At 50.0% G+C, this 65417-nt stretch overlaps 1 protein-coding gene and 1 pseudogene across 1 annotated transcript; one reads left to right on the forward strand and one right to left on the reverse strand.

The window, feature by feature from the left end:
- Positions 1-9580: 9580 nt before the first annotated feature.
- Positions 9581-9962, reverse strand: LOC142072873 (large ribosomal subunit protein eL42-like; annotated as a pseudogene).
- An 11367-nt stretch (positions 9963-21329) lies between these two features.
- On the forward strand, positions 21330-57925 carry AHNAK (AHNAK nucleoprotein). Its single transcript, XM_075130529.1, has 5 exons — positions 21330-21527; positions 36524-36605; positions 37318-37468; positions 38827-39014; positions 39505-57925. The coding sequence occupies exons 3-5, from the start codon at positions 37318-37320 to the stop codon at positions 57058-57060; spliced, it is 17895 nt and encodes a 5964-aa protein (XP_074986630.1). The 5' UTR covers positions 21330-21527; positions 36524-36605; the 3' UTR covers positions 57061-57925.
- The last annotated feature ends 7492 nt before the right edge of the window (positions 57926-65417 follow it).

A 65417-nucleotide genomic window follows, 5' to 3' on the forward strand; every position in this document is an offset into this window, starting at 1 on the left:
GTGTTAAACAGAGCCCCAGGGGCCTGGAGACAGAGGGAGCGAGCTGGACCAGCAGGCCTGTCTTAGCTCCAGACAGGCACAGCCTCCTTCAGGTCTGTTTACAAATGCTTCGGTTTAGTAATCCGCTCCCTGCTCCTTGTGCAGCTAATAGAGAGTGGAACCTGCCTTCCTTCCTGCCTCCCTTCTCTCTCAGATGCGACAGATTCTCTTTCCTGTGTTAAGAGCTCAAAAACGTTTGCACCAGGGCCCTGCACACATCTCGTTCTGCCTGTCCAAAACTTGGCTCCTTTGAGCGTGGGCTCAAAGGCGTCGGAAAGCACCAGGGACAGGCCAGCTTGCCTCTCATGGGGTTATTGGATATTGTGTGTATGAGAGGAGAAGGGGCAGAGGAACATCCCAGTATCCCCTGCTGGAGTCCCGGGCATTGGGTCTGGTCCTAGCATGCCCCTTTCCCATGCTGGTAACATCTCCAGTGGATTCTCCTGCAGGTGCTGTGGAAGCCAAATGGGAGCCCACCTTAGAATGGCCTTCCTGCCCCTTTTTATGCCAGGCATCCCTGCACCCGGGCACCTACCTTGCAGCCCCATACCATGCCCTTTACATGCTCACTTCCTGAGAGCTGCTGGTGGTGACCTCATTTTGCTGCCGGTGTTCTCAAGTCCATGAAGCCTGAGTTGCTCCTCAGGGTCAGTTCTTCAAGGCAGGGGCAAATTTCCCCTTCCCTGGCTGACAGCATTGTTGCTACAAGCAGGCTGCAACGGCACATCACTCATGGTGCCCCAGAGGTGCTTGTCCAAGTCAGCCTGCTTTCCCATGCCCCACACAGCTCTTCACTGCTCCCCACCCTGCCCTCTCCATCAATCACAAACATGCCTCACGCTGTTCTCTGGCATCTCCTCGCCAAACCAGTTCTCTGATTCTCGGGGGTGCGAGGGGGGGAATCCAAGTGCTGTCAGTGTCAGAGAGGCAGGCACCCTTTCCTAACCCAGCTCTGAAATGCCCCAACCCCCATGCCAGCAGGACTGACACAAGAGGGGGAGGAGGCCCGGGGAAGACCATGAACTTGTGGCCAGGTTACTTCTCACGTCCACAGGCCAAGTGAGCTCCGTCAGGCCAGGCGGATGTGTAGCCCAAAGCAGTTGTGCCCTGGCACCTGCATCCAGTGGCCGTGGGGAAGCCTGGCACCTGTGTCTGATGACTGCTGCACCCAATTACAATTCTTGACTTGGTGCAGCGTGGAGGGGTGGTGGACAGGGGACTGTGTAAGATCCGGCAGCTCCAACTTCCTGTGAGGGCCAGGGCTTCCTGTGAGCCATGCAGGAGTCCAACATACCTGGAACACCGTGGGCAGGACCCTCTGCTGCCCTTCACACATGTGCTAAGGGACTGAAACGTTTCCAATCAGAGCAGCAGCATTTTACATGCAGAGCAGACTGGGAATCAGCCTCAGTGTGCAATGGCCATGCCCCCCCCCCCCGCTCCCTCTTCTCCCTGGCCATGCCCCTACATGGGGGGAGGGGGAAAATATAGGGTGCTAGCCAGAGAAGAGTCCCTCACAGAGCTGGTGGAGATGGGCCCCGGGGGAGGCCAGAGTGGGAGCTGGGAGTGTAACGCCTGGCCCTGGCGCACTGGGGAGAGGTTCCTCCAGTGCTCAGGGTAGCAGTTTGCAGGTGATGCACATGGTGCCCTGGGGCATGGCATGAAGGTGAATCATGCCGCTCTGATGAGTGATTCCCCTTAGCCAGAAAGGGGAACTGACATGCTCAGGGTCCCTAGCCCAATGCAGGGCCATCCACCCCATGCCCAATCCCCCATCTGCTAGTCTCAGCCCCTCCTGGTGATGCACCAGAGCATCACAGTGCAGCCAGGGCTCCTTCTGCCAGTGGCTGGGGGAGGGGAGGCTTGGAGTGTCTCCTTTCAATGAGCCATGCCTCAGGTATGTGCTGGCTGGCTGTGCTCATTCAGAGGGAGATTCAGTGGGGGTGCTGCAATGGCTGGAAGTGCTGTTCACCGGGGGCTGGGATTGAACAGACAGGGCTTGGCACCTCTCAGGGTCAGACCCTGCACCCCATGGCCTGCCCCTTTCTTCACAGGGGCTGCTGGTTATCAGTGGCCCATCTAACCTGGCATCTGGGCTCTGCCAGAGGAAGCAGATCCCCCACCCACGTAATGCATTGGGTCAGTGTTCAATGCTGAAGGAGGTGGGGTCTTCCTAGCACAGGCCAAGGACCCCACTGGCGCTAGATTGTCCTTGTAGCTGTTCCGATTGCAGCTGCACGGGCTAATCAGAGTCCTGCACAGCTCTATCCATTCATCCGTGCTTGTTTGATTCTGATGGGTCTCTGGGCTTCACTGGTATCTGGCATCACAGAGTCCCACAGGGGAGTACATGTTGTGTAATAAAGCTATTTTATAGGAGAGGGAGCTGGGGTTAGGACTCCTGGGTTCTATCTCTGGCTGTAGGGGGCTATCCAGTGGGTTAGAGTCAGGATGTTGGGAGCCAGGACTCCTGGGTTCCATCCCCTGTTCGGGGAGGGGAGTGGGGTTTAGTGACAAGAACTGGGGTGGGGAACGACTCGGATTTTTGCATTCCAGTCCCTATTCTGCTCTGATGTGTTGTGGGACCTTGGGTGAGTCTCTTCACCTTTGTTTCCCGCTTGGTAAAACAGGATTAATAGCCCTGATGTGCTTGCCAGGGGGGCTATGAGCTTGCACCAATCGGTGCAAACGAAGCACTTAGAAATCGTGGTTTGGAGGTCCCGAACTGACGTTAAATTCACTGACTTGTATCTTCATGGTGAGACAGCTCCTTCTTGTAACCAGCTGGGGCAGAAGGGACCATTCATGGCCTGTTCATCCGGCCCATACATACCCCTCGGATAAGATTTTAGAAACACCACAGACAGAGGTGCCCCACTTGAAACCAGTCCTTCCTCCTTACACCTCTAAAGCACCACCTTCCCCTCTTCTCTTTCCCACCCCGCAGACTTGTCAGCGCCTTGGGGTTTGCATGGCTGCACAGTGGCTGGAGGTGGCCTTTGCCATTCTCACGAGAGCATTATTAAATAGTAAACCCTGGTCTCCTGCCCCTCCCCCTCTCTGCTTGGTCATGCTGACTCTTCTATGGAGCATTTTCAGGAGAACAGCCTGAGACACAGCAAACTCGGTGCTGTGGCCTTTGGCTGCCATTCCCTCCCCAGGGTCTCATGCACCAGCCCATCACTCTGTCAGAGGCTGGGTCTGTCTCAGTCAGTCACCGCCAGCTCCATGTGCCCGCTCTTTCTGCAGGTACCTGAGCTTTCTGCAGCTGCTGCTGCCGAGGAGGCCTGTCTCACTGAGGAGGATTCAGGGGCTTGCTCAAGCACCATCCCTGACCCAGGTGCCTTTGGTAATGTGCTCATGAGGGCCAGTCAGATGATCCTGGAAATAAGGGTTTAAGAGCAAATGTCTGATTCCATTTAGTGGCATCACATGTAGCCAGAGCAGGGAGGCATTTTCCCCAGAGATGTTTCTGAGCTGAGGCTGGCCAGCACCTTGGTGGGCTGGGGAGCTGTACCGGGGAAAATCAGAGCAGTGTTGTGTGTGAGGAGATATTTATATGATGTATGAGGATGTGGGCACGTGTAGGCTGAGGGAGTGGTGTACCTATAATGACCGTGCGCTCTGTGTGTGTGTGGGAGGGAAGTGTAGTGTGTGGTATATGTATATTTTGCGTATGTGGTGTATCTATAGTGAGTGTGTATGTTTCTATGTGTATTTGTGTGTGTTGCCAGGCTTAGCTGGCTGAGGGGGCTGGTAGTAGCAATGGAAAAAGCCCTGATAACAAACCAGGCCTCATGAATTCATCACTGAATGATCAAAAAACCCACAAATGAGTCATGTGCCCAGACCGCAGGGCTTGGTTTCTCTCTTGATTTTATCTTGGCCAGGATCATATGTGCACTTGGCCTGTATTCGCTTGCTCACCAGCAGGATGCTGTACCAGGGCCTCGTGGCAAGAGGTGCCAGAGAGAAGTGTCACCATCCTCTCCTCTCTCTGCACTGAGCCCCAGTCGCCCCTGAGCCCTAACCTCCACATGGGGAAGAATGGGGAAAGGCATACACAGAGCCAGCACTCTGGTCTGTGTGTGGTACATGTCCCCAGTGCACCAAGGATGTGAGTCTCTTATATCCCCCCACCTACAGAGGTTGGCTCTTTAGCTCATGAGATCAGGGCTCCATGGGGCCGGGCACTGAAGCTTTAGTGATCCCTGGCTCAATCCCTGAAGTTGGCCAACACATAGTGATTGTCACGTGAGTATAACTTCTGAGCTATGCGTGGCTGCAGAAGGTATTGCTGCTCTAGCTGTAGGGACCTGCTCTTGTAGACTCAGAGGAGGGAGTGTGTGGCTGGGGGGTGATCTGGCAGCTTTTCAGATCCCTTTGAAACCCTACTCAGCAGCAAGCCTTCCCCCACCACGGGGTGGCGGACATGGAGACCTCACCAACGCTAGCCCTGGCATAGGCGCGGTGCTGATTCTAGGGACTGAAGGAAGTGTCTCTTAATGTGCATTTGTGCAGTGCCCAGCACAATGGGGGCCCTGATCTCCCTCAGGAGCTGTGCAGCACCTGGTACAATGGGTCCCACTCATCTCTGTTGGGCTCTGTACAGGACCTGGCGTGATGGGGGGCTTCTGATCTTGATGGAGGTCTGTGCCGCACCTGACACAATGGGGGCTCTGATGTCAGCTGGGGTCTGTGGAGCTCCAGACACAGTGGGGCCCCGATCCCTGGTGATGGCCTCTAGATGCTACTGTGATAATGCTACTAAATGGCGGGGCCTCACCTGTCTGTCTCTCATATCCAGTCTCTCTCTGGCAGGAAGGATTTGCAGTTGTGAGGTGGAGGGCGGGCCAGGCCCAGCCTCACCTCACTCTTTATGATCTCTTTGATCAGAGAAACCTGTTCTGCAGTCTCCCTCTCCGCAGCATTGCAGGCTCTTACTTGTCATCTGTCTCCTCTTGCACTGGCCCGCCTGGGGATGGGAGAGACAGGGAGCTCTCTCTGAACAGCAAGGACTGGCCAGACATGTCTCCCATCCCAACATATTGTGGAGGGAGGAGAATGGGGGAGGGAGGGCAGGCTAGGGTCAATTTAACTTTAGGGCTTGCTTCCATGGAGATGGGGACAACAGACCCCTGTTCTCTTTGCCCCCACACCTGGGCTGAGCATGTCCACACAAGTGGCTGATGTACAGGAGACATGTCTGCTGGGGGTGTGGGGGGCGCTGCTGGTTTGGGGCAGGGATTCCCCCATTAATACCACAGCGCCGTGGCACTGGATGGAGACCCAGTGTGGCTGGGGCCATGTGAGACAAGCCTGAGTGAAACCGGAGGGGGGGCAGGGACATGGAGGCAAGGCTGGGCCTCCCCAAACTCCTGCTCCCTCCTCAAGTGAGTCAGGCTGTTTCTGTCCATCTGCTGCCAGGCAGGCAGTGGAGGGAGGCAGCCGGGTGCACCCACAGCTTTGTTTGAGAAGGTGGAGCCCTGTTTGCACTTGAATTCTCTGCAAAGGCGAAAGACAATCAGAAAGACCCAGCCTGTCCTGAGCAGCTGCCAATCCCAGCCTGCTGGATGGGACCCATGCGGCTGGCTGGGCTTCCCCAGGAGAAACTTCCCTGCACTTGGAGTGGGGAAGCCACACTTCCTCCTCCTACCCCACTGGCTGTGGAGAAGCAGTGTAGTGCTGGTTGCCATGGATACCAAACCATAATAAAGGCACATAGGCCCTGGGCTGGTATTGCCAGGCAACTGCAATGACAGCTCAAGACCCAAACAGGGAAACCCCTAGTCTGAATGACTCACCCGCTCACTCAGCTGCTGACTGAGGGGTGGTGCAAAGGGCCGAGCCCCCAGGAGAGTAGCACAAGCTGCAATGTGCACTGCCTGTGTCACTAACAGCATGCTGAGGGGATGCAGAGAGCCTGAACCGACTTGGGAATCCTTTCCACAGGGTGAAGGGAGCCTCGTGGCTGAGGCCCAGCACCTGGTAGTCAGGACTCCTGGTTCCATTCTCAACTTCCTTTGTGACCTTGGACAAGTCGTGTCCTGTCCCTGCACCTCCGCTGCTGAGTGTCATGGAGGTGCAGGCCTTGTGCTGCGTCCCAGCCTTTTAGCAGTCTCCTGGGAGCGATGCTGGTTGGGTGCCAGACCCTAGGGGTCCATACATTTTACCAGGGTGAGCTCTGCAGCTCTCCAGCTCCAAGACTGAGCCCTGGAGGCTCTAGTACCTCCACTTCTCATCGTGAGCCCCTGCAATGAGTCCACCTTTGTTCAAAGGCCTGTAGAGACTCTGTACCTTTGAGGCGCAATGCAAACAGTGAATATCTTTAGTGATACAGGGAAGCCTTTTCAAAACGAGGTGGCGGTTATGAGTCCTCTGGGAATGCAGCATTAGGAAGCCCTTAGGTTAGCATGGGAAAGTCAGGCTCAAGTCAGAGTCCATCGTGGTAGAAGCAATGGCCCCCAACACAGCAGGCCCCTCTGAGGTCCATCTTGGCTCCTCGTCTCCGTGTCTGTTAGAAGTGGTGTGTCTGTGAGCCCAGTTCTTAGCACGGGCCTGCTCTTCAATACAAAGTTAGGCCAGCATCAGGCACCTTGTGCCGACCTATCTGTGAATGTGTCTACACTCAGATTTGTCTCTAGCCAATGTAAGTGCCCCATTATGGCGACGCAGTAAAACCATGTCCCCGATTGGCAGGGAGTCATGGTTGACCTACTTAGGGCAATGCAGTGTGAGTGTAGACACTGCATGACCTGTCTCGATCCTAACAGTCCTCCAGCAGCTGTTCCACAATGCCCCATTCTCAGTGACAGTGACCGCTCTGGTCACAATTTTAAATTCCATTGCCCAGGGGTCACAGAGACTGGATGCCACCTTCCATCACCTCCCCTTTAAACCCCTATGTGTGTGTTTTTTAAATGCCTTTTCCTGATTGCCCACCTTGGGAAGCACACCTGGCAGGTTTCCCTAGTTGCCCAACCGACCATGCCAGCTCTATGCACACGGAGAGGTACTACATGCAGTCCTGCCTGGAGCAGACAGGACGTATTGGATCCCCTGGGCCTGTGGGGAGAAGAGGCTGTGCAAACACAGCTATGGATCAGCAGTAGAAATGTGGACATCTACAGGCAGATTGCATAGGAGGTACAGGTGAAGGGGTCTGACAGGGAACAGCAGCAGTGCTGTGTGAAAATGAATGAATTTTACCAGGGATACCACAAGGCCAGGGAGTACACAATAGATCTGGTGTTGTGCCACAGACCTGTCAGGGCTACAATGAACTTGCATGGCATATGTGGTGGAGACTCCACCAGCACCCTGCAGACCATTTGATACCTTGGAGGAGCCCGAGATAGGGAGGCCAAAGCCAGACAGTTCTCGTTTTGACTGGTTTGTCTCCTGTCTGGTACAAGGACAAAACCACTTGTGGTTTTGTCTGTATCACATGGGATGCCATTTTGAAAGCATGCCACTTCACCCCCACCAGCCTGATCTTGCAGGCACACTGCATGCAAGCTCAGACTGGTGGGGGAAGAGTGGCGCGCTCTTCAAAATGGCCTCCCCCATGTGGCGTGACCATCATGCAGACAGGGGAGGGCCCATGCTGTTCTCGGAAGTGCTGGAATGTCTGGTATTCCAGGAATGCGTAAGGGGCTACCTTACTCTGAGACAGAGAACCCTGCCATGAACAGCAAGGAGGAGGAGGAGGAGGAAGAAGAGGAAGAGGAGGGGGCAGATGCTGTGAGGGACTCCAGCCATGCTGTGAGCCAGCACCTGTTTGAGACTCCATCCTGCCAGGTGAGCACACATGAGCCTAATGAAGGGGAAGGGAAGTCAGGTAAGCATGTCCATGCATTTTTCCTTACAATGTTTACGTTTAAAGGTGGTACCCAGTTCATCTCCAAGTTAACAAGACAAAAGTATTGACTTTTCATTGTTTTCCTCGCATGAGAGGAGAGAGAGGTACCTCGCATGAGAGGAGAGAGAGGTACAACAAACAGAGGCAGAGTTGCAATCTGCTTTTCATTCACTTCTTGAGTTAGGTGTGTGAGGCGGTATGCGGAGCACTTTGTGGATGTACATACAGGTGTCCCATTTATCCTCCTGAGAGATCTTGAAACTTTCATGGAGATACTCTGCAGTCCTCTCCCAAGGGTTTCTAGGGATGGCTGCCTTATGTCTTCCTCCACGGTAGGACACTTCCCCATGCCATTCTGCAAAGACCTCGGCTGGAACCATTGCAGTAAACAGGTTAGCAGCATATGGGTCAGGGTGGCTTTGGGGTGCCAGTAGCAGCTGTATTCTCTGTGCCTTTGTGACCCTCAAGAGTGAGATCTCAGCTAAAATCACCATGGCCTGTGGAAATAGTGCCAATATTCACTGCCATTGCCCTACATTCATAGGGACCAACATTGATAGCTTCATGCAGCAGATGAGCCTTTTCCCTTTCACTGCTCGCTGGCTGTACTCATTATGGCTGTGGCTGGAGAACGGTGCTGTGCCAAGGTGCAGTGTCAATAAGCATGCCTTATTCAAAGTGTTTATGGGTCTAAAAGAAGGGAGCTTTGAAAAGTGTATTTCCCTTTTGCTGTGACTGTAAATCCAGTGGTGCAGCTGACTGTTTTCATCAGCACATTTGGGCATTGTGGCCTTGGAGAGTGCCCCCTCCACACTCACAGAGCACGTGACCCTGATGAGGAGAAAGAAGACGAGGGAGGACATGTTCAGAGAGATCCTGCAAGCCAGTGCTGGATCAGACTGTAAACAAAGGAGCCTGGAGGGCCAATATGACTGAAGGCGTGAAGAAAGGCAGAGAGGATAGGAAAAAGGCCCAGGAGTCATCAGGACAAGAAGCGGGAAATGCACCAGGACATAGTGGGTCTTCTCAGGCAGCAAACCCAAATGCTGCAGACCCTGGTTGGCCTACAGGTCCAAAATCCTGGACTTTCCACTCTTTGCATTCTTGGAGAACTCCCTGGTCACCACTCCCTACATCCCCCCACATACCACTTGGCATCACAGCATGTATGATTACCCTGGCACTCCTCATGAAAGAAAACCACAGCTTCACACACCAACCGTGGTTCTCACACGTGTATATGTGTAGCAACAACAGACTACATGTGCACTCAAATGAACAGAAATGTTTACTCCCTTTCTAATTTTAAATTTTCACTCCCATTAAGTTATGTGAAAAACTGTATAACATTGCATGTGGTTTGTTTTGGGGTTTGCACACTGATTTTCTGCACTGTTTTTTCCTAAATACAAACACTCTATTATCTTTATTACTTCACAATAAATATTGCAGAATGCACAGTGGTACTCAAAGCAAACAGTACTTGTAAGTGCACACCAAGCACCACAGAATTCATAGCTTCAGGAGTATACCCAGCCACATTTATAAATGTACAGCAAGCACGATACAATTCTTAGTGACACCCAAAGCTCCAGGCCCAGGGAACGTTCCAGCAGAGAATGCTACTGTGGCTTACTGGTAAAGTGCTCTTTCAAAGCCTCCATTAACTGCATAGCTTCATTTTTTTTCTTTCTTTCCACGTACTTTAATGGATTCCATAACAATGGACAAGATGGAGTTTAGAACTGGATCACCTGGCCCTTTCTCTTCTTGTCTCCTCCCAGCTCAAAGCGCTTGCACCTCTTAGTGGCCCAGCATTCGCTTGGACCCTGCAGTTGGGCTCCACACACTCAAGCCTCAGCACAATTTTATTCGTGGTCTTGGCCTTCTTACAGAAGATAGGCTTTGTCTGACCACCATAACCACTCTGCTTCCGATCCTGTCTCCTCTTTCCCTGAGCGTAGAGAGAGTCCTTGCCCTTCTTGTACTGGGTCACTTTGTGCAGCTGGTGCTTGCCACATTTCTTGCAGTAAGTCCTGCAGGTTTTGGGGACTTTCACCATCCTGCCAGCAGCAGCAGCATCGGGGCTCTTGTAATAGCACTTGTGTCTGGGTGTTGAAGGGTGGTAGACAGCTACTTGGCCTTCACCCCGGCAGCAGCTTTTCCCCCTTTGCCTCAAAGATATTGTGCAGGACACAACAGGCAGCTATAACCAGGGGGATATTTTTCTCACTGTGTCTCAATCTAGTGAGTAAACACTGCCAGAGTCCCTTCAATTTATCAAAAGCACATTCAGCAGGCGTTCTGCACCTGCTGAGCCTGTAGTTGAATTTTTCCTTGGTGCTGCCGAGGAGGCCAGTGTATGGCTTCATGAGCCCAAGGAGCAAGGGGTAGGCTGGGTCCCCCAGAATCAGAACTGGCATTTGAGTATGCCAGTGGTAATGCTCTAGGCTGGAAAGAATGTCCCTGCTTGCAGCTTTCTGAACAGCCCGGTGTTCTTAAAGATGCGAGTGTCATGTACTGTTCCTGACCAGCCCACACTGATATCGGTGAAGCGTCCCCAGTGAACCACCATTGCTTGCATAGCCATAGAAAAGTAGCCAATTCAGCTGATCTATGGTGTGGCAAGGTGAGCTGTCTATCACCCCACCTCAGTGCGGGAACCCTCTGGCTGCAAGCCATTGATATTTCCTGCACATTGCCCAAGAATCAGTCCTGTGTAACAGGAGACGATTAATGGTCTTACATACTTACATGACAATGGCCCACACTGGGGGGGGGGGGGGGGGAGCATGAGCTGTTATAGCAGAAGTAAGGGTGAGACAAGACAGAACTGAGGTGGGGGGAATCAAATCAGTATCTTAGATGTCTGTATACTAATGCGAGACGTATGGGGAATAAGCAGGAAGAACTCGAAATGCTCGTAAATAAACACAACTATGACATAGCTGGCATCACAGAGACTTGGTGGGATAATACCAAGTCTGGAAGATTGGTATAGAAGGATATGGCTTGCTCAGGAAGGACAGGCAGGGAATAAAGGGAGGAGGTGTTGCCTTATATATTAAAAATGTATACACTTGGACTGAGGTTGAGATAGAAAAAAGAGACAGATATGTTGAAAGTCTCTGGCTAAGGATAAATGGGGTAAAAAACAAGGGTGATGTCATGATAGGGGTCTACTACAGATCACCAAACCAGGAAGAAGAGGTGGATGAGGCTTTTTTTAAACAATGAACAAAATCATCCAAAGCACAGGACTTGGTGGTGATGGGGGACTTCAACTACCCAGACATCTGTTGGGAAAATACCACAGCAGAGCACAGATTATCCAACAAGTTCTTGGAATGTATTGGAGACCATTTTTTATTTCAGAAGGTGGAGAAAGCTACTGGGGGGAGGCTGTTCTAGATTTGATTTTGACAAGTAGGGAGGAACTGGTTGAGAATTTGAAAGTGGAGGGCAACGTGGGTGAATGTGATCATGAAACGGTAGAGTTCACGATTCTAAGGAATGGTAGGAGGGAGAACAGCACTATAAAGACAGTGGATTTCAAGAGGGCAGACTTTAGCAAACTTAAGGAGTTGGTAGGTAAAATCCCCTGGGAAGCAAGTCTAAGGGGAAAAACAATTGAAGACATTGGCAGTTTTTCAAAGAGGCATTATTAAGGGCACAAGAGCAAACTATCCCATTGCGTAGGAAAGATAGGAAGTATGGCAAGATACCACCCTGGCTTAACCAGGAAATCTTCAATGATCTCAAACTCAAAAAAGTGTCCTACAAAAAGTGAAAACTAGATCAAATTACAAAGGATGAATATAAACAAATAACACAAGTATGTAGGGACAAAATTAGAAAAGCCAAGGCACAAACGAGATCAAACTAGCTAGGGACATAAAAGGAAACAAGAAAACATTCTACAGATACATTAGAAGCAAGAGGAAGACCAAGGACAGAGTAGGCCGTTACTCAATGAGGGGGGAAAGACAACAAAAGAAAATGTGGAAATGGCAGAGGTGCTTAATGACTTCTTTGTTTCGGTTTTCACCAAGAAGGTTGGTGGCGATTGGATGTCTAACATAGTGAATGCCAGTGAAAATGAGGTAGGATCAGAGTCTAAAATAGGGAAAGAACAAGTCAAAAATTTCTTAGACAAGTTAGATGTCTTCAAATCACCAGGGCCTGATGAAATGCATCTTAGAATACTCAAGGAGCTGATTGAGGAGATATCTGAGCCATTAGCAATTATCTTTGAAATCATGGAAGATGAGAGACATCCCAGAAGACTAGAAAAGGGCAAATATAGTGCCCATCTATAAAAAGGGAAATAAGGACAACCCAGGGAATTACAGACCAGTCAGCTTAATTTCTGTACCTGGAAAGATAATGGAGCAAATAATTAAGCAATCAATTTGCAAACACCTAGAAGATAATAAGGTGATACATAACAGTCAGTATGGATTTGTCAAGAACAACTCGTGTCAAACCAACTGGATAGCTTTCTTTGACTGGGTAACAAGCCTTGTGGATGGGGCGAAGCAGTAGATGTGATATATCTTGACTTTAATAAGGTTTTTGATACTGTCTAACATGACATTCTCATAAACAAACTAGGGAAATACAACCTAGATAGAGCCACTATAAGGTGGGTGCATAACTGGTTGGAAAATCTTTCCCAGAGAGTAGTTATCAGTGGTTCACAGTCACGCTGGAAGGGCATAACAAGTGGGGTCCCGCAGGGATCGGTTCTGGGTCCGGTTCTGTTCAATATCTTCATCAATGATTTAGATAATGGCATAGAGAGTACACTTATAAAGTTTGTGCACGATACCAAGCTGGGAGGGGTTGCAAGTGCTTTGGAGGATAAGATTGAAATTCAAAATGATCTGGACAAACTGGAGAAATGGTCTGAAGTAAATAGGATGAAATTCAATAAGGACAAATGCAAAGTACTCCACTTAGGAAGGAACAATCAGTTGCACACATACAAAATGGGAAATGATTGCCTAGGAAGGAGTACTGTGGAAAGGGATCTGGGGGATCATAGTGGATCACAAGTCAACAATGTAATGCTGTTGCAAAAAAACCAAACATCATTCTGGGATGTATTAGTAGGAGTATTGTAAGCAAGACATTGTAATTCTTCCGCTCTACTCCACGCTGATTAGGCCTCAACTGGAGTATTGTGTCCAGTTCTGGGTGCCACATTTCAGGAAAGATGTGGACAAATTGGAGAAAGTCCAGAGAAGAGCAAATAAAAATGATGAAAGGTCTAGAAAACATGACCTATGAGGGAAGATTGAAAAAATTGGGTTTGTTTACTCTGGAGAAGAGAAGACTGAGAGGGGACATGATAACAGTATTTTCAAGTACATAAAAGGTTGTTACAAGGAGGAGGGAGAAAAATTGTTCTTCTTAACCTGTGAGGATAGGACAAGAAGCAATGGGCTTAAATAGCAGCAAGGGCGGTTTAGGTTGGACATTAGGAAAAACTTCCTAACTGTCAGAGTGGTTAAGCACTGGAATAAATTGCCGAGAGAGGTTGTGGAATATCCATCATTGGGGATTTTTAAGAGCAGGTTGGACAAACACCTGTCAGGGATGGTCTAGATAATACTTAGTCCTGCCTTGAATGCAGGGGACTGGACTAGATTACCTCTCAAGGTCCCTTCCAGTTCTATGATTCTATGATTTACCACTAACCGGTAGCAATCCAGTGTTTCAAACTTGGAGAGCACGATCGCCCCTTGCTTCTCCACTGTCAATGCAGCTCTCATTCTGGTGCCCTTGCACAGGAAATGAACTGGGTCAAGCTCTACACACAGATCCAGGAATGTGGCCTTTCGCATCCAAAAGTTCTGCAGCTATTGCTTGTCATTCCAAACCTGCACTACAATGCAGACCACCAGTCAATGCTTGTTTCTTGGGCCCAGAAGCAGCGCTCCACCTTGTGCATCCGCTCTGAGAACAGCACCGCCAACCTGGAATTGCTTTTTGCTATGAGCCACAGCACACTGTCCTCAGAGAAACAGTCATGTCCCCTGTTGTTGCTGTACTTCCTGCAGGTGTGCAAATAGAAGAGGATCTTGCATCCTGTGTTCACAGCATTCATGAGAACAGTGTAGAACTCTGCAGGCTCCATGCTTCTGTCAGACAGTGGACATGGAAAAGTGCCATGCGGGATTTTAAAAAATGACATGAAAATGATGAGACATGGATGGCGTTATGGGATGGACAAAGCATGCCGGGAACTTGACCTCTAGCTCCCAGAGATCCCGGGGTGAGTCATTTCTATCTCACAAAATGTTGCAAAAATATCCTACAAGGCATTCTGCTGGATGGGCGCACATGGGACACTGGAATGCCTATTTATAGTGCACCACACTTTACGTTGACACAAGCACACCTGGTGAGCATGAATTGCAGCTAATTATGCATGTGCCCGAGAGACATACAAACTGTGGCAGCTGTACACTGAGGTAACTTGTGTTGACCAAAGTTTGTAGTGTAGACATGGCCAAAGCCACCTCATGCCTTGTCCCTTTGGTCTCCTGCCTCCAGTGATGTGGTGTTCACATGTCCAGCCTAGTTTGGCTTCCATTCCTTAAGTGTCAATGTTCTGGTCATTGTCTCTTCCACTGTCTCTTCCAGGCCTTTCATTCATGTGTTGAATCCAACCAGTTCTTGTTAAAGTATCTGGTCCCAACCCAGACAGCATATGTGACATTTGGCCATACCTCATTTCCCTTTCCTTTACCAGAAGTCAATCCATTTAAACCCAGAAGATAGCAATATAAAGTGGGTGGGTAAACTGAAGCAAACATATGGCTCATAAAACTATTACCCAAAATTCCCACATTCCTCACACTAAGATTGACCAGTTTCCCATGGAGGCTCCATTCATGTTTGCAGTGGGGTGTCTGGAAGCTGTGGGGGTGGGATGGGGAAGAGTACTAGTTGGATGAGGAGCTGGAAGAGGGGAAACTGGGAATGGCTGGACAAGGAACCAGGGGTTGGGAGAGAGCTAGCACTCGCTGTCCAAATGCTTACTCCCTGGGCTCAGTGCTGACCCCCCAGTAGCTTAAACACCCCCTCTCCCAGAACTCCACCCAAAGGTGTGAGCCTCTTCTCCCAGGAGGCCTGGATATGTAGCATGTAACACATGCAGATATTTTTCAGTCTCATGCCATTACCCTTTTACTTAACAGATAAAGCATGAGAGAGTTCAGATCATATAGAAAACAACAAATGTCCTAACTGTGATGCCCCTCACTAGCTCACCGTTTCCATGGAAGACCAGCTATATTCAGGTAGGTAAACAGGGTTCCCTGCCTCATTGGGCTTCTAGATGCTGGGTTGCCTCTCCTTCATCCTGAGCTGGAGAAAAAGTGCCCTAAAGAAGAACAGCAGCTCCTGCCCTTCTATAACTTTTAGCTCCCTCTGTCAGGTGATGTCCTGCTCAGCCTCCTCCGGGGATCACAGACCCCTACCAGGTGACTTTATGTTCAAGGTGATCTCTCCCCTGACAAATCAATTCTCCTGGCTGGGAGCCAGACTATTGATTAGAGCTATTCCATTTCAATGGAAGAGCACTTTAAGTCAAGGACCCTCTTTTGTCCTTTTGCTACCAGCTTTTGGAATTTCAGCCACAGAAGGGAGCAAACAGCCAATAAAGGAGTCAAAGGGGCAGCACAATCAAAGTGGAGTTTCCATCTTGGTAAAGATCCTTGCGGAGAGAATTCCATCATCTCACACCGAATTCATAGCCTGTACAGGCAGAGTCCCAAGTCATCATACTGTACAAATCACTTTTCGCAGGTGGTCACTGATTGTGTGTTCCTCATTTCCTGGGTTCCCAATGTCAATCTTGGGGATCTCGCTTGTAGAAGTGCTCAACCCGCACGGCTGTTACTGAAGTTAATGGGACTGAGCAGGGCTTTGCAAATATAACATGGTATATGACGCTAAGTTCTCTGAAAAATCAGGCCCTAGGTGTCTCAAAGTTGGCACCCAAAATTAGTGGCTACTTTTGACCTTAATCTCTCCTTGCCTTAGTTCCCAGTCTGTAAAATGGGCATAAACCTCTCTCACCTCCCAAAGATGTTGTGAAGTTACTTTAATTAATATTCAGGAAGCACTCCAATAATTATAGTGATAGCCACAGAAAAGCCCATGAGGAAATAGATAATTTTGTATTAAGAGCAGCGTTTGAACAGTGTGCTGTAAACAAGGCCTGGAGCCACACATTGATCAATGAGGTGAAAACAAAATACTGAATACTGCTCATTAAATGAGCACTGTCCATCCTGTCGATGAGGCAGGAATCTTGTGGAAAAAATAGCCTGTGAATATATAATTACAGGCAGTATAGTAATCTGTGTGCTCAAAGGGGCTGAATTAAGAATAACTTAATGCAGTTTTTCCCAGACTTGTTCCGCTGCTTGTGCAGGGAAAGCCCCTGGCGGGCCGCGCCGGTTTGTTTATCTGCTACGTCCACAGGTTCAGCCGATCGCGGCTCCCAGTGGCCGCGGTTTGATGCTCCAGGCCAATGGGAGCTGCTGGAAGCGGCGGACAGTACATCCCTCGGCCCGCGCTGCTTCCCGCAGCCCCCGTTGGCCTGGAGCAGCGAACTGCAGCCAGTGGGAGTCGCGATAGGCCGAACCTGCGGATGCGGCAGGTAAACAAACTGGCACGGCCCGCCAGGGGCTTTCCCTGCGCAAGCGGCGGAACAAGTCTGGGAAACACTGACTTAATGGATAACACTGGATAATTATGGATAACACTGTCATTTCCTCACTTTGGACTGCTTGGCTTTGCCACCTTAACAATGTTCTTTAAATGCAGTTTGTGCATGTGATATATGTCACTGGAAAGGTGACAGCAGCATCACCTCCTTTCACAGATGGAGAAACTGAGGCACTGAGGAAGGGACTTGCCCGAGGTCACCCAGCAGGTCAGTGGGAGAGAGAACCAGAGTGCAGGTTTGCTGACTCCCATGCCAGTAGCCCACTACCTGGACCAGATGGCCTCCCCTTTAAATTAACCTGCCCCCTCCCTAGAGCACCTTTTACTGTGTGCCCCATTGCCTGGCTCTCTGGGTGCACCAGTAAGTACAACTAGCTGATGTTTCCACCTGGGGCTGGATGACAAATACCCACAAAGTGTCATTTAACTCCTCTGTGAAGGGAGTGGCTTCCCCACACTGTGCTTTCAGACCCCCAGGTTGCCTCACCCATCCATAAGGAAGTGACGCCGGCTTGATCACTGGAGTGATCTTTACCCCTTGAGCCTCCTGAACCCAAGGGCCTGCCATAAAGTGAAGCGTTTCCACCCTGCCACCACAAAGTGCCTAGATGCTGCAGGGAGCTGTGCGGCTGCCCCTCTGGGGTCCCTGTGCTTGGGGAGAGGGGGGTGCAGAGCCCTGTGTCCCTTCGTGACCCACCTGCCTTCTTCAGCTTCTCTCCTGGGTGTGAATTCCAGTGGCTTTCCCAGCTGGGATTCCTGGGATTGCCCTGCAGCAGGTGGGGGCTGACCTCTGGTCTTTTAAAGGCAGCAGGTCAGTCACTTAAGCCCCCTCTCTAGTTCAATGAGATGGATTACAACAAACAACAACCCCCCTCTATGGTGCAACAGCCTGCATGGGGTGCATTTCAAACTAGAGTTGCTGGATGGCTTGTAACTGATAAACAAAGCTGAGGGCTGGGGTGTTTATAACGGAGGCTGAGCAGGGCTCATGTGATATTTATAGCATCTAAACAAACCAAACTCACTGGGTCATTATAGCTTGTAAACAAACTTGGCGGTTGCGGGGTAAGGACTGGTGGCTGAAACCACAGGCTACTCCATGCCTGACTGCCACAGGCTCTTATTAGGGGCTCAGTACAGGATCTCACTTGTGTGAGCAGAAATTCTTATTCCCAGCTTTCCCCTCCAGCCACTCTTTGCTGTCCTTTGGCTGAGGCATGAAGCACCAGTAGCCAGCGAATGAAGCTTGGGCTGGGAGCCAGGGGCTCTGGAGTCCTCATTCTGGATTCACTTCTGACCTGCGGCTAGTTCAGTGCCTCACAAGTGGATCGTGAGGGTTACTGAGCTCGTAAGGGCTGGGGAAATGCAGAGCTCTGTCTAGGTGCGAGATATTATTGTGGTGTGCTAAAGGAAGGCCTGGTAGAGTCACCAATGCAGCAGTTCCAGGGAGGCAGGGATGGAGACCCTTGCAGGCACTTTCAAAATACCAGGCTTCGGCTGGAGATGGGACAGAACAGGAGAACCCAGATCTACCGTGTGTTATGGAGAAGGAAGGATCTTGTAGTTAAAGCAATGAACTTGGGTTCAGTAGCTGGAGCTGCTAAGGTACCTGTGTGATTTGGAGCAAATCATTTCTCTGTCAGTACCACGGAGGAAGCTGGGAGGGGCTCAGGAGCTATGGAGAAGGGGACTGTGTATGTACCTAGGCTGAAATATAAGGTTGCTAGTTTCATGCAGTGGCTATAACATAGGAATATCTTCCTGATCTTCAGGCATGTGTACTGCACTCTCCATCAGACACAGCCCAATTGTTCATTTTGGAAATGCTCATTAGTAAGTGTTAGCAAACCATTGACAGCAGAGAGAGAGGAGTGGGGAAGGCAGGTGGAAGAAGATGGGAAACAGGAAAGTGGGGGGAAAAAATGAATTTCTGAGAAAAGTCAATAAGGAAGCTGCAGCACAGAAAGGCTGTCTTTGGTACATGTCTTACTCCAGGACACTCACTGGGACATGTAAGGCCATAATTAGGTATTTAACACAAAACGTGATGAGTAAGTTGAGTAATGGGAAAGGGCTATTAAAAGCCAGGTCTGGGCCTGAATGACAGCAGACGCTTCCAAAGTCATGTTTCAAATAAAAAAAACAAAAAAAGCAGTATGGAAGAGACTTAAACACTGGGTGCCTTGTGATTTTGAAGGAATATTCTTTGCTTGGAAACCATGTTAGAATGCTGAGATGCAGCCACATCTTGGTGCGACAAAGGTCTCTAGAGCAGAGGGGACGCAGTTGTGTGGGGGGGCTGGAGGTGCCGGGTGCTGTGCTGGAGCAGAGGGGACGCAGTTGTGTGTGTGGGGGGGCTGGAGGTGCCGGGTGCTGTGCTGGAGCAGAGGGGACACAGTTGTGTGTGTGTGTGTGGGGGGGGCTGGAGGTGCCGGGTGCTGTGCTGGAGCAGAGGGGACGCAGGTGTGTGGGGGGGCTGGAGGTGCCGGGTGCTGTGCTGGAGCAGAGGGGACGCAGTTGTGTGTGGGGGGCTGGAGGTGCCGGGTGCTGTGCTGGAGCAGAGGGGACGCAGTTGGGGGGAGGGGGAGCTGGAGGTGCCAGGTGCTGTGCGGGAGCAGAGGGGACGCAGTTGTGTGTGTGGGGGGGCTGGAGGTGCCGGGTGCTGTGCTGGAGCAGAGGGGACGCAGTTGTGTCGGGGGGGTGCTGGAGGTGCCGGGTGCTGTGCTGGAGCAGAGGGGACGCAGGTGTGTGTGTGTGGGGGGGGGTTGGAGGTGCCGGGTGCTGTGCTGGAGCAGAGGGGACGCAGGTGTGTGTGTGGGGGGCTTGAGGTGCCGGGTGCTGTGCTGGAGCAGAGGGGACCCAGTTGTGTGGGGGGGGGCTTGAGGTGCTGGGTGCTGTGCTGGAGCAGAGGGGACGCAGGTGTGTGGGGGGCCTGGAGGTGCCGGGTGCTGTGCTGGAGCAGAGGGGACGCAGTTGTGTGGGGGGGGCTTGAGGTGCTGGGTGCTGTGCTGGAGCAGAGGGGACGCAGGTGTGTGGGGGGCTGGAGGTGCCGGGTGCTGTGCTGGAGCAGAGGGGACGCAGTTTTGGGGGGGGGGGGGCTGGAGGTGCCGGGTGCTGTGCTGGAGCGGAGGGGACGCAGTTGTGTGTGTGTGTGTGGGGGGGGGCTGGAGGTGCCGGGTGCTGTGCTGGAGCAGAGGGGACGCAGTTGTGTGTGTGGGGGGGCTGGAGGTGCCGGGTGCTGTGCTGGAGCAGAGGGGACGCAGGTGTGTGGGGGGCTGGAGGTGCCAGGTGCTGTGCTGGAGCAGAGGGGATGCAGTTGTGTGTGTGGGGGGGGCTGGAGGTGCCGGGTGCTGTGCTGGAGCAGAGGGGACGCAGTTGTGGGGGGGGGCTGGAGGTGCCGGGTGCTGTGCTGGAGCAGAGGGGACGCAGGTGTGTGTGTGGGGGGGCTGGAGGTGCCGGGTGCTGTGCTGGAGCAGAGGGGATGCAGTTGGGGGGGGGCTGGAGGTGCCGGGTGCTGTGCTGGAGCAGAGGGGACGCAGGTGTGTGTGTGGGTCTTGAGGTGCCAGGTGCTGTGCTGGAGCAGAGGGGACGCAGGTGTGGGGGGGGCTGGAGGTGCCGGGTGCTGTGCTGGAGCAGAGGGGATGCAGTTGTGTGTGTGTGGGGGGGGGGCTGGAGGTGCCGGGTGCTGTGCTGGAGCAGAGGGGACGCAGGTGTGTGTGGGGGGCTTGAGGTGCCGGGTGCTGTGCTGGAGCAGAGGGGACGCAGGTGTGGGGGGGGGGCTGGAGGTGCCGGGTGCTGTGCTGGAGCAGAGGGGATGCAGTTGTGTGTGTGTGTGTGGGGGGCTGGAGGTGCCGGGTGCTGTGCTGGAGCAGAGGGGACGCAAGTGTGGGGGGGGGGGGGGCTGGAGGTGCCGGGTGCTGTGCTGGAGCAGAGGGGATGCAGTTGTGTGTGTGTGTGGGGGGGGGCTGGAGGTGCCGGGTGCTGTGCTGGAGCAGAGGGGATGCAGTCGTGTCTGGGGGCTGATTGTTCCTGGGGCCATCTTGTAGCAGGTTTGCAGCCCCTTTTCTCGGTGCAGCTGTGTCCTCTTTTCACGTGGCTGTGTGGAGTTTGGTGCAGGCAGGGTGTGTAGGATGGGGTGGAAGGTGCTAACCTTGGGCAGGTCTCTCCCTGCATCTTTTGAGTTTTTTGTCTGTGAGCAGCTCTCAAACCCAGAGCAGGGGAGTGGAGCTCAGTCTGAAGGATGCCAGGGCAGGGAGGGTCACAGCCAGCTTCTTGTTCAGCCCTCTGATCCGGGGAGGTGGAGCCCACAGGGTAGGAGGGGGCGGCACAAGTCTAACCCTCTGGGCCAGCTTGCTCTAGTTTTTCAGGGGTGCAGGCTTGGGCCCCCAGCGGGGGGACGGGGGCTTTTCTGGAGAGGTGGATGCATGTCTCTCCGTGGGAGGGGCTCTCAGCCCGGGGAACCGAGCAGGGTGCTGCTGTCCTGGGGTATGCCAATGCCAGGGCGCACCTGGGCATGGGAGGGGGAGGGCTGGCCGGGATGTGCGCCCCCGGGCACTGCCGGGCTGCCCAGCGCAGCGCGGCCCGGCTCGGCAGGGTGACTCGCTTGCCCTGCTCGAGGCTGGCTGGGCTCTTGGTCCCTCCCTCCCAGCAGCGCGGCTCTGGAAAGAGGAGAGACACACCCAGCCCGGGCTGAGTTACAAGAGCCCAGCCCTGCGCCGAGCGGCGTCCACTTCGTGCGCTCCGCCGCCGGGACAGGACCGGACCCTGCGTGCCAGGGAGCAGCCACCGCCGCCAGGAATCCGGGAGCGGGCTCGGGGCTGGGCAGTACCGGGACTCTGCCGGGCATGGCTGTGCCGGGGAGCTGAGAGCCACTGACCCGCAGGTAGGGGACCAGCCGTCCCGGGCGCGCTCGGGCAGAGGGGACCCGCCCCTGGCACCGAACCTGGGGCAGGGAGCTGGGGCCGGGCAGGCGGAACTTTCTGCCCCCTCCCGGGCTGGACGTTTGCGCTCCTCGGGTGTCCCGGGAGTGGAGCCTTCACTGCGCGTAGGGCAGGGAGCGGGTCGGGTTAGGTCTGGGGCTGGGAGCCCTGGGGGCGCTGCGCCTGCGGGGAGGGGCGCAACAGGGGGGTAAAAGTCCCCGCAGCTGCAGGGGGCGTGTGTGCGTGAGGGAGGGGCTGGGTGTGAGGGCTGGGACTGTGGGTGTGTGTGTGTGTGGGCTGGGTGTGTGTGTGGGAGTTGTATATGGGGGAATGTATATGGGCTGTATATAGCTGGCATTTGCAGATAGTGTGTTTATGAGGCGTATATAGGTGGGGTTCCACATGAGGTGTGTGTTGTGTGTTTCTATAGGCAGGGGTTGTATTTGGGACGTGCATGCAGGGGGATGTGTATCGGCGGGGTTTGTACACAGGGTGTGTGTGTGTAGGTGGCGGTTGTATAGAGGGCGTGTTGAAAGTTTCCCTTGCTCCGGGCTCGGGCTGGGGGCGGTTTGGCGGGGCGCTGGAGCCTGGGATCTGCTCTGGGGAGCTTTGCTGAGTGGCCATGCAGCCGCGGTGGTGGAGCTGTCCCGAGCCCCCCTCTCCCGATGGGTGGGGACCCCCGCACTGGACCCACTCCAGCCGCCTGTGGAATGTGGTGGTTGGAAAGAGTGACTAATTCAAACCAGGCGTCGCCAGTGGCAGGCCTGTGAGAGGCGCCCCAGGGTGTGTGTGTGCAGGGGTGGGGGGCGAACTGTGTCGCTGCTCAAGTCGGGGAGCAAAGCGCCCCCCAATCTTGTAACGTGCGTCCGCCCCACCCTATGCTGGAGCGCATGGTGCCCTCTGGGGAGCTGCGAGCCGGGCTGGGGAACTCGCGTAGCTGCAGGGTAGGGAAGCCTGCAGGGCGCTGAGGAGCCCCACGCCTGTGGTTTCTGGGCGCTGCGGGCTGGTGGGTGGCTCGGGCGCTGCGCTTAGTCGCGCTCAGGGTGTGGCACCTTCTCCGCCAGTTTGGAGGCGGCAGCGCTGTGTTGCCTCGGCGCAGCCCGTGGGGCCGTCACAACCCCTTTCTAGACACTGACCCAGCCCTTGATTGAAGGGCCAGTCCCTTTGTTCCTCACTCACAGGGAGAGAAGGGCCCGGAGCCCCCCTCCCGTTCTGCTGCTCCGGGCCTGGCAGCCTGTTTCGGGCTCCACTCCTACAAACGTTTATTTGACTGTTGTTGCCACTCAAGATTAACTCCATGTTTCCTGTGGCAAAGGGCCCAGAATGGCTGGTAGCCGGCTCCAAGTTCAGTTCACAGGGATCTGTTTTTTGTGCAGAGAGACCCTTGTATCTGGAAGTCAGAGATCAGTTTGTACTTGGGCTGGGAAACTGGAGATGAGTGGGGCCCAAAGGCCTGGAGAGATGGACAGACTGAAGTGGAGGTATCAGACAGACAGAAGGACTGATGTGTGAGTGTTAGATGGAGAACTCTGTGCAGGGCAGCCAGGAGTTCAGGGGTTGGTGCTGTGGTCCCTGTGGGTTGTCAGCTGGGTTGCCTAAGCACCAAGTGATGATTTGCGTTTCAGCTGTCACTCGCTATGGGGAGGGCTTGTGGGGAGCCTTCTCTTCGCTGGAGGTACCATTCCCTGGAGAGCGAGGTTACGGGCTGGAATTCTCTGGCCTGTCCTATTGAGGTCAGATTAGATGAGCAGTATGGCACCTGCGGGTTTGGAAACCTAGGAGTCTATAAAATGACAAGCTCTTCTTGAGGCTTTTGAAGCTTGGGGAGATGTAACTTCAGTCTTGGGAACACTGGTGTATTTGGGAGGGGCCTACTGGATTAGAGTCAGGCTGGGAGCCAGGACTCTTGGGTTCTTTCCCCAGCCCTGGGTGGGAAGTGGAGTCTAATGGGTTAGAGCAGGGGGTCTGGGAGCAGGACACCTGGGTTCTATTCTCAGCGTGGGAGGGGACTGGTATCTACTGGTTAGAGCATGCGTCTGAGAGTCTGAACTCCTTGGTTCTATTCGAAAATATATCAACTGCTTTGGCCCTCGTTAAAATGACAGTTCTGCACTAGCTCACAAATGTGGCTTGGTCGTAGTCATAAAGCACCGTTAGGCCTGTGAGTGCCAGGGGCTAGAGAGCTGTTATTTTTATTACAGGCACTGGGGATGTTTTTCCAGAGGACACTAATTAGTAAGTTGGTACTGAGCTGGGGTCTAGGGGCACGGAAGGGACAAGCAGACAGTTCCCCCATGGTGGTTGCCTGAGAGAAGGGAGCACTGAGAGAGGTGAAGAGAGAGCAGTGGGGCAGAGTCAGTGACAGAGAGGGGCTGTTGCAGAGAAGCTTGACTTGTGGCCTAGAGCTCCCAAGGCAGTTCTCTGAGCAGCTCAGGGTCCCTCTTCCAGCCGGGTATCCTAGGGTATCCCACACCCTGTAATTGGAGCTGGCCTGTTTGGTGCGGTCTTATGATACTGAGGCAGTTCGCAAAGAGTGTCAGGAGGCCTGTGAGCTGTACAGGGTTTGTGTGTGTGGGGGAAGGAGGGGCGAGGCTGTTAGAAGTTACAATATGTTTCCATGATCCCCTTGCAGCTCTTTTGTGCCTTGGCCTATTATTAGGCAATACACTTATTTGCAGAGGGACTTGGGTAGCTACATATGTAATCTTGTGCTTGGTGTTTGCAAGAGTCAAGGCGGCTTAACTGTCCCTGCACCCCCTGGAAGTGTGTGGCAAACTGATGGGGGTGGGGGGCAGTGTGTGTTTCCGCTAGCTGGCATGAGACCATCTCCTGGCCCTTCGGAGAGTGCTGCCGTTCCATCCACTCTGACTTCCTTCTTCCCCTCCTTCAAAGAGCAGGGATTCCTGCAGGGGAAGATGCAGAGCACAAGGGGAAGCATATGCAGCCGGAGAATGGACCGCCACCCAGGGATCATTTCTCAGCTGCTTTCTCTGTGACGGTAGCATTGCCCCTGCCTATCTGCCTTGTGCACCGCAGTGCACGGGCTTCAATGAGGAGACTAGACTGGATACCCCAGTGAAGGTCCAGGACCACGTCCTGTCTGTGTTTGGAATGGAAACTTGTCTGTAAATCCTCTCTCCTTCTGACAAAGAGCCCATGGATTGTCTAGATCAGGAGTGGGCAAACTACGGCCTGGGGGGCCGGATCCGGCCTGCCAGCCGTTTTAAGCCAGCCCTTGAGCTCCCACTGGGGAGCGGAGTCTGGGGCTTTCCCCACTCCGGCACTCCAGCTGGGGAGCAGGGTCGGGGGTGCTTCATGCAGCTCCTGGAAGCCGCAGCATGGCCCTGCTCCAGCTCCTACATGTAGGGGCAGCCAGGGGGCTCTGCTCTGCAGAGTGCCCCCTGCCCCAAGCGCCACCCCCGCAGCTCCCATTGGCAGGGAACTGCGACCAATGGGAGCTGAAGTGGTGGCACCTGTTGATGGGGCAGCGCGCAGAGCTGCCTGTCTGCAGCTCTGCGTAGGACCCAGAGGGGGGACATGGCCACTGCTTCTAGGAGCCACTTGAGGTAAGCGGCACCCCGAGCCTGGACCCCTGAGCCCCTCCCCACTCCCCAAGCCCCTGCCCCAACTCTGATCCCCCCTCCCGCCCTCTGAACCCCTTGATCCCAGCCCGGTGCACCCTCCTGCACCCCAAACCCCTCATCCCCAGCCCTACCCCAGGCCCTACACCCCTTCCTGCACCCCAACCTCCTGCCCTAGCCCTGATCCCCCTCTTGCCCTCCAAACCCCTCAGTCCCAGCCGGGAGCACTCTCCTACACCCCAAACTCCTCATCCCCAGCCCTACCTCAGAGCTCACACCATGAGCTGGAGCCCTCATCCCCTGTCCTGCACCCTACTCCCCAGCCCAGAGCCCCCTCCCACACCCTGAACTCCTCATTTCTGGCCCCACCCCGAAGCCCGCACCCCCAACCAGAGACCTCACCCCAACCCCAATCTTATGAGCATTCATGGCCCGCCATACAATTTCTATTCCCAGATGTGGCCCTCAGGCCAAAAAGTTTGCCCACCCCTGGTCTAGATGCATGTTGGAACTGTCTGGATGACACAATTGGGCTTTTTGGTCCATTCACAGGGATCTTCCCCACCTCTCCAGGCGAGGCTGTGGTGGTGGGGGTTGTGTGTATGGGGAGTTGTGCTAGATCAGGGGTGGGCAAAATTTTTGGCCCGAGGGGCCACATTTAGGTATGGAAATTGTACGGCGGGCCATGAATGCTCACAAAATTGGGGTTGGGGTACAGGAGGGGGTGAGAGCTCTGGCTGGGGGTGCGGGCTCTGGGGTGGGGCCAGAAAAGAGGAGTTCAGGGTGCGGGAGAGTGCTCTGGGCTGGGGCTGGGAGTTGGGGTGCGGAGGGGTGAGGGCTCTGGCTGCAGATGTGGGCTCTGGGGTGGTGCTGTGGGTGAGGGATTTGGGGTGTAGGAGCGTGCTCCAGGCTGGGACTGAGGGGTTCAGAAGGCGGGAGGGGGATCAGGGCTAGGGCTGGGACACTGTGTGTGTGTGTGTGTGTGTGTGAAGGCTCTGGCTGGGGGTGAGGGCTCTGGAGTGGGGCCAGAAATGAGGAGTTCAGGGTGTGAGTGGGGGCTCTGGGCTGGGTGTGGGGGAGGTGAGGACTCCGGCTGGGGCTACAGGCTCTGGGGTAGGGCTGGGGATGAGGAGCTTGGGATGTAGGAGGATGCTCTGGGCTGGGACCGAGGGGTTTGGAGGGCAGGAGGGGATCAGAGCTGAGGCAGGGGGTTGGGGCATGGGAGGGGGTCAGGGATGCAGGCTCCAGGTGGCTCTTACTTCAAGCAGCTCCTTGAAGCAGAGACATGTCCCCCGCTCCAGCTCCTATATGGAGGTGTGGCCAGGTGGTTCTGTGCGCTGCCCCATACGCAGGCGCCACCCCTGCAGCTCCCATTGGCCGCAATTCCTGGCCAGTGGGAGCTGTGGGGGCGGTGCCTGCGGATGGGGCAATACGCGGAGCCCCCTGGCTGACCCTAAACATAGGAGTCGGAGGGCGACATGGCACTGCTTCCAGGAGCTGCGGCATGTGCGTGCAGAACAGCCCCCAACCCCGCTCCCCAGCTGGAGCGCGGGGAATGGGGCAAGCCCCAGACCCTCCTCCCCAGCCGGAGCTAGAGGGCCGGATTAAATCGGCTGGCCAGATGTGGGCTGCGGGGCATAGTTTGCCCACCCCTGTGCTAGATGATGGCATAGGTGCTGGAACTAGGTGGGCCCCCCCTGGATTGAAGTGGTTTCCATATACACAGGATTTACAGTTTGGTTTGGTGGCTCTCAGGACCCCCACTATACAAATTGTTCCAGCACCCCTTGACAATGGACTCTTTGTTCTGAGGGCAGCAGTCTGGGTGCCCAGGCTGCTGTACGGCGGGTAAGAAATACCAGGGATCTGCCTAGTGGGCACAAAGGCAGCACGATGTGTCATGGGACAGACTCTGGAAGCTGCCTGGCTTTCACAGCTCATGGAAATGGGGGACAGGACTTGGTGAGAGGTAATTCAGGGGCCCTTCCAAGCAGACTTACCAGTGTGAGAGATAGAGGAGACAGGGTGGAGTGTGGAGCACACGAGGGGGCATAGGAGGAGCCAGGTGTCCTCTCTCATCACCCCTTGCTCCCTCTCTGGTTCTGGGAACTTGGGTGTGACAGGCAGAGGCTGCAGCTCCAGTGCAATACGAATATGAAGCAGCAAGGATCTCTCTGCGTGGGCCTGCCCCAGTGTTGTAACATGGTTAGGTAAATAGCTGGGTGCTGTGGGAAGCGCCAGCCCCAGGAGCGATTACTATGGTTTCTGCAGCACCCATAAACTCACGGGGTGTTACACAGATGAATGAAATATAGGCCCGTTCCCTGCCCTGGAGAGCTCGCCATCAAAACGTGAGACAAGCTGCAACAAGTGAGAGCAACAAAGTGTGTGTGTATGTGTGTGTATATGGGTCTAGCCAGGTTCTTATCTAGGCACCTATCCCCACAGCATGGGTGTGTGTCAGCCTGTCTAAGTTCTTATATAAATGACTATTGCAGTAATGTGTGTGTGTGAGGAGTGGCGAGTTGGTGGTGTTTGTGGGTGGGGTGTTGGCAATGGTATTGGGGGAGGTGGGGAGTGGATTTGGAGGTGTGTGCATTTGTGGAGCCTAGTGGTGGTGGTGTGCGTAAGGATTTGCAGTGTGTTTTTACTAAGCATTCAGGGTTTGGGGTGTGTGTGTAGGGGTTTGGGGTGGGGTGGGAGGTGTATCGGGGCTTGCGTGGAACCTCTTTCTTATGGAGGATGGTAACCAAGAGGCAAAGGGGAAGCTGAGGCCAAGCAAGGCCTTAGCCAGTAGTCACTCTCTGTGGCCAGCAGAGAGCAGGAATTCTGGATAGTGCACCCTCCCCCGATTCCCACCCTGCCGGCTGTTTAGAGTGACTCTGCCCTGTTTGCAGCCACCAGAACTGTCAGCCTGCCCCAGCAACCTGTGCTCTGGGCCCCTCTGTGAAATGAGAAGTTGGCTGCATTGGCACAGGCCTGCGGGCGTGATGCACTCGATATTTGCGCACAGGGTAGAGTCTCCCTCTGACCCTTTCCTGCTGCCGGGGGATCCCTTCTCTTTGGATAGCGAGTGGCTGGTCTCCTGTTGCAACCCCTCCATTGTGCCCTCACTTCCCCATTCTCTTTGGATGCAGAAAAGTTTTCCAACACTAGGCAGACTATTTCCCCCCACAAAGAGAGAAGTGCCCTTAGAGACTTCCCTGTTCCCTGTCCCTGTAGCATCTAGGGTACACTGTATTTATCCTCTCACACCCTTGCTGTTATCCTCATTGGGCAGGTGGGAACCAAGGCCCAGAGAGAGGCACTTGGCCAAGGTCCCACAGCAAGCCTGTTGTGGCGCAGAGATTTGAGCCCACTTCTCCCAAGGCCCAGGCTCCACGCCCTTCTCCACTGGTCCAGCCCTCCTCTCCAGAGACTCCATGGAGCCCACTATTGTTTTTACATGGCAGGTGCTCAGATACTAGGGTGATGGGCAGCAGCCTAAAACCCACAGAGAGTGAGAGTGAGCTGTGTGGGGATGCCTGGATGGATGGATAGATGGAGGAGGGTGTAATGGGGATAGAGAGTTAGAGGGGCACATAAGGAGGCTGGATGGGTGGGTCACTATGGTGATAGAGAGAAAATCAGAGGTTGCCTTGTGATTCAGATGCTGATGTGGCTGAAGCCAATGTGCCTGGCTGGGTCAGTCACTGGATTTCGAAGGCAGTCATGTGACTTTCTGGTGTTGTTTAACTCACCAGGGACATGGCGCTGTCCCAGGGGCTCTGGTGAGAACTGCTGCTCTGCCTCCCGCACAACCCACCCCCTTTGGCTCTCGGCACTAGTCAGAAACAGCCGTGTGTCCCGGGGGAACACAGGCGCCCACTTGTTCACAGAGGCCGAGAGCAAAGCGGCCCGTTGTTCTCGGCCCTGCGCCCCTCGCGGTCACACCCGAAGACGGATGTGTGAAATCTGCAGGGCACTAGGCAAAGAGCACAGAAGGACTTTCGCATGCGCCACGGAGCAGCTGGGCGGGAGCGGACCCCACAATAGCCTGCCAACATCGGTGGGCAGCAGAGCTAGACATGTCTCACTGGCAACGGTGGGTGCTCCCTCCTCTGCTTGCCCCCATATGGGGCGCGTCCACAGGTGCAGTGCGGAATCATCCCAGGCTCCTTCCACGACACCAGAACAGCTTCTGCAGCACCCTCCTTTGCCCTTGTCCTGTCTTTCTCCTCATTCCTGGGCTCGTACTTTGTTTTCCTTCTTGTGCCCATGTCTGTTTGTGCATCAGTCTGTGTGTGTGCACATGTGGGTGTGCGCGTGTATGCATGTCTCTGTGGGTGGGCGTGTGCACACGTACATCTGTGTGGGTGCATGTGCATACCCCTCACTGTATGTGCGTCTGTGTGTGGGTGCATACTTCTGCCTCTGTCTGGGTGTGTGCATGCGTGTACATCTGTATATGTGTGCACATGTGTACATCTATCTCTGGGGGTGTGTGCAGGCGTCCCTCGGTCTGTGTGGGTGTGCACACGTACATCTGTCTGTGCATGTGTATGCACCTGTCTGGGGATGCGTGTGTGCATTCATGTGTGCGTGTGTGCCCACACGCACACCCTAGTGCATGGGTGTGATGGGATGTAACCACCCATGCTGTAGCTGGAGGAACACTCTGGGGAATCTCCTGAGAACTGGCTGCAGTGGCTACAGGAGTCATTTGTCTGTGTTTGGTGCCATGTACAATTAAGCCGGTATGAAGCAGAGCGACTCTGCCAGAGGGAGTGGCATCCTGAGCTGGGCTAACTCCAGTCCCCACAGATCAAACAGACTGTGGGGGAAGGGTGTCAAGAACAGGACCCTGGGTGTCTGGGCTGGCGGGGCAGCGGGACAGTGTTCTAGCACAGGCTGTGTTACTGCAGCCGGCCTTGCTAACGGGAGCCTGGGAGGGTCGCTGGCCACCTGCCTCCACGTGTTTCCTTGCTTAGGGCAGCCATGTGGTGTCGCACCCCTTGCTCTGCAGAGCCTGTAGGTTCAGTTGGCTGAGGGGCGAGCAATTCCCCCGGAACCCTGGCAGCGCTGGCAGAGACTCAGCCTGAAGGGACTGCAAGAGAGGACTTAGGGGAGCAGGAATCTCCCCAAGTGAGTTTTTGAGCCTTTATCTTTCCCCAGCCGAGAGGCTGCAGAGTGGGAGCTATTGGAGTGGGTGGTTGGATGCTGGGTGTGTGCGGTGGCCCAGTGGTTGGTTGGTAGCTGCCTGACGCTTATGTGGATAGCCCAACAAGTGTCCTGCTGCCACAGGGGTGTAGCATGGAGGCTTCTGCATTCGCGGCACGAGCATAGGAAGAGTGAAAACCACAGAGCCTTGTTCTAAAGGTCTCAAGCTGTATAGAACATGGTTTAACATGGGTGCTGTGCTAGAGCAGAGGGGATGCATTTGTGGTTTGGTGCTGAACTTGGAGTCTGCCTCACTCACCCTGTGAAATCTCTGCTCGGGCTCCACTGAGGCTGTCTGACTGTGTGCTGGCCATGGATTTTCCGAGATTAGCTGCCACTGCAGCCCCAGCTTCGCTCAGCAGATCTTCCCTTTGTGTCCTGAGTGGAGGTTTGGGATTGTGTCAGCCCGTCGTCTCTGTGCACACAACAGTAACTGACAGTCTCCAGTGGATCTAAGGGGATTAGTGCTCTTGCCGCCCTGTGCCTTCCCTACGCTCTGTGTGTCCTAGACACCTAACTGTCTCTGGTCTGCCTCCAGTCTCTGTCCTCCCTCTCCTGGAGATGGTTTGGATGGTGATGGCAGCTGGAGCTCCGGAGGTGGCTGCCCGGGACCCTTCCTGATTGCAGATTGGAGGCTGGAGGTGCTGACCGGTGGCCTGGGATCATAGATTATCCCCTGGTCTGGGAGAAGTGTGCGGCTCTCCTCTTTCTTGAGGCCTGGGGATGATTATCTCAGTGTGTTTGGAGCGAATTGGTATAATGACCTGGCTATGCAGCAGGCAGGGTTTCAGCCCGTGGAGGTGCTGAGGAGAGGACGTTAAGGATCACTGATGTCTGGAGGAAACCCCCGAAGCACAGATTACGTGGGCCTGGCAGCAGCCTCTCTTGTTTGCCATCAGCCAGCTGTGAAACCAGCTCTTTGCACATGTAACAAACCGATGCAGAGGGATCATGTCAGCCAGCTGGGAAATGCAGCTGCCTCTGGGGCAGGGTGGGGCAGCTGTCTGGGCGCGCACAGCAGCTTCGCCACAAGCTGCTCCCTCTTTCCAAACGCCTGGAGACGGGGGAGGAATGAAGGCTGCTGTGACCTGGAGTGGAACTGGCCCTGGAGCTGACAGCCAAGTGCAAGAAAAGAGAAGTGTAGAGGCCGGGCTAGGCTGAGCCTCGTGTGTGCGCCACTGGGTGAGCACAGAGTGGGACCGTGCAGTCTGCACTCCCCGAGCCATCTCAGACCCAGCTTTGCAATACGGGGAGGAATAATGTCCTGGGTAGGGGGTGCCACCCGTCCCAACTTGGGGCTGCCTGGGCCATCAAGCCCTGCAGGAAGGTCCCAGCTTCTTCCATGTTCTGGGCTATGATGCCACAGCAGGGATGACAGGTTAGTCTTCCTAGGCCCAGAGCTTCCTAGCTTTGCTCCCTGCCTCTGCTTCTCCCTGTTGGAATCGATACCAGGAGACACAAGGATAAGTCCCCTGCTCCTGCCTTTCAAGTTCTGTTCTGGCCACTTTAGAATCTAGAGGTAAGGAGTCCTGTGCTTCAGGCCTGTCCTTTGCCATACGGAAGGAATCCCCAGGGATCTTCCTGGCCCTAACAGGGAGCCATCAAGAACTCCAGCTGCCCTGCTGTCCCTGTGCCTGGCTGCTGGGGCAGAGACCCTTTCCCTGGGGACAAGGGATCACAATCCATGTGCAGCCAGTTTTCTCTCTGCTTGAAGTCGGAGGCTAAAACAGACACAGAGTCGCTGAAGCATTTTCCTGCCTTTAGCCTCCCCTTGCTGAAGGTTTCTTCTGTAGGATGTGTATTGTGGAGGCACCTTGGAGCCCTAGTCATAAGCCAGGGCCCACTGCGCTAACTGCTGGACAAACACAGACCAAAAGAATGGTCCCTGCCTCCGAGAGCTCACAGCCTAAGTATAAGACAGGGGACGAGCGGTGGATGCAGACAGACCAAGAGGGGAACACAAGGAAACGGGGTGGGTCAGCATGATAGGCAATGGTCTCAGCACCCCAGCTGCCTGGCTGCTGCTTGTCCCCGGAGGACGGGACACTGGGGGTTTCTGTGGAATCTGAACATTCACAGCCAGCCCCGTGTGGAAATAAAGACAGTCACTTGTAAGATTCTCCAGGGGTTGGGACTTGTGGGAGGAAGAGCTGATATGTCCGACATGTGCACAACAGCCCAAGGAGGCAGGGCTGGAGGCCAGGGTTAGGAGCTGAGCCTTTGTCACCTTTCCAGTGAGGCAGAGGGACTGCAGCATGCCCAGGTGCATCTATGTGGGTAGGGGAGCTATGGCTGGAGGGACAGAGATTGTACCTTTGCAAAGCCCCAGCAAGACTAGGGAGGGATTTTTGTTTCACAGCTGCTGTGCGTACTGTTCGCCTAGGGGAGGAATAATGCTCTCCTCCCGGAGTATGAGTTTGCCCAGCGAAAGACCTGTGTGCAGGGCAGATGCATCTAAAAATATCAAGAAATTAAACACATGGTGAACCTGAGAATAGCACCAGCAGCTTGGTGACTACATGGCTGGCATTGCTGTGCAGGATGCCTGCGGGGTTTCCCCTTGCCAGGCTGGAGGGGCAAGTGCTCTTGCGCTCACTGGAAACCTTCCCCTCTTGCAACTTGGCCGTTGCCGGGTCTGTGGTGGAACTGACATGTATTGAGTGCCTTATTGGATACTTCTCCATCACTTGTTTCATGGTGAATAGGGCTGTGAACTCTCAGGTGTTGGTGCTACAAGTATTACCATGGCCTAAGGCCTTCTCCACGCCAGGTTCCCTTGGGGAAATCTCCTGTGGGCCCTGCTGGGGGCACAGGGAACCCCCAACCTTTTCCCTGCCATGTTGTCTATAGCTGCCATGGCCGGGATAAGATGCCATGATGTGGAGGTGCCCTGCCCCCCAAGGGCTCCCAGAGCTGCAGCACCAGGCTTAGTGTAATGCTGGGAGATCACCCCACAGAGCGGAGTGCAAGGGCATGGCCTAAAGGGAGGGGAAGACAGCAGCTGTGGGATGGGGCTGGGAGGTAGTGTGTGGTGGGGGAGAGAGGAGGGTTAGGCACACAAAGACCATTGGGGCCTTTCCTTCAAGTGGGCAGAACAAGCTGGCTATGTGATTCTTTCTCTGCTTTGGTCTCAGATGGGCTGGACTTTGGGCCCTGTGCTGGCATCTGGGACTGAAAGGCTCAAGAGGGCTGGCTGAGATTTCTGGCCTCTCCCTCCATTCATAGCAGCCCTGGTGCATGCTGAGTCACTTCAGAGGCCTCCACACCCACCCCATAGGCCTCTCTCCTGAGCCACCTGAGAGGAACAAACCAGTTTGTTCTCCACTTTACTGCAGTTTTCCAAATTACTCAGAAACCAAACAAGTGGAGTGGTTCCAGCCTGTGTGACCCTGTGTGGCACAGACATTGCCTCTCAGGTCCGGGCACCCTGCATGAACCTGCAGGAGAGCAGAGCCACCAGGTTGCTTAGTGAGAGCCTTTCTGGGGCTGGTCAGAACTCCAGTAGGAAGCTTGTGCCAGATCTGAGTGCCTTACAGTGCAGACCACCAAAGTCTGTGAACAGCTGTGCAGCTGCCCGGGAGTAAGGTGCTGCACAGCGGAAGGGTGACAGAATGGGATGACGTATAGCGATTGAGGCACAGGTGGGTGTGCACACGCCTTGCCAGTGCACAGGTGTGTGCAGGTGAGTGCGTGTGCATACACCATTCTTGTTACAAAGGGAGCCTGACACATAATTGTGTGTGACCCACTAAAATTGTTTTTATTTACTATTTTCCTGCAACAATGCTATGGATTTGCAAAGACAACCCACCTCCCCAGGTGTTTGAGATGCTGGAGGACTCAACCAGTTTGAGTTTTAAGTCGGGGAGGTGGATCCAGTGTGGGTTTAACCTGCCTGACAACATCCCATTAACTTTTCTTTAAAATATTGTTTTAAAAATGTGTAAATGCTGGAATGGCCAGTGGTGCCATTGTTCCCCCTGCCCTAGGCTGTCCTTCTCCTGACCTGGGAGTGCATTGAAAGTACATCTGGACTGGAGACCTAGGAACTAGTCTGGGGAGCTGGGAGGGGCTCAGGTTTAAGCAGTTGCCTTTAGAAAGCTGTCCAGTGGCTCTGAATATTACCTGTGATGCTTCCAGACTCAGCTGGCCAGTGCCCCTGGCAGGCAAGGGGGGTGTGGCAGTTAAAGGAGAGGGGCAATCAGGGTTACATTTGACAATGTGTTGCACAGCTGCTGCTATTCCTTGCCCTAGTGATGTTTTTGAACACTCCATGTTCAGATCTGTGTTCTTCAGGAGCAGCTGGGGGTGGTGGGTTTTGTTTTAAGCACAAATGCAGGTTAATCCCCCGACAGCTCTGTGCCTTGGTGACACAGACTGACTGCCGCTGGTGGCCATTTGGGAGCTGTGGACTTACAAGGAAACACTTTGGGTCCGATTCTCTGCAGCTTGGGCAGTTTCCACCAATGCAAAGTTCTGCCAGCCCTGCAGATGGCAACAGGAGACTGGCCTATCCGGCCTGTGGTATCTAGGGCTCTGAGCTGGAGAGATGCTGAGCCTTGGCCTCTCCAGCGGAGTTCAGCGGGAGGGAGGAGTGCTCAGTGGATTTCATGACTGAGTGCAGTGTCCCAGGGGGCTGCACGCTGGGACAGCTGGTTGGGGGCAGGACATAGCAGTGCCCAACATCATGGATCTGGGAGCAGATTCTGTGGTAGCCAATCTCCCTTCACATTGTTGTTAACATTATTGCCTCTCTTCGGATTTTAAGCGAAACGTTTGGACTGCCTTTGGCTCACTCAATTCCACAATCTCCTTTAGATTTGCATCTTGGCAGTTCTCCTGGTGGGAAGTGTCCACTTTAGCCTTGCATACTCCCCAGGCAGCCTCTAGCACCAGATCTCCAGCTTCTTGGTTGCTTCCATTGATTTCTGAGCTCTGCAACAACCGCTCATAGATTTTAAAGCCAGAAAGGGCTGTGGTCTGTAGGTTGCATCCCGCTCCGGGGCACATTCCCTGAATTGTGTTATGCTTCTGGTTGCAATTTTGGTTCCTGAATTCAGACGCCTTTGATTCTGCAAGAGCTGACACATCACTGAGCACTCGGTCCCTCGCAGGCTTGGGTCCCTTGTAGCGCTTCCAGCCTGGGGCCTGTGCTTGCTGGAAATGGGAAAGTTTCTTTGCCTTGCTAGCTAGGGAAGAGGAAAGGTGGGGCAGCTTGCGTGGGTGTTGCCGACAAACACCAACCAGGCAGAACTAGCAGAGGCACAGCGCCCCCTGGTGGTGACAGTCCCATGGGCGGCCCGGCCCAAGCAACCCCCCCCACAACTTGTTACATCAAGTCTCTTTCCTCATCCCTACTTAACCCCTTCCTGCTCAGCAAAGCCTCTGTCCAAAGAATGGTTTTATAGACCATGGTGGTGGGGGTGTCCAGCTATTCCCATTGGCCTGATTAGGAACAATTCATTCAAAGAAACCTTTTCTTTTACTGAGCTCATTGGTGCTGGCCATGAACCACAATCCCTGCTCCCGACCCGGGCTCTCACGTTCTCTGACGTGCCATTCTTCACATACTGCACTCTGTGCTGGGAAGCTCTGGCTGCAGTGTGGTGCACAAATGCATGGCATGCAGGCACGGGCTGGTCTCAGGAATTTGGGGTGAGGTTCTGTGGGCATAGTTAAAGCCTCCAGAAAACCTTAACTTTGTATTTCCTGCCTATCCAAGTGTTGGGGTTTGTTTAAAGTTTCACTGTGATACACATCTCCTGGCTTTGCATCTCTCTCTCTTTTTTTTTTAAACACCTCTGTGTTCTTTTACGGTGAAATCCATTAAAGTCAAAGGCAAAACTCCCATTGATTTCAGTGGGGCCAGGATTTCCCTCTCAAAGTTTATTTTGACTTTATGAACATTTATCAATTTTAAAGAATACTATTTAGCTCTTATGTACAGCTTTTCAAATCATTCCCCATTGAAGCAATTAAAAAACTGGCAATCAAACCTCAGTGACTTCTATGTTGGATTGTTTTCTGTAACAGCATGAGTAGTTCAGATACCAGTGTCTTTTTTTTGTTAGATCCTACAACTGTCTTACTGGGCTCACCCTAGAATGGACCAGAAAAAGCTAAATGTAAAAAACATGCAAACAGGTGGTTTATTAAGAACTCTTTGAATTCTCTGCTAGGCTGGGAAGTTGATACCGAAGGTCAGCAAGTGAAGAGAGGAATTCCTGGGGCGGTTCCAGCCAGGACCAAAGTCCCAACAAGGTCAGTCAAAGAGGATCAGCCCATTCATCCCTCAAAAAATAAAACATGCTTGATTCTTGCTCTCTCTGCTACACCTCCTGCAATATCCATGCTGAGTGAAATCCAGCCTGTGCAGAAGGCCAGCACTAAGCCTGTGCAAGCACTTACATCCCCATTGTCCAAGCCCTCTGCATAGGGATGATTCACCTCTGCAATTTATGCATTACGGTTTAGGGGCCTGGAGACTGTGCTCAGCCCATGTCCATCCAGACTGTCAGCTTCCAAAGCTAAACTACAGAGATAAACACAAAGGCCCGTGACTGCTCTGTTCTAGCCCACTTGCTTTGACCCCTGGAGTTCAATGGGGCTGCACCCCAGTAACTGAAGACAGAGCCGGGCCCAAAGATTATAGCTTTGGCCTGTAAACTTTTCTGTCCATATTGTTTTAAGAATGGCCATTACTGGGTCAGACCAATGGTCCATCTAGTCCCTTTTCCTGTCTTCTGATAGTGGCCAATGCCAGATGCTTCAAAGGGAATGAACAGATCAGGGCAATTATCAAGTGATCCATCCCCTGTTTTCCAATCCTAGCATTTGGCAGTGAGAGGGTTAGGGACACCCAGAGCATGGGGTTACGCCGCTGACCACCTTGGCTAATAGCCATTGATGGACCTATCCTCCATAAACTTAACTCATTATTTTCTGAACTCAGTTCTAGTTTTGTTTCATTTAGATGGAGAAGGAAGAGGAAGAAACACGGGAGATCCTGCTCCCCAACTGGCAAGGAAGTGGCTCTCATGGTATCACCATTGACCAGACGGAAGATGGGGTCTTCGTGAAGCAGGTGGTGCAGACTTCCCCTGCTGCCAGAACTGTGAAGGAAGGTGAGTACAGCGCACCAGCTCAGGAGCAGCACGTGTTGTTGTGGGAGGGTGGTGGGGTTGTGCTGGTTTATTATCACTTTGGGGAAAGAATGAGGATTATGCGAAATTCTGACTCCACTTCTCTTGTTCCTTTGCAACCCTTTTATCATAATTCTCTCTCTCTGCTGCTTCTGTAGCTTTAAGGCAGCTGGTTTTCCCTCCCTGCTCCCATGGAGACGGCTCCTCCTGCCTGGGGGTCCTAGTCCTGATTCTTTGCTGATGGAGACTCCTTTCTCTATCTTGCCCTGTCTCTTTGCCTCTTCCCTGAGGTGGAGGTTTTCCTGCCGCTCAGCTTCTCTCTCCTTCCTGTGCTCTGCTGGTAGCACAGCCCATATATTATGTACATTACAGTAGCACCTAGATGCCCTGTGTGCTGCACAGATACACAGTGGGAGACAGGCTCTGCCCCAGTGAACTCACAGTCTAAACAGACACAGGGTAGAAGGGGAAACAGAGTTACCGAGGGTGGGAAGGGACTGCCCAAGGTCAGTGCCAGAGCTTGGAATAGAACCTAGGAGTCCTGGTTCCCAGTACTCCTTGCTCTAACCCGCCAGACCCCACAGTCCTTCTAGAGCCAGGGATAGAACCCAGGAGTCCTGACTTCCCGCACCCTCTGCTCAAACTGACTACATCCTACTGCCCTCCCAGAGATGGGAATAGAGGGCAGGAGTCCTGGCACCTAGTGCCCTTGCTCTAACCCACTAGACCTCCGCTGCTTTCTCAGAGCTGGGAATAGAACCCAGGAGTCCTGGCTTCCAGTGCCCCTTGCTCTAACCCACTGGACCCTAGTGTTCTCTCAGAGCTAGGACTAGAACCAGGGGTCCTGTCTAGTGCCTTATACATTGGACAGTGCTGCCTCCACAGCATGTTTGGGGCCTGCTCCAAGGTGCTGACACTCCCTCCTTTCTTGCTGCAGAGCTGTCTCACTGACTCTCTATGCCTGGAGGCGGGATTCAGTCACTGATGGCTCCATGCGGTGCTGTGGGGGGCAAGGGGGAGCCCACAGAGACATGTGTGGTAACAGAGGTGTGTGTCTTTCCTCCAGCCACCCTGGGAATGAAACAGGGAATCAGCAGTATGGAGGCAGCAAGACCTTCCAGATTATCCCCTCTATGTTCCTGCCAGCAGATCACAGCCATTAGCTGAGTGCTGGAAAGCATTTGGCAAAGTTGCCCCTGCTTAGGCTGCAATGCTATTGAAGAGGCTTTTGATTAGTTTAATCAGCCCTATGTGTAACTGAATGAGATTTGTTTATTGCTTGGGCCCTGGATTGCCAGTGCCATCAGCTTGGCTTCACTCCTTTCTCTCTGCGCCTGTAGGGGATCAGATTGTGAGTGCCACCATCTATTTTGACAACCTGCAGTCCGGAGAGGTCACGCAGTTGCTGAACAGCATGGGCCACCACACGGTGGGGCTGCGGCTGCAGCGAAAGGGGGACAAGTCTCCATTGCCGGGACAGTCATGGTCACACGATGTGTTCTCACCCAGGAGCCCAGAAGTTGTTCTGGTGAGTGAGGGAGTGATGCAAGCTCCCGCGGGGAGGGAAAGCAGCCCAAACATTCCTTCAAACTACTCCATGTGGAGACTGGAGCAGATTTATTCTACTGCAGAACCCTGGTTGCCATCCCTTATGTCAGGAAATCCTCCAGACCAGAGAGGGCATTGCAGAAAGATACCTGATACCCCTGAGAGCCTGGAGTCAGCCACTGCAGAGATGGTCTGGGATGGGGACAGGCCAGGTATGCTGAGTCAGCATCTCTGTGGGGCAGCAGGTCCTATGAATGTAAAGCTGCCCGTAGAAAAGAGCAGCAGGGCCCAGGGTGACTTGACCTTCTGTCACAGCAGCCCCCCTGAAGGAAGGAGATGCAAATTGCAACCCTTCAGGAGAGAGTCAAGGCCAGTGATTATTTCATACTGCAGCACTAGCCAGTCTCCCCCTTCTCCTTCAAATCTCTCTTTACGACACTCTGGTGTTAACCAATGTCTCTTATTTCCAGAGTGGGGATGACGAAGAGTACAGGAGAATATACACAACGAAAATTAAACCACGTCTGAAGTCAGAAGATGCAGCAGAAGCTGAACACACAGAAAGCAGAACCATTACCGTCACCAAAAAGGTCACAGCTTATACCGTAGATGTCACTGGACATGAGGGAGCAAGAGAGATTGACATCAGCAGCCCAGAATTTAAAGTTAAGATTCCAAGCCATCAACTCACTCATATAACAACAACAGAAATTGAAAAAGAACCTGGGAAAACCGTGATCAAAATACCACAGGTGGATTTGTCTGGGAAAACAACCCGATCAACAGACTTCAGTATGGGGATCAGAGGTAGACCTAGTGGCATCTCATATTCTGGACCAACAGTTGAATCATCCACCAAAAGGTTGGACTTTGGTGCCCCTGACGTGCACATGAGAGAGCCCAAGGTGGACACTGAGATAAATGTCTCAGGACCTCAAGTCACAGGCGCTCACCTGAGAACCCAGACAGACTTTAAACCAGCAGAAATCCAAGTTCCAGGTGTGGACGTTGTCAAATCAGTTAATGTTTCTGGCACTAGAGTCACAAGCCCAGAGAGCAGCTTGCCCAGAATCGATGCAAACGGACAGCGGGGAAACCTGGATGCAAATATTCACATTACCGGCCCTAAATTAAATGGAAAAATGGGTGTTTCAGGTATAGATGTTAAAACTGAAGTTCCAGGAGGCAAACTGCCACAATTTGATATTTCAGGCTCCAAGATAAAAAGTGATATGGAAGGTCCCAAAGTTGATGTATCATTTTCAAAAATCAAGGGTCCTTCAGTTGATATTTCTGGCCCTAAGATTCAAAGTGATATCAAAGTTCCAAGGGTGGACATTCCTCTTTCGAGCATTGAAGGTGATATGCAGGACATTAAAGCTCCAGGAATTAACATTGAAAGCCCAGGAAAAATAAAAATGCCTGTAATGAAGATGCCTAAATTTGGCTTCTCACCTTCAGCTTCTGATACTGATGTTCGAGCACCACAGGCAGGTGTAGACGTTTCTGCGCCAAAGATACAGGCTCCTCACCTGGATATCACAGCTCCATCTGTTCATATGGAAGGTCCAAAGGAAAAACTGAAATTTACAGTGCCTTCAGTGGAAGGTGCTAAAGTTGCAAAGCCACATGTGGACATGGCTCTCAAAGGACTTCAGTTGAAGGGAGTGGTGGAAGTGTCCTCTCCAACACTAGAAGGTCCCAAAGTTGGTGTCAAGGATCCCAAGACTGATCTTGCGGCTCCTGATGTTGATATTCAAAGTGGTGAAGGAAAAATAAAATTGCCCTCAATGAAATTTCCTAAATTTACTGCATCAGGTTTCAAAGGGGAAGGCCCTGGTATGGGTGTGACGCTTCCTAAGGGGGAGGTTGCTATTGCAGGCCCCAAGGTAGACATTAGCACACCAGATATAGACATTGGAGGAGAATGGAAAGTCCCCAAATTTAGGAAGCCTGAATTAATTAGTCAGACACCAAAAATCACTATGTCAGATGTGGACCTGAGTCTGAAAGGCCCTAGCCTGAAGGGAGATGTGGGTATTTCAGGGCCAAGGATCGAAGGGGATCTGAAAGGACCCACTGTGGACATAAAAGGCCCCAAGCTAGATATAGATGCTCGTGACATTGACATCAAAGGGCCAGAAGGACATCTGAAAGGTCCCAAATTTAAGATGCCTGAAATGCACATAAAGACTCCTAAAATCTCCATGCCAGACATCGACTTGAATCTGAAGGATCCTAAACTGAAAGGAGATGTGGATGTTTCAGTGCCAAAGCTGGAAGGGGAGTTGAAAGCTCCTGGAATTGACATTAAAGGCCCCAAAGTGGACATTGATGCACCAGATGTGGATATTCACGGCCCAGATGGTAAACTGAAAATGCCTAAACTGAAAATGCCAAAATTCAGTGTGCCTGGGCTGAAAGGGGAAGGACCAGACGTGGATGTAACACTTCCAAAGGGGGAGGTGGATATTTCCAGTCCGAAGGTAGAAATTGATGCTCCAGGACTGGACGTTGAAGGACCCAAGGGAGAACTAAAAGGTCCCAAATTTAAGATGCCTGAAATGCACATCAAGACACCAAAAATCTCCGTGCCAGATGTGGACATGAATCTAAATGCCCCCAAGCTGAAGGGAGATGGTGGTATTTCAGGGCCAAGGATCGAAGGGGATCTGAAAGGACCCACTGTGGACATTAAAGGCCCCAAACTAGACATTGAAGCTCCTGGCATTAACCTTGAAAGTCCTGAAGGTCAGTTGGAAGGGCCCAAGTTCTCAGTGCCTTCTTGGAAAATGTCACCATCAAAAGTATACATGCCGGATGTGGATATAAATCTGAAAGGGCCTAAGCTGAAGGGAGACATGGATGTTTCTGAACCACAAATAGGAGGTGACTTGAAGGGACCTCAGATTGACATAAAAGGCCCCAAGCTAGATATAGATGCTCCTGACATTGACATCAAAGGGCCAGAAGGACACCTGAAAAGCCCCAAATTTAAGATACCTGAAATGCACATCAAGACCCCTAAAATCTCCATGCCCGACATCAACTTGAATCTGAAAGGCCCTAAACTGAAGGGAGATGTGGATGTTTCTGTTCCAAAGCTGGAAGGGGAATTGAAAGCTCCTGAAATTGATATCAGAGGCCCCAAAGTGGACATTGAAGCACCAGATGTGGATCTTCATGGCCTAGAAGGTAAATTCAAAATGCCCAAGTTTGGAATCCCTGGGTTCAAAGGGGAGGGACCAGATGTGGATGTAAGCCTTCCGAAAGGGGAGATTGATCTCTCAGGTCCTAAAGTAGACATTGATGCTCCTGATTTGGATATTGAAGGACCAGAAGGAAAACTGAAAGGTCCCAAATTTAGGATGCCTGAAATGCACATCAAGGCACCCAAAATCTCCATGCCAGATGTTGATTTACACTTGAAAGGTTCTAAACTGAAGGGAGACGTGGATGTTGCTGTTCCAAAGACACAAGGTGATTTGAAAGGTCCTGAATTTGATCTTAAAGGCCCCAAAGTTGACATTGATGCACCAGATGTGGATATTCACGGCCCAGAGGGTAAACTCAAAATGCCTAAACTGAAAATGCCTAAATTTGGTGTACCTGGGCTGAAAGGGGAGGGACCAGATGTGGATATAGCACTTCCAAAGGGAGAGGTGGATATTTCTGGTCCCAAGATAGACATAGATGCTCCAGGTTTGAACATGGAAGGGCCTGAAGGACACCTGAAAGGTCCCAAATTTAAGATGCCTGAAATGCACATCAAGACCCCTAAAATCTCCATGCCTGACATCAACTTGAATCTGAAAGGCCCTAAACTGAAGGGAGATGTGGATGTTTCTGTTCCAAAGCTGGAAGGGGAATTGAAAGCTCCTGAAATTGATATCAGAGGCCCCAAAGTGGACATTGAAGCACCAGATGTGGATATTCACGGCCCAGATGGTAAACTGAAAATGCCTAAACTGAAAATGCCTAAATTTGGTGTACCTGGGCTGAAAGGGGAGAGACCAGACATGGATATAACATTTCCAAAAGGGGATGTGGGTATTTCCGGTCCCAAAGTGGACATTGATATCCCAAGTGTAGACATTGAAGGGCCAGAAGGTAAAGTGAAAGGTCCCAAGTTTAAACTGCCTGAGCTAAATATTCAGACACCCAAAGTCTCCATGCCAGATGTGGACCTAGGTTTGAAGGCACCTAAATTGAAAGGAGATATGGATATCTCTGTTCCAAAGATGGAAGGTGATTTGAAAGGACCCAGCATTGATGTTAAGGGGCCCCAAATTGATATTGAAGGTCCCCAAATGGATATTGACGTGCCTAACTTGGACTTGGAATGTCCAGAAGGCAAACTGAAAGGCCCCAAATTTAGGATGCCTAAAATGAATATCAAGGCCCCTAAAATCTCCATGCTAGATGTTGATCTGAATCTAAATGCACCTAAACTGAAAGGAGAGATGGATATTTCTGTTCCAAAGATGGGAGGTGATTTTAAAGGACCCAGCATTGACATTAAAGGCCCCAAAGTTGACGCTGATGTTCCTGATGTTGACCTTGAATGTCCAGAAGCCAAACTGAAAATGCCAAAAATGAAGTTTCCAAAGTTCGGCATGCCTGGATTCAAAGGACAGGGCTCTGACATGGATGTGAAACTCCCTAAGGGACAGGTGGATATTTGCGGTCCCAAAGTGGATATTGATGCTCCAGGTTTGGATATTGAAGGACCAGAAGGAAAAATAAAAGGTCCCAAATTTAAGATGCCTGAAATGCACATCAAGACTCCTAAAATCTCCATGCCAGATATTGACCTAAATTTGAAAGGTCCCAGACTAAAAGGAGACGTGGATGTTTCTATTCCAAAGCTAGAAGGTGATTTGAAAGGTCCTGATGTTGACATCAAAGCCCCCTCAATAGATATTAATGCACCAGATATTGAGCTGCAGGGTTCAGGTGGAAAACTGAAAATGCCCAAAATGAAGATGCCTCAATTTAATGTGTCAGGCCCTAAACTTGAAGGACCTGATATAGATGTACACGTACCAAAGGGAGAGGTTGATATTTCAGCTCCCAAAGTAGATATAGAGGCTCCAGAGCTGGACATTGAAGGCCCAGAAGGCAAATGGAAAGGACCTAAATTTAAAATGCCTAAACTGAATATTAAAGCACCTAAAATCTCCATGCCAGATGTAGACCTGAATCTCAAGGCACCAAAAATGAAGGGGGAGATGGATGTTACTGTTCCAAAGATAGAAGGTGAATTGACAGGACCTGAAATTGATATTAAAGGGCCAAAATTAGACATTGAAGCACCTGATATGGATCTTGAGTGCCCTGAAGGAAAACTGAAAGGGCCCAAATTCTCAGTGCCTTCTTGGAAAATGTCACCATCAAAAATATCCATGCCAGATGTGGACTTAAATCTGAAAGGGCCCAAACTGAAGGGAGACTTGAATGTTTCTGTCCCAAAGATAGAAGGTGACTTGAAGGGACCTGAGATTGATATGAAAGGCCCCAGATTGGACATTGATGCATCTGACATCAGCATTGACAGGCCAGAAGGAAAAATGAAAGGTCCCAAATTTAAAATGCCTGAAATGCATGTCAAGGCCCCAAAAATCTCTGTTCCTGATGTAGACCTGAATTTAAAAGCCCCTAAAATAAAAGTGGAAGCTGATATTTCTGCTCCTAAACTTGCAGGAGATTTGAAAGGCCCTGATTTGGATTTCAAAGGCCCCAAGGTTGATATTGATGCACCAGATGTGGATATTCATGGCCCAGAGGGTAAATTCAGAATGCCCAAATTCAAGATGCCCAAATTCAGCATGCCTGGGTTCAAAGGAGAGGGACCAGACGTGGATGTGAAGCTTCCAAAAGGGGAAATGGATATTTCTGGTCCCAGAATAGACATTGATGCTCCCGAGTTGGATATTGAAGGTCCTGAAGGAAGGCTGAAAGGTTCCAAATTCAAGATGCCGGAAATGCACATCAAGGCACCCAAAATCTCCATGCCAGACATTGATTTGAATGTGAAAGGTCCCAAAATGAAGGGAGATGTGGATGTTTCTGTTCCAAAGCTAGAAGGTGACTTGAAAGGTCCTGAATTTCATCTCCAAGGCCCCAAAGTTGACATTGAGGCACCAGATGTGGATATTCACGGCCCAGAGGGTAAACTTAAAATGCCTAAATTCAAAATGCCCAAATTTGGTGTGCCTGGTTTCAAAGGGGAAGACCCTGATGTGGATGTAAAACTTCCAAAGGGGGAGATGGATATTTCTGGGCCCAAGGTGGACATAGATGCCTCAGATTTAAACATTGAAGGTCCAGAGGGAAAGCTGAAAGGTCCCAAATTTAAGATGCCTGAAATGCACGTCAAGGCACCTAAAATCTCCATGCCAGATCTTGATTTGAACCTGAAAGGACCTAAAGTGAAGGGAGATGTGGATATGTCCGTTCCAAAGATTGAGGGTGATTTGAAAGGTCCTGAGTTTGATATCAAAGGCCCCAAAATTGACCTTGATGCACCAGACGTGGATCTTCATGGCCCAGAGGGTAAACTCAAAATGCCTAAATTCAAAATGCCCAAGTTTGGAATGCCTGGGTTCAAAGGGGAGGGACCAGATGTGAATGTAAGCCTTCCAAAAGGGGAAATTGATCTCTCAGGTCCAAAAGTAGACATTGATGCTCCTGATTTGGAAATTGAAGGGCCAGATGGGAAATGGAAAGGTCCTAAATTTAAGATGCCTGAAATGCACATCAAGGCACCCAAAATCTCCATGCCAGATGTTGATTTACACTTGAAAGGCCCTAATGTGAAGGGAGATGTGGATGTGTCTGTTCCAAAGATTGAGGGTGAATTGAAGGGGCCTGAGTTTGATATGAAAGGCCCGAAAGTTGACCTAGATGCACCAGACGTGGATCTTCATGGCCCAGAGGGTAAACTCAAAATGCCTAAATTCAAAATGCCCAAGTTTGGAATGCCAGGGTTCAAAGGAGAGGCACCAGACATGGATGTAAGCCTTCCAAAAGGGGAGATTGATCTGTCAGGTCCAAAAGTAGACATTGATGCTCCTGATTTGGAAATTGAAGGGCCAGATGGGAAATGGAAAGGTCCTAAATTTAAGATGCCTGAAATGCACATCAAGGCACCCAAAATCTCCATGCCAGATGTTGATTTACACTTGAAAGGCTCTAAAGTGAAGGGAGATGTGCATGTGTCTGTTCCAAAGATCGAGGGTGATTTGAAGGGGCCTGAGTTTGATATCAAAGGCCCCAAAATTGACCTTGATGCACCAGACGTGGATCTTCATGGCCCAGAGGGTAAACTCAAAATGCCTAAATTCAAAATGCCGAAATTTGGCATGCCTGGGTTCAAAGGGGAGGGACCAGACGTGGATGTAAGCCTTCCAAAAGGGGAGATTGATCTCTCAGGTCCAAAAGTAGACATTAATGCTCCTGATTTGGATATTGAAGGGCCAGAAGGACACCTAAAAGGTCCTAAATTTAAGATGCCTGAGATGCACATCAAGGCACCCAAAATCTCCATGCCAGATGTTGATTTACACTTCAAAGGCCCTAAAGTGAAGGGAGATGTGGATGTGTCTGTTCCAAAGATCGAGGGTGATTTGAAGGGGCCTGAGTTTGATATCAAAGGCCCCAAAGTTGACCTTGATGCACCAGATGTGGATCTTCATGGCCCAGAGGGTAAACTCAAAATGCCTAAATTCAAAATGCCCAAATTTGGCATGCCTGGATTCAAAGGGGAGGGCCCTGATGTGGATATAAAACTTCCAAAGGGGGAGGTAGATATTTCTGGGCCCAAGGTAGACATAGATGCCCCAGATTTGAACATTGAAGGTCCAGAGGGAAAGCTGAAAGGTCCCAAATTTAAGATGCCTGAAATGCACATCAAGGCACCCAAAATCTCCATGCCAGATGTTGATTTACACTTGAAAGGCCCTAAAGTGAAGGGAGATGTGGATGTGTCTGTTCCAAAGATCGAGGGTGATTTGAAGGGGCCTGAGTTTGATATCAAAGGCCCCAAAGTTGACCTTGATGCACCAGATGTGGATCTTCATGGCCCAGAGGGTAAACTCAAAATGCCTAAATTCAAAATGCCCAAATTTGGCATGCCTGGATTCAAAGGGGAGGGCCCTGATGTGGATATAAAACTTCCAAAGGGGGAGGTAGATATTTCTGGGCCCAAGGTAGACATAGATGCCCCAGATTTGAACATTGAAGGTCCAGAGGGAAAGTTGAAAGGTCCCAAATTTAAGATGCCTGATATGCATTTCAATGTTCCTAAAATCTCCATGCCGGACATTGATTTGAATTTGAAAGGTCCTAAATTGAAGGGGGATGTGGATGTTTCTGTACCAAAGCTAGAAGGGGATTTGAAAGGGCCTGAGTTTGATATCAAAGGTCCCAAAGTGGACATAGATGCCCCTGATGTGGAGATTGAAGGTCCAGATGGGAAATGGAAAGGCCCCAAATTTAAGATGCCCGACATGCATTTTAAAGCACCTAAAATCTCCATGCCAGACATTAACTTTAATTTGAGAGGCCCTAAAGTGAAGGGTGATGTGGATGTCTCTGTTCCAAAACTAGAAGGGGATTTGAAGGGGCCTGAGGTTGATATCAGAGGCCCTAAATTGGACATAGATGCCCCTGATGTGGAGATTGAAGGCCCTGATGGGAAATGGAAAGGTCCTAAATTTAAGATGCCTGAGATGCACATCAAGGCACCTAAAATCTCCATGCCAGATGTTGATTTACACTTGAAAGGTCCTAAAGTGAAGGGAGATGTGGATGTGTCTGTTCCAAAGATTGAGGGTGATTTGAAGGGCCCTGAGTTAGATATCAAAGGCCCCAAAGTTGACCTGGATGCACCAGATGTGGATCTTCATGGCCCAGAGGGTAAACTCAAAATGCCTAAATTCAAAATGCCCAAATTTGGCATGCCTGGGTTCAAAGGGGAGGGACCAGACGTGGATGTAAGCCTTCCAAAAGGGGAGATTGATCTCTCAGGTCCAAAAGTAGACATTGATGCTCCTGATTTGGATATTGAAGGACCAGAAGGAAAATGGAAAGGTCCTAAATTTAAGATGCCTGAAATGCACATCAAGGCACCCAAAATCTCCATGCCAGATGTTGATTTACACTTGAAAGGCTCTAAAGTGAAGGGAGATGTGGATGTGTCTGTTCCAAAGGTCGAGGGTGATTTGAAGGGGCCTGAGTTTGATATCAAAGGCCCCAAAGTTGACCTTGATGCACCAGATGTGGATCTTCATGGCCCAGAGGGTAAACTCAAAATGCCTAAATTCAAAATGCCCAAGTTTGGAATGCCAGGGTTCAAAGGGGAGGCACCAGATGTGGATGTAAGCCTTCCAAAAGGGGAGATTGATCTCTCAGGTCCAAAAGTAGACATTGATGCTCCTGATTTGGAAATTGAAGGGCCAGATGGGAAATGGAAAGGTCCTAAATTTAAGATGCCTGAAATGCACATCAAGGCACCCAAAATCTCCATGCCAGATGTTGATTTACACTTGAAAGGCCCTAAAGTGAAGGGAGATGTGGATGTGTCTGTTCCAAAGATTGAGGGTGAATTGAAGGGGCCTGAGTTTGATATCAAAGGCCCCAAAGTTGATCTTGATGCACCAGACGTGAATCTTCATGGCCCAGAGGGTAAACTCAAAATGCCTAAATTCAAAATGCCCAAGTTTGGAATGCCGGGGTTCAAAGGAGAGGCACCAGACATGGATGTAAGCCTTCCAAAAGGGGAGATTGATCTGTCAGGTCCAAAAGTAGACATTGATGCTCCTGATTTGGAAATTGAAGGGCCAGATGGGAAATGGAAAGGTCCTAAATTTAAGATGCCTGAAATGCACATCAAGGCACCCAAAATCTCCATGCCAGATGTTGATTTATACTTGAAAGGCCCTAACGTGAAGGGAGATGTGGATGTGTCTGTTCCAAAGATTGAGGGTGATTTGAAGGGGCCTGAGTTTGATATCAAAGGCCCTAAAATTGACCTTGATTCACCAGACGTGGATCTTCATGGCCCAGAGGGTAAACTCAAAATGCCTAAATTCAAAATGCCCAAGTTTGGAATGTCTGGATTGAAAGGGGAGGGACCAGATGTGGATATAAAACTTCCAAAGGGGGAGGTGGATATTTCTGGGCCTAAGGTAGACATAGATGCCCCAGACTTGAACATTGAAGGTCCAGAGGGAAAACTGAAAGGTCCCAAATTTAAGATGCCTGAAATGCATTTCAATGTTCCTAAAATCTCCATGCCAGACATTGATTTGAATTTGAAAGGTCCTAAATTGAAGGGTGATGTGGATGTTTCTGTACCAAAGCTAGAAGGGGATTTGAAAGGGCCTGAGTTTGATATCAAAGGTCCCAAAGTGGACATAGATGCCCCTGATGTGGAGATTGAAGGTCCAGATGGGAAATGGAAAGGCCCCAAATTTAAGATGCCCGACATGCATTTTAAAGCACCTAAAATCTCCATGCCAGACATTGACTTTAATTTGAAAGGCCCTAAAGTGAAGGGTGATGTGGATGTTTCTGTACCAAAGCTAGAAGGGGATTTGAAAGGGCCTGAGGTTGATATCAGAGGCCCTAAATTGGACATAGATGCCCCTGATGTGGAGATTGAAGGCCCTGATGGGAAATGGAAAGGTCCTAAATTTAAGATGCCTGAGATGCACATCAAGGCACCCAAAATCTCCACGCCAGATGTTGATTTACACCTGAAAGGTCCTAAAGTGAAGGGAGATGTGGATGTGTCTGTTCCAAAGATTGAGGGTGATTTGAAGGGGCCTGAGTTTGATATCAAAGGCCCCAAAGTTGACCTGGATGCACCAGATGTGGATCTTCATGGCCCAGAGGGTAAACTCAAAATGCCTAAATTCAAAATGCCCAAGTTTGGAATGCCAGGGTTCAAAGGAGAGGCACCAGACATGGATGTAAGCCTTCCAAAAGGGGAGATTGATCTCTCAGGTCCAAAAGTAGACATTGATGCTCCTGATTTGGAAATTGAAGGGCCAGATGGGAAATGGAAAGGCCCTAAATTTAAGATGCCTGAAATGCACATCAAGGCACCCAAAATCTCCATGCCAGATGTTGATTTACACTTGAAAGGCCCTAAAGTGAAGGGAGATGTGGATGTGTCTGTTCCAAAGATTGAGGGTGATTTGAAGGGGCCTGAGTTTGATATCAAAGGCCCTAAAATTGACCTTGATGCACCAGATGTGGATCTTCATGGCCCAGAGGGTAAACTCAAAATGCCTAAATTCAAAATGCCGAAGTTTGGAATGTCTGGATTGAAAGGGGAGGCACCAGACATGGATGTAAGCCTTCCAAAAGGGGAGATTGATCTCTCAGGTCCAAAAGTAGACATTGATGCTCCTGATTTGGATATTGAAGGACCAGAAGGAAAATGGAAAGGTCCTAAATTTAAGAAGCCTGAAATGCATTTTAACGTTCCTAAAATATCCATGCCAGATATTGATTTAAATTTGATGGGTCCTAAACTGAAGGGAGATGTGGATGTTTCTCTTCCCAAAGTAGGGGGCGATTTGAAAGCTCCCAAAGTTGAAGTGAAAGGACCAGATATTGATCTTGATGCTCCAAAAGTTGATATAGAAGGAAAGACAAAAAAATCAAGATTTAAACTTCCTAAATTCAGTTTTTCCGGCCCTAAAGTTCAAACCCCTGATGTGGATGTGAAACTTAAGAAATCTGATATCGATATTTCTGGACCAAAGGTGGATGTGAGTGCTCCAGATGTGGATATTCAGGGGAAAGCAAAAGGATCTAAATTTAAAATGCCTTTCCTAAGTATTTCATCACCTAAAGTGTCAATGCCAGATGTGGAGTTAAATCTGAAAGGGCCTAAACTGAAAGGAGACCTAGATGTTTCTGGCCCAAAGTTAGAAGGGGATTTAAAAGGGCCTGAAGTTGACATCAAAAGCCCCCAAATAGACTTCAGTGTACCAGATGTTGATATTCACGGCCCAGAGGGTAAACTCAAAATGCCCAAATTGAAAATGCCTAAATTTGGCACACCTGGGCTCAAAGGAGAGGCACCAGATGTGGATGTAAAACTTCCGAAAGGGGAGGTGGATGTTTCAGGTCCCAAGATAGACATTGATGCTCCAGATTTGGAAATTGAAGGTCCTGATGGAAAACTGAAAGGCCCCAAATTTAAGATGCCTGAAATGCATTTCAATGTTCCTAAAATCTCCATGCCAGACATTGATTTGAATTTGAAAGGTCCTAAATTGAAGGGGGATATGGATGTTTCTGTACCAAAGCTAGAAGGGGATTTGAAAGGGCCTGAGTTTGATATCAAAGGTCCCAAAGTGGACATAGATGCCCCTGATGTGGAGATTGAAGGTCCTGAAGGAAAATGGAAAGGCCCCAAATTTAAGATGCCTGAAATGAATATCAAGGCACCGAAAGTCTCAATGCCTGACATTGATTTTAAGCTCAAGAGCCCTAAACTGAAGGGAGACATAGATGTTTCTGGCCCTAAGCTGGAAGGCGATTTGAAGGGGCCTGAAATTGATATCAGAAGTCCCAAAGTGGACATTGGTGCACCAAACGCAGATATTCACGGCCCAGAGGGTAAACTCAAAATGCCTAAATTCAAAATGCCCAAATTTGGAATGCCTGGGTTCAAAGGAGAGGGACCAGATGTGGATGTAAGCCTTCCAAAGGGGGAGATTGATATTTCAGGACCTAAAATAGACACTGATGCTCCTGATGTGGAGATTGAAGGACCAGAAGGAAAATGGAAAGGTCCAAAATTTAAGATGCCTGAAATGAATATTAAGGCCCCTAAAATCTCCATGCCAGATTTTGATTTGAATTTGAAAGGCCCTAAATTGAAGGGCGATGTGGATGTTTCTGTTCCAAAATTAGAAGGGGATTTGAAAGGCCCAGAAGTCGATATCAAAGGCCCTAAACTGGACATAGATGCCCCTGATGTGGAGATTGAAGGCCCAGAGGGAAAATGGAAAGGCCCCAAATTTAAAGTGCCCGACATGCATTTTAAAGCGCCTAAAATCTCCATGCCAGACTTTGATTTGAACCTGAGAGGCCCTAAAGTGAAGGGGGATGTGGATGTTTCTGTACCAGATTTTGAAGGTGATATGAAAGGCCCAGAAGTTGATATTAAAGGTCCCAAATTGGACATAGATGCTCCAGATCTTGACATTGATGGTCCAGAGGGAAAGCTGAAAGGTCCTAAATTTAAGATGCCTGAGATGCATTTCAAAGCACCTAAAATCTCCATGCCAGACATTGATTTGAATTTCAAAGGTCCTAAATTGAAGGGGGATATGGATGTTTCTGTTCCAAAATTAGAAGGGGATTTGAAAGGGCCTGAGTTTGATATCAAAGGTCCCAAAATGGACATAGATGCCCCTGATGTGGAAATTGAAGGTCCAGATGGGAAATGGAAAGGCCCCAAATTTATGATGCCCGACATGCATTTTAAAGCACCTAAAATATCCATGCCAGACATCGACTTTAATTTGAAAGGTCCTAAAGTGAAGGGGGATGTGGATGTTTCTGTTCCAAAACTAGAAGGGGATTTGAAGGGGCCTGAGGTTGATATCAGAGGCCCTAAATTGGACTTAGATGCCCCTGATGTGGAGATTGAAGGCCCTGATGGGAAATGGAAAGGCCCCAAATTTAAGATGCCTGACATGCATTTTAAAGCACCTAAAATCTCCATGCCAGGCATTGACTTTAATTTGAAAGGCCCTAAAGTGAAGGGGGATGTGGATGTTTCTGTTCCAAAACTAGAAGGGGATTTGAAGGGGCCTGAGGTTGATATCAGAGGCCCTAAATTGGATGTGGACTTGAACCTTAAGGGCCCTAAGCTGAAAGGAGATCTAGATGTTTCTGGACCTAAGTTGGAAGGGGATTTGAAAGGTCCTGAATTTGATATCAAAGGTCCCAAAGTGAACATTGATGCCCCAGACATTGATATTCATGGCCCAGAAGGAAAACTGAAAATGCCCCAAATGAAATTTCCTAAATTCAGCATGCCTGGGTTCAAAGGGGAAGGCCCAGATGTGGATGTAAATCTCCCAGAAGGAGGGGTTGATATTTCGGGTCCTAAGATAGACATTGATGCCCCCAATTTGGATATTGAAGGGCCTGAAGGAAAATTGAAAGGTCCCAAATTTAAGATGCCTGAAATGCACATCAAGGCACCTAAAATCTCCATGCCAGACATTGATTTAAATTTAAAAGGCCCTAAAATTAAAGGAGACATGGATGTTTCTTTCCCTAAGATAGAAGGTGATTTAAAAGGTCCAGAGATAGACATTAAATCCCCCAAAATGTCTGTTGATGTTCCTGATCTTGACATTGAAGGTCCAGAAGGAAAACTGAAAGGTCCTAACTTTAAGATGCCAGAAATGCACATTAAAGCACCCAAAATCTCCATGCCAGATGTAGACCTGAATCTAAAGGCACCTAAACTGAAAGGAGACCTAGATCTTTCTGGTCCAAAAATAGAGGGTGATTTGAAAGGTCCTGAATTTGATATCAAAGGTCCCAAAGTGGACATTGATGCACCAGACATCAATATTCATGGCCCTGAAGGAAAACTGAAGTTACCCAAAATGAAGCTGCCTAAATTCAGTACGCCTGAGTTCCAAGGGGAAGGCCCAGATGTGGATGTAAGTCTTCCAAAGGGAGAGATTGATATTTCAGGTCCTAAGATAGATATTGGCGCTCCTGATTTGGACATTGAAGGTCCCGAAGGAAAACTGAAAGGGCCAAAATTTAAGATGCCTGAGATGCATTTTAAGACACCCAAAATCTCAATGCCAGACATTGACGTAAATTTGAAAGGTCATAAAATGAAGGGAGACTTTGATGTTTCTGTTCCCAAGATTGAGGGTAATCTAAAAGGTCCTGAAGTTGATATCAAAGGCCCAGAATTTGGGATTAGAAGTCCTGAGCTTGATGTTGAGTGTCCAGATGTGACCACTGAGGGCCTTGAGGGTAATGTTAAACTTCCCAAATTTAAGAAACCAAAATTTGGGTTTGGAATTAAAAGTCCTAAGGCAGAAATCAAATCTCCTGAAGTGGATATTGCTGTCCCGGAAGGTGAACTGAATGTGGAGTCTCCTGATATTGGCATTTCTGGCAAAGGAAAGAAAAGCAAATTTAAAATGCCTAAACTTCATATGAGTGGCCCTAAAATTAAAGGAAAGAAGGGTGGATTTGATATGAATCTACCCAGTGGTGAGATTGATGCAAATTTGAAATCTCCTGATTTAGATCTGAATGTAACTGGCCCAGAGGCAACAGTAAAAGGAGATATTAATGTCAAATCCCCCAAAGGAAAGAAACCAATGTTTGGGAAAATCTCTTTTCCAGATGTTGAGTTTGATATTAAATCACCTAAGTTCAAAGCTGATGCTTCTGTGACAGCTCCTAAAATGGAAGGAGAATTTAAAGCACCTGATTTGGAGGTTTCCACACCAGGTATCAAAGGTGATATAAAGTCACCAGGTCTTGACGTTACAGCCCCAAGTATCAGCGCGAATCTCCCTGATGTTAACATTAGAGGTCCTGATATCAATCTTAAGAAACCTAAGGTCAAACTTCCAAGTGGAAATATTGATATAGCTGGTCCAAAAATGGAAGGTGATCTGAGAATCCCAGGTACTGACGCAAACATTAATGCCCCTGACATGAAACTTAAAGGACCTACAGTGAATCTGCCTTCGGTGGACATTTCTACTCCTTCATTCTCTGCATCTGATCTTGATATTAACTTGAAAGGACCAAAAGTAAAAGGTGATGTCAGTCTTCCCACAGCAGAACTGGAAGGTCCAGAAGGAAAACTAAAATTTCCCAAGTTCTCACTGCCCAAGATAGGGAAACCAGGTCTGAATTTAGAAGGAGCTGATGTGCAGCTCCCCTCGGCAAGTGTGGATGTTTCAGTTCCGAGTATTGAAGGAGGTGTGAGTGTTCCTGCAGCTGAAGGACTAGATGCAAAACTGAAGGGACCTAAGGTGACTATGCCATCAGTAAACCTTTCAATGCCCCAAGTCTCTGGACCTGATTTTGATGTAAACGTGAAAGGACCAAAACTAAAAGGAGACCTGGATGTTTCTAGTGACCTTAAAGGTCCAAAGGTGGACATACATGCACCAGATATTGATATGAAAGGCTTTGGAGGAAAGCTTAAAATGCCCAAGTTTAAATCTCCAACTTTGGAGGGACCTCAAGCAGATCTGAACATGAAAGGGGACACTGGATTTTCTGCCCCGCAAATTGACGGGGGCATGAAAGTGCCAGGCATGGATGTACATCTCGGTGCCTCAGATCTTGATATTAAAGGGCCTACAGTGAAAATGCCATCAGTAGGTATTTCTGCCCCAGATTTTGATGTAAATTTGAAAGGACCAAACTTAAAAGGAGATCTTGATCTTTCTGGTGGCATTAAATACCCAAAGGTGGCTGTAGATGCACCAGATGTTAACGTGGAAGGTCCAGGAGGTGCAATTAAACTTCCTTCAATGAAGCTCCCCCAATTTGGCATTTCTACTCCTCATGTTGAGGGGTCTGACATGGGTGTTAATATTGAAGGACCACAAATTAAAGGAGACCTTACTGGCTCAGGGATTGATGGAGAATTGAAAGGTCCTACATTTAAAATGCAACCACTTAAAGTTTCAGCTCCAAAAAACTCTGCACCTGACATTGACTTTAACTTAAAAGGACCAAACCTAAAGGGTGATGTTAATATTGCTGGTGATGCTAAAGGCCCAAAAGTTGGAGTAGAAGCACCAGATATCAGCATCAAAAGTTCAAGTGGAAATATTCAAATACCGTCAGTTAAACTGCCCAAATGTGACATTTCAGGTTCCCAAGGCATGAAGGTTTCTGGGGTGGGTATTGCTGCTGATGCTCCTGATGTTAGTTTAACAGGTCCTGCCTTCAGTGTATCAGCACCAAAAGTTTCTGGGTCAGATTTTGATGTAAATTTGAAAGAGCCTAAAATCAAAGGAGGTTTTGGCATTTCTGGAGACATGAAAGCTCCTGATGTAAATGTTGGGGCACCACACTTGGGCATTCAGCATTCAGGTGGTGAATTCAAAGGGCCACAGCTTTCATCTTCTGGTTTTGATGTAGAAATGAATGTGCCAAATGTTGCAGGGGGTCTTCGTGTTTCTGGACCAAAGATAGAGGGTAGTCTGAAAGGTCCCAAGGTAGGAATCAAAGGTCCTGGCATAGATATGAATATTCCACAAAGTAACTTAGAAAGTGCATCAGGAAAAGTGACATTCCCCAGGATGAAATTGCCTAAATTTGTGTCTTCAGGACATGAGGTAACAGGAAGAGAAGTAGGGGTTGATGTTAACTTTCCTCAGCCAGATGCCAGTATCCATGCTGGTGCGGTGGAGGCTGAGTTTGAAGAGCCAGATGTCAAACTTAAGAAATCTAAAATTAAGATGCCAAAGTTTAATTTTTCAAAACCTAAAGGCAAAGGCGCCAGTGTTGGCTCACCAGAAGCCTCCGTGTCCATGTCAGGATCTAAAGGAGATTTGAAAAGTTCCAAGGCAAGTCTAGGTTCTATGGAGGGTGAACTGGGGGGAGGAGAGGCTGCTGCCACTTCTCCTAAAGGGAAGTTTTCGTTATTTAAAAGCAAAAAGCCACGTCATCGGTCATCTTCCTTTAGCGATGAACATTCCTCCCAGTCAACGCCCACTGGCACCTTGGAGTTTGAGTGCAGCTCAGGAGCAGAGAAAGAAAAGCAGGCCAAGATGAAATTTGGAACATTTGGAGGGATAGGGTCAAAAAATAAAGGTTCTTATGAGGTAACTGGAAGTGACGATGAAACAGGAAAGATGCCAGGGAGTGGGGTCTCGTTAACGTCCAAGAAATCCCGCCTGTCTTCCTCTTCGAGTAATGACAGCGGGACAAAGGGGGGGTTCCGAGTGCCAGCAGTAGAACTGACCGTTGCCAAAAAGAAAGAGTAAAGCGTCCGTGTAAATATGTCTGTGTATATATATACACCTTCTGTGCGTTTGTATATAAATTTCATAGCTTGAAATATCTTCAACGTCAGCAATAAAATGAGTGGCACCTAGGGAAATGTTAGACTTCATGTTGCCTACCCAAAAGAGAGGAGAGTTTAAAAGCAAGTGACCTTGGAGCTGAACCACAGTTCATCTGATGTATTTGAAAGTTTTGTGTTCATGACTTTGGTTTGCGCATTAAATGCTGAGAGCTTAAGTTTACTAGCAAGCTATTTTGATATCCTTTTCATTTTACTGGATATTTTCAGTGTCGGTTTATGGAAATAATGTTTCCATTTTAATTACCCTTTGGCTTTTATTTGCAGGGCTTACATTTCTATAATGAGAATGGATATATTGAAAACACTGTAAAATATATAGATACAACTGAAATATGTCACTTTCCCTTGTAATGTGGGGTTTAAAATGACACGGAGTGTTTATCACAGAAAGCTATGGTTTCTATTAGCTTTGATAGTTGTGGTGGTAAGAAAAGTACCCCAGTTTAATTTAAGACTAGCGAATCCTGGTTGCTTATGATGAAAAACAGAATTTACCAATAAATGACTAACCTGTTTTGGTTGGATTTGACTGACACCATCTTAGTTGTCTCCATATGTTTGTTTCATTATTTGTATTATAAGAGAGGACTTTTCTTAGTTATGGTGCAAAAATCTGTGACTGCCACTTTTCTGATATTTGTTATAATTTCTGTTAACAAATGTATCTTGATTTAAAAAAATCTTTCAGCACTTTAATGGCAAATGAATTGAGAATGTAAGAAGATTGATCTTGTAAAATGCAAATAAACTGTTTATTAACCTTGCTCCTCTGTCGCTTTGCTGTTGTAGGGGGTGGGGGTTAAAATGCTCCAGCTGTACCTCTCCCCTATCCCCCAAGACATGTGCAAAAGCTTCCCAGTGCCTAGCTCTCTGCTCCCATCCCCTGGATGCAGCTGGAATGGACCCTACCTGGACTCCTTTCCCTCCTCTGCCTCACCTCCTTTGGACACAGGTGCTCTAGCTGATACACCTGGCTCCCCTGCTTTTGCCCTCTCTGATCCCCACCTATAGCCCGTTTACCCCCTGCCAGACACAGCCACTATAGCTGTCCCATCCTGCAGACACAAGTGGAACAGACCTGATGCCATGCTCCCTTCCCTTCTGGTCCCCAGCCTCCTGGACACAACTGGAATCACTCCTACATAGGGAGGAGAGGATAACAACACTCAGTGACCACTCCCAACCCAGGATGGGCAAATCCTCCAGCAAATCCACATCAGACGCTGGAAGGGTCTGGTGGCAGGAGATCCAAAGCAACTTCCCCGGGTAGGGAGTACAAGGGGAGGGTGAAACTCCCAGTGAATCCCTCCCCTATCTGATGAGGGGAGAGCATGGTTTAAAGCCCCTAGTGAAGGCACAGGGAAGGAACTAGAATGGGTGTATTTTGGCTCATGGGGTGCACATTCCTAATTCGTGAGGTTCATCTCCCCTAATTACATCCTGGAGAAACCCCACCACCACCCTCAATTCTTGACTGGACAAAACATCGGCCTCCCAATTCAAACCTGACGAGACCAACCAGCACCCCCTGTTCCAACCTCAATGCACCTCAATCGTCCTACCATCCCCCAGACATCCCAACCCTGGGCTCACCAACCACACCGATTTACCAATGCCCCTAAATCTTGACCCACTGTTACTTGCTCACCCAGCCCTGGACTTACCTGCTTGTCACATATAGAGACCTCTGCTGATGCCCCTCAAGACTGATCTGCATTTCCCCCGGTTATCCCTGCCCTGGGCTCCCCCAAGACACAACTTTGCTTATGGCCCTCAATACCGACCCACACCTCCTGCAGTAGTCTAGCCTTGGTCTCTCCCCCACAACTCTGCCAATGCCCCTTTATCTCAACCCACAGCCCCCCCCTGCTCTCCTAGCCCTGGGCTCCTCACCACCTCCAAACATCTCTGCCGATGCCCCTCAATCCTGACCCTCAGCCTCTCTGCTAGCCCAGCTCTAGGCTCTCCATGGACATATGTAAATCTGGATAGGGCTTTAGAGAAAAGGAGCCCCCTTCACCATCTATTGAGTGAGCAGAGTCCTCATTTGCATGGGCAACTCCCACCTGGCCAGTGTGATCATTTTTGGCCATTTTGGATTAAAATGAATGTAAATCTTGGCTGTAGGGGTGATGAAATGTTATTTGCCTGATTGCATGACTAAAGGGGAGAAGAACAGTAGTGCATATGCCCTAAATAATGGGTCATCCTTTCCTATACCTCACTCTACAATCACTGGGTAGTGAACTGCAAGCCAAATGAAAAAAAAAAATCTAGGGTTTGTGGGGGGGTTATGGGAGTTGCTTGAGTCTTTCTCTGCTAAGGCTGGATAGTATAATAATATAGCTGAGTTTCAAAGTAGGAGCTGTGTTAGACTAACAAATTTATTTAATGGATATTTTCAGTGTCAGTTTATGGAAATAATGTTTCCATTTTAATTACCTTTTGGCTTTTATTTGCAGGGCTTACATTTCTATAATGAGAATGGATATATTGAAAACTCCATAAAATATATAGATACAACTAAAATATGTCACTTTCCCTTGTAATGTGGGGTTTAAAATAACACAGAATGTTTATTACAGAAAGCTATGGTTTCTATTAGCTTTGATAGTTGTGGTGGTTAAGAAAAGTACCCACAGTTTAATTTTAAGACTAGAGAATCCGGGTTGCTTATGATGAAAAACAGAATTTACCAATAAATGACTAATCTGTTTTGGTTGGATTCGACTGACATCATCCTAGTTGTCTCCATATGTTTGTTTCATTATTTGTATTATAAGAGAGGACTTTTCTTAGTTATGGTGCAAAAATCTGTGACTGCCACTTATATAGTTGAGTGTATTCCATAGCAAGTCTTCTTCTACCTGGCAGCTGCTGGACCTGGAATCCCTGATGATAGGGAGGGATTAATAAAAGACTATTTCTTGAAACCAACTGTCCCATGGAGGAGTCAGAATGGCAGGGACCAGAGAGAAGTCCCCTTGGCTGCTGGGACTGATAGCTGCCTTACCCACATGTGCTGCGAACATGGAGGTGCAGAACCTGGGAAAGGACCTTTGTTCTTGTTGATTACAGGGATGATTTGACAGGTTATAAATTGGGCCTTTTCTCAGTAGACCTGAGTGGTGAGGAGAAACTTCCCCCTTGGGCAGCTTATTCCACAATTGCCCATGCTGAGGCTTCTTGCACCTTCCTGTCAAACAGCTGGTACTGGCCACGGTTGGAGACAGGGAAAGTGGAATTCAGGGACTGATGGTCTGATGGCAGAACGAAACCTTTTTACCATTTTTGGGTAAAGTCAAAATAGCAGCATGGAGGACGGAGACTTGGGAGCCCCCTCCAGGAACCCTCTCTAAAGAATCCAGAGGACGAACTGGTTTCCCTTTCCACCTCACCTCTGTGGCACTCGAAAGCTTGTCTCTCTCACCAACGGAAGTTGAGCCAATAAAAGATGATGTCTCACCCACCTTGTCTGTCTCATATTCTGGGACCAAGACCGCTACAACAACACTGCAAACAACAATGCAGCATTTTATTTTTTGTTGCCCTGCCCCTCCCACAAGAGAAAAAAGACACAGCTCTTTGGAGCATGGGCTCCCTCTCAATGTGTATCTATGCCGTGGTTGGCGCAATGGCTCTGTAACCTCAATGGGTGTCCCTGGTGTTACTGTGCTGTAAGTAATAGCCACACTCCAACCCCTAATGCTGCTCTTCTACCTCTTTCCTGCCCCAGGCTTGCAGATCTGGAAGCCCTGGTGCTGCAGAGCTCCTTCCCCTCCTGCTGTGCTGCCTGGCCATGTCTACACTTACAAGCTTACAGCCGCACAGCTGTACCGATACACCTGCGCCACCGTCCGAGTGCTCGCGTAGCCGCGTTCTGCCGATGGGAGAGAGCTCTCCCGTCGACTCAATGAGCAGCAGTAGCCATGTCGAGTGCGTCTCCCGCTGACAGCGCTGTGCACATGAGCACTTATGCCGGCAAAACGTATGTTTTTTTTCACGCCCCTGAGCAACAAAAGTTTTGCCGACATAAGTGCAAGTGGAGACAGGGCCACGGGGTGCGATGGGGGTGTCCAGATGTAGAAATCTAAAATTAACATATACGCTTAGACCGACGCTGGTCTTTGTCAGCCGCCACAAGTGTGAAAATACTTCCCTCCGAGCTAGTGGCCAGGAGCAGCTAATGGGAGTTTTGCGAGGGAGTTCTCCAGGGGACGCAGGAGCGACTACGTGACCTTGGGGTAAGCGTGTTTGTGTTTGTGGTGTGTTCCCTGCTTGACTGACGTATATAGTCTGTGGTCTGTTTGTTTGGGGCACCCGCGTGCTGACCTGCTAGGCAAGTGGCCTGCTAGGCAAGGCTGAGAGCTTCTTAATGAGGCTTTGATCTCTTAAGCCCTTTAGCATCTATCAACCCTTAACTAGGGGGCGGGGCTACTCAGGGAGAACAGGGTTTAAAAATACTGCTCCTAACCGACCAGAGGAACTAGTGGACAGGAGCAGTTAACAGGAGTTTTGTGAGGGAGTTCTCCAGGTGACAGAGGAGTGACTATGTGACCCTTGGGGTGAGTTTGTTGTCTGTCGTGTGTGTGTGTTTGTGGGGTGCTTGCTGCTTGACTGACGTACATAGTTGTGATGGGATCCCTGGGGTGCAACCTGGGACTGTGGGAGTGCTGTGCCCCCTTTTCTAACTAGCCTGGGTTGTCTCTCACAATGCCTTACTGGTGACAAGCAGCAAGCCCATCCAGGTGCTGTTACTACTCAGTACAACCGCATGTGGAGCCCCTCACCCAGCTATACTGCATGAATGCTCCCAGAGCCACTCTTGAATCACACAGAGAAAGGCACCAGCCAAATCCCCAGCACTGTACCCCAGGAATATACCATCTTGCACTGCTCAAGACCCTTGAGCAATGCAAGTTTATTACTTGGTTCACCACTTCATCAATGGACAATAGACATGCCCCAGCCTTTGTGACCTGAGCAGATTTACCAAGCACTTCAGGCAAACTCGCTGGTAAAGATAAACAATAAAACATCTTTATGATTACAAAAGATGGATTTTAAGTGATTGTAAGTGATAGGCAAAAAGTCAGAGTAGTTACCAAAAGAAAATAAAAGATAAGCATGCAGTCTAAACTCTCAACCTATAGACTGGGTGACATCTAGATTAAGCAGTTTTTCTCACTCCACTGGATATTGCAGGTTGGTCACAGTCTGTCATATGCAGGCTTTTGCTCTTAGCCTCAGGACAATCTCTTCAGCTCCAGCTTTCTCGTTGGCTTAGCATAGGTGGGGGAGAAGAGAAAGGATGAAGCATGTGGCCACTGTGTTGTGTTTTAGACCCTTGGTCCCTGTGCTTGGAGAACACAAGTCCAGGCATATCTGGAGGGCATTGCTGAGTCACCAGGCAAGGTAGAGCAATTCCCCTGGTGTGGCCTTGTGCAAGTGAGTCTTTGCATTGTAGCTGGACAATGGCTATTGATGGTTGTTTGATACCCACCATGATGTTGGTTAGCTCCTTTGTTCTTGTCTTTGTTCTTGTCTGGGGCTCTAATATCTGGGCAATCCCACAGCATATTTTAGTGACAACCAGATAACACAATCTCATAACTTCATATGCACTAATAATATACTTATTTAGATAGAACAATGGCTTTCAGCAGATCATAACTTTTCCCCAGTACCTCACCTGGCATGCTTTAGATGAAATATCACAATTATATATACATGATGAATATGGGAGTTACAGGGTGCTCCCCTCGAGCTATAGAATGTCACAATAGTGTGCTCTGTTTGGTTGGGGCACTTGTGCTGTGCCTAACAGCCTGCTAGGCAAGGTTGAGAGCTTCTTTACCAGGCTTGGACCCCCAAGCCCTTTAGTGTTCATCACCCCTTAACGAGCGGGCGGGGCTACTCAGGGAGAACAGGGCTTTAAAAAACCTGTTCTTGAGCAACCAGAGGAGCTAGCAAACAGAAGCAGCTAACAGGGGAGTTTTGTGAGTGAGTGAGTGAGTGAGTGTGTGTGTGTGTGTGTGGGGGGGGGGGCGCTAGATACACTTCATTAATGTTCTTTAAACTTAAGACAATAAACAGCCCCGATAAAAACAACAATAAAGGAAACAGCTGCAGGAGTAAAAAGAGAATGCAGGCAGAAGTCCAGCCACAGAGTAGGGGCTGTCCAGTTTATTGCACTGAATGCAGCATGTATGATTATCTGCCCAATGGGTGGGTGGCATACGTGTGCATTCAGTGCAAGGAGCTTCTGCCCCTCAGATATCATGTATGGGCTTTGAAGGCCAGAGTGGCTGAACTGGAGGAGCTAAGGAAGACAGAAAGGTACATAGATGAGACATTCCAGGACACAGTAGAATGGTCCCACCCCCAGTCTGACAGCCCCTGTGCTGTTGAGGAGGATGAAAGTCTCAGGGAAGGAGAACATCCAACTGGAGCAGAGGGACATGATCCCATAGTTGGGACCCTCCTCCCAGATGATGTCATGGTATCCTACTGAGGATACCCCTCTGAGGGAGGGAACTCCAGTTTTTAGGAAGGTTTCAGAGTAGCAGCTGTGTTAGTCTGTATTTGCAAAAAGAAAAGGAGTACTTGTAGCACTAACAAATTTGTTAGTCTCTAAGGTGCCACAAGTACTCCTTTTCTTTTTAGTTATTAGGAAGAGACAGGTAATAGTAATGGGGGATTCAATCATTAGAAACATAGATAGCTGGGTTTGCGATGGCCGGGAGAACTGTGTGGTGACTTGCCTGCCTGGTGCAAAGGTTGCAGGTTTCCCGAGACATCTAGATAAACATATGTGCAGTGCTGGGGAGGAGCCGGTGGCTGTGGTACATGTAGGTCCCAATGACATAGGGAAGGATGGGAGAGAGGCCCTGGAGGCTAAATGTAGGCTGCCAGGTAAGAGATTGAAGTCCAGGACCTCCAAGGTAGCATTCTCTGAATGCTTCCAGTTCCATGCGAAGGGTCAGTCAGACAGGCAGAACTGCAGAGTCTCAATGCGTGGATGAGACAATGGTGTAGGAGGAGAGGTTTAGATTTATTAGGAACTGGAAAGCCTTTTGGGAAAGGGGGAGCCTATACAGGAAGGATGGGCTCTACTTAAACCAAAATGGAACAGGATGGCTGGCATGTCAAATTAAAAAGGTAGTAGAGCAGTTTTTAAACTAAGGGCTAGGGGAAAGCGGACAGGTGCAGAGGAGCATGTGGTTCGGACAGAGACATCCCTTAGGGCAGTGTTTCTCAACCAGGGCTCCATGTACTCCTGGGGGTACGCCGAGGTCTTCCAGGGTTTACATCAACTCGTCTAGATATTTGCCTAGTTTCACAGCAGGTTACATAAAAAGCACTAACAAAGTCAGTACGAACTAAAATTTCATACAGACAATGACTTGTTTATACTCCTCTCTACACTATTCACTGAAATGTAAGCACAATATTTATATTCCAGTTGATTTATTTTCTGATTATATGGTAAAAATGCAAAAGTCAGCACTTTTTAAGTAATAGTGTGCTGGGGCGCTTTTTTGTATTTTGATGTCTGATTTTGTAAGCAAGTATTTTTTACGTGAGGTGAAACTTGAGGGTACACAAGACAAATCAGACCCCTGAAAGGGGTACAGTAGTCTGGAAAGCTTGAGAGCCAGTGCTTTAGGGGAGGATCTATTAATGGAAATTCTCTATATCCAAGTAAGGAGGAGAGGATGGAATATGATAAAATACGGATAGGATCTGATGAGAAATGGTGAAATGAAAGAGTTCCATTCAATTACATCACATAATGGCAGACAGCCAAAAAGTGACAATTTTTTAAAGTGCTTATATACAAATGCTAGAAGTCTAAATACTAAGATGGGTGAACTAGGGTGCCTCCTATTAAATGAGGATATAGATATAACAGGTGTCAAGGTTCCGTCCCCACTCTGAACTCTAGGGTACAGATGTGGGGACCTGTATGAAAGACCCCCTAAGCTTATTCTTACAAGCTTAGGTTAAAAACTTCCCCAAGGTACAAACTTTGCCTTGTCTTGAACAGTATGCTGCCACCACCAAGCGTTTTAAATAAAGAACAGGGAAAGAGCCCACTTGGAGATGACTTCCCCCAAAATATCCCTCCAAGCCCTATACCCCCTTTCCTGGGGAAGGCTTGATAATAATCCTCACCAATCTGTACAGGTGAACACAGACCCAAACCCTTAGATCTTAAGAACAATGAAAAATCAATCAGGTTCTTAAAAGAAG

Source organism: Caretta caretta, chromosome 7 (genome assembly GCF_965140235.1).
Source record: "Caretta caretta isolate rCarCar2 chromosome 7, rCarCar1.hap1, whole genome shotgun sequence".
In the NCBI taxonomy this organism is placed as follows: Eukaryota; Metazoa; Chordata; order Testudines; family Cheloniidae; genus Caretta; species Caretta caretta.

What these genes read in the sequence shown, in the direction of transcription:
- AHNAK (XM_075130529.1), top strand. Translation starts at nt 37,318, where the DNA reads ATGGAGAAGGAAGAGGAAGAAACACGGGAGATCCTGCTCCCCAACTGG. An exon ending in TGCCAGAACTGTGAAGGAAG is followed by an intron (nt 37,469 to 38,826) that starts GTGAGTACAGCG and finishes CTGCGCCTGTAG; the next exon opens with GGGATCAGATTGTGAGTGCC. An exon ending in GGAGCCCAGAAGTTGTTCTG is followed by an intron (nt 39,015 to 39,504) that starts GTGAGTGAGGGA and finishes TCTTATTTCCAG; the next exon opens with AGTGGGGATGACGAAGAGTA.